At 44.3% G+C, this 72,089-nt stretch overlaps 3 protein-coding genes across 3 annotated transcripts; 1 reads left to right on the top strand and 2 right to left on the bottom strand.

The window, feature by feature from the left end:
* Positions 1-14,844: 14,844 nt before the first annotated feature.
* On the bottom strand, positions 14,845-28,464 carry ERP27 (endoplasmic reticulum protein 27). Its single transcript, XM_069968690.1, has 7 exons — positions 28,332-28,464; positions 19,698-19,789; positions 18,920-19,057; positions 18,624-18,740; positions 17,885-18,010; positions 16,977-17,171; positions 14,845-15,061 (listed from the first exon to the last, which is right to left on the bottom strand). The coding sequence occupies exons 1-7, from the start codon at positions 28,435-28,437 to the stop codon at positions 15,026-15,028; spliced, it is 810 nt and encodes a 269-aa protein (XP_069824791.1). The 5' UTR covers positions 28,438-28,464; the 3' UTR covers positions 14,845-15,025.
* A 3,190-nt stretch (positions 28,465-31,654) lies between these two features.
* ARHGDIB (Rho GDP dissociation inhibitor beta) lies at positions 31,655-48,288 on the bottom strand. The gene is made up of 6 exons (XM_069968688.1): positions 48,191-48,288; positions 40,833-41,016; positions 39,506-39,589; positions 33,729-33,805; positions 32,774-32,837; positions 31,655-32,501 (listed from the first exon to the last, which is right to left on the bottom strand). The coding sequence occupies exons 2-6, from the start codon at positions 41,008-41,010 to the stop codon at positions 32,302-32,304; spliced, it is 603 nt and encodes a 200-aa protein (XP_069824789.1). The 5' UTR covers positions 41,011-41,016; positions 48,191-48,288; the 3' UTR covers positions 31,655-32,301.
* PDE6H (phosphodiesterase 6H) lies at positions 39,848-61,939 on the top strand. The gene is made up of 4 exons (XM_069968689.1): positions 39,848-39,903; positions 58,640-58,820; positions 60,472-60,512; positions 61,863-61,939. The coding sequence occupies exons 2-4, from the start codon at positions 58,672-58,674 to the stop codon at positions 61,937-61,939; spliced, it is 267 nt and encodes an 88-aa protein (XP_069824790.1). The 5' UTR covers positions 39,848-39,903; positions 58,640-58,671.
* Positions 61,940-72,089: the final 10,150 nt, after the last annotated feature.

The raw sequence follows: 72,089 nt of genomic DNA, 5'->3' as shown, positions 1-72,089 counted from the left end.
CGAGACTGGGTTTTATAATAACTCCCCTACTGTGTTAAAGGAAACCTATCCAGTTCTTAGATCAGCATCCATACAATGTCCTACTAATGCCTGTCAATTTGGTGAAATAAGTACAAAGTAAATGACCCCCAAAAATTGCCAATCAGTTGGTTACAGATGTCAGCGCTGGCCATGGACCCTTCAGAAAGGTGTCCTATATAGACTCTAAAGCTGATGGGCTTGTGTGCCAAGCTATTTTCCAGCCCCATGAAAGATACTATGAAGAGGCTGTTTAATGGGAACAGTGTCCAATATCGTGGCAGATTTGCTGGTCAGGATTGTAGGAGTCATGCTCCCTAAGTAGCTTTAATGTGTATCAGGATGGGACTGTGAGACTGGAAAATATTCAGATAAAACCAGTTTGCAGAAGATGTAGGAGGATGTCATAAAACAACAGGAAAGGAAATAATATTTTTAGCTTTTCCTATTTTCCCTTCCTTAATAATAATAGTTGTCAGATATTACAAAATGACACATAAGCCACAGTGAGTCACAAAGCAGAGAGCCACAGCCATGGCTGCGCATGTCTAGCATTAGAGATGCATTAAAACAAGTCTATAACGTTCACAAAAATACACAAAGTACAGCAGTTGTGCTGCTGCTATAGAAAATTACCAGCACTGCAGCAAACCCTTAGCTGTGAGAAGCATTAGGTAAGGACAGGTTATTTTAGCTCATAGCTTTATATACAAAATTTCTCATTTACTGACAGCAGGCAGACATGTTTTAAATGATTAAGTATTGAAATACAAAATCTATTCGAAAGTCATGTTAACTTTTATCAAACAGCAATACTTCTGTTCTTGAACACAATCGGTTCTGGAAGTTTGTTCCAGAACAAAGCAGTTTAAGAAACCGAGTTGTGTGTTCTCATAGGGAACAATGTAAATGTCATATTATTCCCGCATGGTGAACGGCGTGAACAAAAAGCAGTAAAAAACCGCAGAGATTGCTTTTTTTAATTACATTTTATGTACAAAAATTTTTTATAAAAAGCGATCAATAAGTTTGATCTAGAAAAAAATGTTAGTAATAAAAACTAGAGATCATGACGTAAAAAAGATACCCCATACCACCCCGTAGCTGGAAAAAAAAAGTACTACAAGAGTCACAATAGGGCCGTTTTAAATATGCCTATTTGCCTATTTGTAAAAGGTAAATTTAGCAGTTTTCCTACGTTATTTTATATCATACATCCTACTGCTTGTTCAAGTAAAAAGTGATCTTTTATCAACTGCAGATTGTGCTAAGTGGGCGGGACTTCACGACAACAGCGCCACTTAGCCCTGCCCACAGTGCCACCATTGGTCCCACCCGTCCATGACGTCATAGGCACATAACCCCCGCCCCCTCAAGGGGCCGACCTAGAGCGGGTGCAGCCTAGACCTTTAGGCCAACCTGTTTCAATGGTCTGCGAGGGGGTGGGGTCTATGTGCCAATGACGTCATGGAGGGCCGGGCCAATGGTGCCGCTGTGGGCGGGGCTAAGTGGCACTGTTGCCATGAATCCGCGCCCACATAGCACAATCCGCAGATGATAAAAGATCACTTTTTACTTGAACAAGCACCATGACGTATCATATAAAATAATGTATGAAAACTGCTAAATTTACCCATTACACCTGTGTAGGGAAGTCAGAATGCAAAAAGGGAGTGGCAGTGTCACTTTAAGGCCATTTCAGGCCCAGTCCTTAAGGGGTTAATTGTCATCACACAGATATGATCCTGGTTACATAGCGAGACGATAGTGAGACGTCCAGTCCTCTAGCCAACTATGATGTTAGTGTCTGCCCTATAAATGCTAATGGATTTCCCATACTTTACACATGATACACTAACACTATCTGTAGCCAGCCTGGGCAGATGAGGAGCTGACCAATAGCAGAGCTGACACCTCTGAGCACACTCTGATGTGTCACACTCATCTCTGGAGATACTGCTACTCTCTCTTTCTTATCAACAGCAGTGTCATATATCAGTAATGTAGTAACTAGAGATGAATGAGTACTAAAATGCACGAATGCTCCTTAGCCTTGTCGAGTAACCACCAGGTGGTATGTTCTATGCGTGCACTTTACCACTTGCTCCATACAGGAATTTGGATACCGCTTATGTAGCTTAACTTTGACATATCTGTACTGGCCATGGTATGTGCTGTGAAGGGATAGGGATTAACCCTGTGTGCACCAGTCACTTTATCCTTCTGTTGCTGCTAGCAGCTTCCTGTGATCAATTGTCTTTATGAGCCTTAGGTGTATATATAATAATTGAGGTTTCTGGTGGTGTCCTGTAATTCTTCTACAGTCTTCTTTGTATGTCCATGTTTTATTATGCTCCTGATTGAGTATATATATATATATATATATATATATATATATATATATATACTAAAATGTGAAAGTGGACGCAGCACTTCAGAAAATATATGCAGTTGGTGCCAGCAGTGTATACCCTTGAGGAACGTGGGTATGGATATCCACAAAACGAAAATAGTCACTGCAGCACTCCAAGGTAACTCGTGTTTAAACGGTGAAGTTTATTTCTCCCACAAGATGCATCAGCAACGTTTCAGTTCAATCCAAATGAGCTTTTCTCAAGCTGTGCAGTAATACATGTGTATCGTCAAGCTTTAAATAGTTACAAAGTGATTACACACACAAATCACGTGATCAATCAAATAAGTGATATAAAATTAGGAAAAGCAAATAAATCGCATCATATAGTATAATATGTGAAAAACAGTTCATACGTGTAATGAGACAGAGCAAATCTGTCATAAATACATAATTGCAGTTATGTGGAAAAAGTGTGAATAAGTCATAAAGTCCTTAGAATGTACAAATGAAAACAAGTGGGATGATCGCTCACCCGATGACGTCATGAGGCCACAATATAGTAGAAACATACACATGGAGTAAGTGCATATATGCCGGGCTCGGCGTGAAGTAGAAGGCACGGAGCATGCGCCAACCTGGAACCGACCCATTCTAGTGAGGTGGCGAGGTCGGATAGGCGCAAAGAGAACATGTGCAACGTGACGTAGCTCGTGTGGAGATCAGCTATACAGCTTGGAAACCAGACGCTTGGGCCGAACTTTCCGGGGAATTAACAGCTTGCAGGTATGCAGCATTACTTCAATCACCATCTGGGAATCACAGTGGCCAAGGAAACAAGGTCCAGAGTACGGACGGGTTCCTGCACAGGGCCGCGCCCTCAGACCTATGTCACCCCTAGACATGCACTGAACCGAAGTCCAAAATCCAGGGGTGTAACGATTCCTATAGAGGCCTCATCTCTGGGACTGTAGTATAGCCAAGAAGCTTGCGTCGGCCCGTCTAGTTATAATACCAAGAAACCGCATCATTGCCGCAGTCACAAACGCACAGTGTGGATGAATTCAGAAAACTGCATTATTTTGTAGATAGAAGATTTACGGCCAAGACGTCAATCAGGCGAGTGTCCCACTCTTTTTCACAGAAAATCAGCTTGTTTCTAGAAAAAAAGGAGAAAGAAATTTTTTGTCATTAAAATAATAACATCATGTTGTAAATGAAATACTATAACACATGTATAAATGGGAACCGTTAATCTGAGGAAGGAAGGCAGCTAGAGTCCAAGGTACAAGGTGATGTAACATGAAATAATAAATAAATATTTATTTGCAATAGCTAGGTAGAATTTTAAAGTCTACATTTAAGCCATTGGGTCTCAGTGTATTGAATGTGTCAATCCAAAATAATTCCCTTCTTTTTAACAACGCATGTCTGTTGCCACCCCTGGACGGCGCCAGTATCTGCTCAAAGACAATGGCTTTAAGATCACCTTTGCAATGTCCCTTTTCAAAAAAATGTTTTGAGACAGGTAGGTCTGTTCTCTGTTTGCGGTTGCTGTAGTGATGTTTGTTGAGGCGAGTTTTGAAGTCATAGGTAGTTTCACCTATATAAAGTAATTTACATGGACATGTCAAGATATAGATCACCCAGTCGCTGTCACAAGTCAGATGTTGCTTAATCTGAGTCGTCTGTCCTGTTGTGGGATGGGTGAAGTTGTCACATTTGATGATGTGTCTACAGTTCACACATCTGCGGCAGGGGAAGCAACCGTTTTTAAGAGGACCCAAGAGAAACTGTGTGCTACGTGTATCCTGATGTGTAGCTGCTTTAACCAAAAAATCTTTGATATTTTTTGGTCTTCTATAAGACATGAGTGGACGATTCTTGAATTCAGGAATATTGGGAAAACTATCCCCCAAGATTCTCCAGTGTTTATATAAGATTTTCTCTGTGTTGGCTCATGCCACTATATTGGCTCACAAACGGTATACGTGCTGATCTTGCTTGTCTATCTTTTTTTCTCAGGAGTTCCTCCCTATCCATATCCAGAACCTCCCTCTTGAACCTTGCGGTAAGTGTTTGTGGATATCCCCTATGATGAAAGTCACCGGCATATTTATCTATAGTGTTCTCCAGTAATGTTTGGTCTCCTACAATGCGTTTTAAGCGCATGAACTGACTCTTGGGTAAAGATCCGATTGCACTATTTGGATGGTTGGAGATATTGTGGTCTGGTGGAAATACATCAATGACATTTTTCTAGCATGGAGGAGGCGTTTTTGGATTTTTTTCAATTCCTCAACTCCATTGACCCCGACATTAAACTGACTTTGACACATTCGACAATACAAGTGCAGTTTCTTGACACCATGGTGTATAGAAATGGTTCACATTTTAGCACACGGCTATATAAAAAAGAAACAAACCAAAAACATATTGTTGCACTATAAATCCAACCATCCAAAGAGTGCCATCAGATCTTTACCCAAGAGTCTATTCATGCGGGTAAAACGCATTGTAGGAGACCAAACATTACTGGAGAACACTATAGATGAATATGCCGGTGACTTTCATCATAGGGGATATCCACAAACACTTACCGCAAGGTTCAAGAGGGAGGTTCTGGATATGGATAGGGAGGAACTCCTGAGAAAAAAGATAGACAAGCAAGATCAGCACGTATACCGTTTGTGAGCCAATATAGTGGCATGAGCCAACACATAGAGAAAATCTTATGTAAACACTGGAGAATCTTGGGGGATAGTTTTCCCAATATTCCTGAATTCAAGAATCGTCCACTCATGTATTATTGAAGACCAAAAAATATCAAAGATTTTTTGGTTAAAGCAGCTACACATCAGGATACACGTAGCACACAGTTTCTCTTGGGTCCTCTCAAAAACGGTTGCTTCCCCTGCCGCAGATGTGTGAACTGTAGACACATCATCAAATGTGACAACTTCACCCATCCCACAACAGGACAGACGACTCAGATTAAGCAACATCTGACTTGTGACAGCGACTGGGTGATCCATATCTTGACATGTCCATGTAAATTACTTTATATAGGTGAAACTACCTATGACTTCAAAACTCGCCTCAACCAACATCGCTACAGCATCCGCAAACAGAGAACAGACCTACCTGTTTAAAAAATTTTTTTTGAAAAGGGACATTGCAAAGGTAATCTTAAAGCCATTGTCTTTGAGCAGATACTGGGGCCGTTCAGGGGCGGCAACAGACATGCGTTGTTAAAAAGAAGGGAATTATTTTGGATTGATACATTCAATACACTGACACCCAATGGCTTAAATGTAGACTTTAAAATTCTACCTAGCTATTGCAAATAAATATTTATTTATTATTTCATGTTACATCACCTTGTACCTTGGACTCTAGCTGCCTTCCTTCCTCAGATTAACTGTTCCCATTTATTCATGTGTTAAAGTATTTCATTTACAACATGATGTCATTCTTTAATGACAAAAAATTTCTTTCTTCTTTTTTTCTAGAAACAAGCTGATTTTCAGTGAAACAGAGTGGGACACTCGCCTGATTGACGTCTTGGCCGTAAATCTTCTATCTACAAAATAATGCATTTCTTCAGTTTTCTGAATTCATCCACACTGTGCGTTTGTGACTGCGGCAATGATGCGGTTTCTTGGTGTTATAACTAGACGGGCCGACGCAAGCTTCTTGGCTATACTACAGTCCCAGGGATGAGGCCTGTATAGCAGTGATTTTCAACCTTTTTTGAGCCGCGGCACACTTTTTATACTTAAAAAATCCCAGGGCACACCACCAACCAAAATGGCACAAAATGACACTAAAACAGTACATATTATACATATAGTTAATAATATAGATTCTAAATGTATTTATATTCACTCAGTGTGAAACCTGGGCCTGTTTTCTTCTCCCCCTGTGCCTCTCTCCACCATACTTCTCCCCCCTGCTTCTCTCCTGTGCTTCTCTCCACCATACTTCTCTCCCCCCGCTTCTCTCCCCCATCCCCATGTTTCTCTCCCCCCTGCTTCTCTCCTGTTTCTCCCCCATCCCCATGTTTCTCTCCCCCCTGCTTCTCTCCCCTGTTTCTCCCCCATTCCCAGGTTTCTCTCCCCCCTGCTTCTCTCCCTGTCTTTTCCCCCCTGTTTTTCCCCCATGCTTCTCTCCTGTGCTTCTCTCCACCATACTTCTCCCCCCTGCTTCTCTCCCCCATCCCCATGTTTCTCTCCCCCCTGCTTCTCTCCCCTGTTTCTCCCCCATCCCCATGTTTCTCTCCCCCCTGTTTCTCCCCCATCCCCAGGTTTCTCTCCCCCATGCTTCTCTCCCTGTCTCTCCCCCATGCTTCTCTCCCCCATCCCCATGTTTCTCTCCCCCATCCCCAGGTTTCTCTCCCCAATTGTTTTCTCCTGTTTCTCTCCCCCATCCCCAGGTTTCTCCCCCTTCCTCCTCACCTCCTCCGAATTGGTCGCCGCTGCTGTCCGCCTCACCTACTGGCCGCCTGTAGGGCCCGGACATGCTCCTCCAATCAGCGGAGACCAGGAGCGTGGTGCGCTGCAGCGGGCCGTAGCGCACACGTTGATTGGATGCGTGCATCACGGCCCGCCGCAGCGCACCACGCTCCCGGTCTCCGCTGATTGGATAGGAGGAGCACGTCTGGGCGCTACAGGCGGCCAGTAGGTGAGGCGGACAGCAGCGCACATTATAATCCGCCACTGATCACTGCGCATTGCCGGGGAACAAAACACAGGGGCACGATAGTTTGTGGAACTTTCCCCGCGGCACACCCGACCATGTGTCGCGGCACACTAGTCGAAAACCACTGCTCTATAGGAATTGTTACACCCCTGGATTTTGGACTTCGGTTCAGTGCATGTCTAGGGGTGACATAGGTCTGAGGGCGCGGCCCTGTGCAGGAACCCGTCCGTACTCTGGAACTTGTTTCCTTGGCCACTATGATTCCCAGATGGTGATTGAAGTAATGCTGCATACCTGCAATGGGTTAATTCCCTGGAAAGTTCGGCCCAAGCGTCTGGTTTCCAAGGTTACTCGCGAAGCTGTATAGCTGATCTCCACACGAGCTACGTCACGTTGCACATGTTCTCTTTGCGCCTATCCGACCTCGCCACCTCACTAGAATGGGTCGGTTCCAGGTTGGCGCATGCACCGTGCCTTCTACTTCACGCCGAGCCCGGCATATATGCACTTACTCCATGTGTATGTTTCTACTATATTGTGGCCTCATGACGTCATCGGGTGAGCGATCATCCCACTTGTTTTCATTTGTACATTCTAAGGACTTTATGACTTATTCACACTTTTTTCACATAACTGCAATTATGTATTTATGACAGATTTGCTCTGTCTCATTACACGTATGAACTGTTTTTCACATATTATACTATATGATGCGATTTATTTGCTTTTCTTCATTTTATATCACTTACTTGATTGATCACGTGATTTGTGTGTGTAATCACTTTGTAACTATTTAAAGCTTGACGATACACATGTATTACTGCACAGCTTGAGAAAAGCTCATATGGATTGAGCTGAAACGTTGCTAATGCATCTTGTGGGAGAAGTAAACTTAACCATTTGAACACAAGTTACCTTGGCGTGCTGCAGTGGCTATTTTCCTTTTGTATATATATATATTTATCTATTTTTAAGTTGTTGATTTTTTACATTTACAATAGTGGAGGCTGACCTTCTTCTTGTAGGAGTATATGAGTGATGTTTATAGGCAGATATATATATATATATATATATATATATATATATATATATATATATATAAAAAAATATATATATAGAGAGAGAGAGAGAGAGTTTGCTGTAGGTATATCAATATCAGACTTAGTAGACCACCTTATACCAGTAGACTACACTTTACTGTAAGTCCAATGCTTTTTTTTCTTTGTCACTCATGAGTCTCACTAGTCCTAAAAAGGACTTTTGGGTAGTTGTGGAATAATGCTAGTACTCCTACTGTGTACTCTGATAACATAAACTGTAGCACAGTATACCATTGCGTATACTAGCTGTATACCAGTATCAGTATACTGTACCACTATTGGTGTCAGTATATGGCACACTGTGAGATTACTAGCCTTTAAAAGGACTTTTTGGTGTTTGTTAGCTAGTCACCAAACTAACTATTAAAACTAAGCCCTACACTGCCACTGTCCCTGCTCCAGCAGCTTTCCCTGTCAGCTAAGTGAATCGAGCATCAGGTCACCTGGGTCTATGCACACCCAGGTCACCTGATGTTGGCCGGCCAATCACTGCTATGCTAGCAGCCAACTTGGCTATGTGCCAGGCCCTTCCCCACATGTTTATCGGCTAATTTTAGCCGCCAAACGTGGGGAGGTGACTTTCTTTTTGTTGTACTATGAGGTATTCGTTAGAGTATGGAGTACTTGAGTACTTAAGCGAATCGTATAATCGGAGTGTAGTAACTCATTTGGGCTTTTACATGACGTTGCAGTTTTAGGAAAAATGCTACAAACTGCAACATGACTGCAATGTGTGAATAAATCCAGTGATCATTCTGCAAGAAACAGCTGTTAAGAGTTTCAGTTTAGGATATGTTTCAGTCTCTGACAGGATTTTATTTACTATCCCCACCAATTCTGTAGATAGTTTATACCTTTTCAAGATGGGAACACCTCTTTAAATGGGGCCAGGGACTTTGTTATACTCCAACAGGTCCATCTGTTGGCTTTTGTTGTACATCACCACTGTGGCTTCTGGAAGGGCAGAGGGGGACACATGCTTATGCTGACCTCTTTTTCACAAAACAATACAGCAATCATTTGTGTGGCCTGGCCATGTGACTTGTTAAGGCACTGTGTGAGCGCCAATCTCACCATTCAGCACTCATTTGCATCATTCCCTTGCACAGCCATGTTTTGGGCCATGTAAAAGGATCTTTAGGGCCCTATTACCGATTCGGTCAATTATCACTACGTGCAATAGAGACAACAATCAGCCAATGACAACAATCATCGACTAATCGTTGATTCATGTTTGGAGCCAAAATCGCCAGGCGCCGACCGCGCATCGCTAGGTGTAAAAGCAATGCGTTTCCCGGTCCCGGTGGCAGCAGAGTCTGTGTGACCTGCCAGCTGTCAGGCTGCTCAGCCAATCACAGGCTGCCAATCACAGGCCACTCAGACGCTGCTGTCTCCGGGACTGGAAAGCTGCGGAGCACAGGAGAGAAGACCAAGAGCGGGGAGAGGTAAGGTGTCAGGTGTTTGCTAACGATGGCCATGCAGCCCTTACTGCCCGATTATCAGGCCGTCTAATAGGTCCCGTTTACTAAAATGATCGGGCCGTAGTCGGCCTTTGTAATAGCACCCTTACTGTTTCCTGAGAAATTTGCAGAGGTGCTAAACCAAAGAACTAAGGGCTATAAGGCTAAAACGCACCCAGGTATGCTCTCTATAAAAACATAACTTACTGGCTACATTTAAAATGTTTTTAGGTGCTCGCTAAAATCACTCAGTCACCATAGTCTGTACAGGTACACATATGCCCAAGTGGGTCAAAGTAAGTCACATGTAGCTGCAGACTACTAGACTATATTATCTGAATATTGAGACAATAGGTGATCTGATAAGTAAAATCACAGCCACATGACCCCTCGACTAGTTTCGTCCAATCATGGACGTCATCAGGAGGAGGGCCAGTAGGAGATTCTCAGAGGTGGACAGTAAAGCTATTTAAAAGAAACAGCAAGTGGCACTATACTAACGTGTAAATAAAGAAGAAAAGGTTTAGATAGAAAATATGTTCAGATTTTTGGATTGGAATGAACTATAAACGATATTCTTAATGGGAAAGCCTTTTGAAGTCATGCATGTATGGGACCCACATGTCCATTTACAGCACACTACATACAGTATACAGATGATGATTCCAGTGGTCCAGTCCAAATGTATTCAAGGCATTTCCATAAGAGGTAGGCGGAAATGGTGAGACACTTGCTACTGAAGACCTCTCAGGTCCTTACTGGGTCTGCAACTTGATGGGTGAAATAACTCCCAGCATAACCTTACCATCGCTCTGGTCTTACTGGGAGCTGTAGTTTCATATAGTAAAAATATTATAGTGCATTAACTCGGCTCTGCAATTGTTAAATAGATTTTAAGAGTAGTGCCCTGTTGTTTCATACTGTTTTTGAATTTCCTCCCTTATTTTTTAGTTCTAACTATAGGCAACAGACAACAGTTTGTGCAGAAGTAAGGCATTTGTTGGCCAAGACATTTTCTTTTTTCTATTATTAAAGGGGTTGTCCAGAATTAGAAAAAGTACAGCTACTTCCTTACTAAAACTGCACCACCCCTGCCCTCAGGTTGTGTGTGGTATGGCAATTTAGCTTCATTTACTTCAGTGGAATCGATGTGCAAAATCACACCCAAATAGAGGCCAGGAATGGTGCTGTTTCTGAAGGAAAGCAGCTATGTTTTTCTAAGTCCGCATAACCCCTTTAAATGATCTATAACTATATTAGAAGTTACATAGGCTATTGAAGAGAGTGGTTTGAAATAACAGTGACCAGAACATGTAAGATCCTCAACAATATCAGCTCTCAATGACACAGATCAGAGGCAGAAATGACAGAAGTTTGTCTCATAAACCGTGTGTTTCAGGGTATACACCCCTTTCGCAAGTCTCTTTTAACTTGAGAAAGGGGTGTATACCCTGAAATGCGCTGTTTATGAGAAGAATAAACTTCTGTCATTATCGCTGTCTCTGATATGTGCCATCCAGCTCTCATATTCGTCCTTCTACGCTGTCTCCGGTAAGTTCCAAGGATCTGACACGTTCCTATATCTACACGTCCTTTGTCCCGTGGCTTAGGATCTTGGATTGATCTCTTGGCCACCATCTATCTCCACTGATAGTGCTTACAGATGTTGTGCTCTTAGTACATCATGTAAAGGAGAGCACATCCACGTAGACTGCTAATTCGAACAGTCTATGGAATTCAGCTCCCTGCAGCAGAGATAAAGGGGCAGAGCGTGGGCTCCCCCGCGTGGCAGCCTCTTCGTTCTAGCTATCGGCAGGGCTCTCAGCATCTAGACCCCGATTGATATATACTTCTGACATGTTGCTATGACATGCTAGAAGCTTTTTAAAATGGTTGTTACACTTTAAGAGCCCTCGGGTGGACACCTTGTGGACCCATTGCCTTATTTAAAGGGGTATTCCATGAAAAAAATTACTTTTCCCCTATCCACAGGATAAGGGAAAAGTAGGAGATCACGAGGTTCCAACCTGTGTAACCCCGTCAATCTCTGTATCCGGCCTTGCCGGCTAGTATGAATAGAGCCGCGGGTACACCAGAAAAGCAATGTACTCTGATCTTTCCGGCGCTCCATAGGGATGAAAAGATTCATCCCTATGGAGCGCTGGAAATAACAAGGCCAGCAGGGCCCGATACAGAGATCTGTGGGCGGTACAAAAGTCGGATCCCCCGCGATCTTTTACTTTTCCCCTTTCCTGTGGATAGGGGGAAAGTTGTTTTTCTGGGAATACCTTGTTAACTTTATTCAAGTTCCTCTGAAACATTGGTGTCTGAAAACATTGGAACTGGACCCTAACAAAAGTGACATACATAGCGTATACTTTGTTACATAAGGGTGGGACTGTAAGGTTTATACCCCTTACATGCTTGTACAGCTGAACCCTCCTGAGCGATTCTGTGGTGAACCTTACTGGTTATTGCGGCTTCAATAGACTAAGTACTGTAGAATTAGCATCTGTCCAGCCGCATGTGGTTAACTATTGAAGAGTCAAGGAAAACAGGAAGGCTCCCAGAATATGCACTTGGCCCGATGCCTTCAAGTACTTTCCGCACTGAGCACTAATAGGACAAGTGGACACAGCTCCATTGTGCACAAATGCTGGAATCTTGTGACCCTGAGAATTACTGACCCTTCATGATCTATGAACACTGAGGCTGGGTTCACACTACGTAAGTTTCCGGCCGTAGCGCGTTCCGTGAATAAGCGGCCGGAAACTTACGTAGTTTGCGTACAATGTAAAGTATGCGATCTACGGCCGCACAGTTCACTCTACATACGAACTTACGCCCGGATCGTATGCGGCGCCGTAAAAAATGAACCAGACCATTGTTTCGGGACGGAAATGCCGTAACTTACGCCCGTAGCGTTACATGCGGTCCCATACGTAGTGGTGATTTCTTCATTTTGAAAGCTTTTTGTGCCGATCCAAAAGGTTCTGTGGGGTGTCCGGGGCTAGGCGAAGATTTCCAAGTAAAAGACCGCTGTCAGATCGCTACGAAGAGCGCTCAGGAAGCGTAAGTACACTACGGGCGTAAGTTTGCGGTCCGTACGTATCCGGCCGCAACTTGCGTAAAGTCCCGGCCGGAGTTTCATACGTATATGTCTGGCCGCGGAAAATATGCGGCTGGACATATACGTAGTGTGAACATAGCCTGAATATGTATAACTGACCCAGGATAAACGCCACCAATTACAAGCAGAACTTTTTTTTTTTTTGCAAGGCTTCAAATCTGTTCATCCTGGGCTTCCTGGTTCCCTTACAGAAGACACAAGTAAAGACACAGAGATTGGAGATTAAGGGACAAAAAGCATGGGAAATGTAAGGCTGGATTAGAAAAGAAAAATGCATGTGTATTTTTGTGCAGCTATGCTTTTAAACTATGAATGTTTTAGGCTATGTTCACACTGAGTGAACACCTGGCCGTTCCTACTTAAGTAGCGCGCGCCCACATCAGAGCTTCCCATAGCCCACAGTGAAGCGAGCGGCCGGAGCCGCTTGCTTCACTGTGTGGACTGACAGGGCTTTCTGCTTAAGTACGGAATGGCCGGTCTTACACGCCGTGTGAACATAGCCTTACACTGTATAGTTTAGAGGCATTCTTTCATTTGTATTGTATTTTAAGTTTATTTTCAGTTTATTTTCATGCATATCTAGGCTGGGTTTACACACAGTATATTTCAGGCAGTATTTAGTCCTCATGTCAGGTCCTCATAGCAACCAAAACCAGGAGTGGATTAAAAACACAGAAAGGCTCTGTTCACACAATGTTGAAATTGAGTGGATGGCTGGTATATAACGGTAAATCACTGCCATTATTTCAATACAACAGCTGTGGTTTTAAGATAACAGCAAATATTTGCCATTAAATGATGGCCATCTGCTCAATTACAACATTATGTGAACAGAGCCTTTCTGTGTTTTTAATCCACTCCTGGTTTTGGTTGCTATGAGGACCTGACATGAGGACCAAATACTACCTGAAATATACTGTGTGTAAACCCAGCCTTGCAGTGTATTTCACATGTATTAGGTGACTATTTGGCTTTTCCATTGAATTCATTAAAGGGGTATTCTGCCCAAAACTAACTTTTCATATGTTGTTGCTCAAGGTGTGACAAACAAATAATTCCTCACTTATTATCTATTTAGTCTCTTTTTTCCCAGTTCTCAACTGCTGCTTTCTGCTAAAACACAAAAATCTGTGTGAGCTTTTCTCTCTGTTTTCTCTCTGTCTCAGAATAACCCTCCCAGCATTACAAAGAAGCTACGATTTTGCCGATAAAGCCAGTCAGGGACTTGTGTACATGAGCTGTCTCAGAAGGGAGGGGGGCGAGGAGGAGACAGAGAGAAAAGCTCACACACAGATTTTTGTGTTTTAATCAGAAAGCAGCAGCTGTATGGAATGAATTGTAAGTCTCACCATGGGCAGCAACATATCAAAAGTTATGTTTGAGTGGAATACCCCTTTAAAAGCAATGGAGACATAATACATGCAACCCCCCCAAGTTATTTAAATCAAGGGGACAAGGTTTGTAGGTATATTACTTGTGTATTTAGGTTTAGACTACACACACATATTTTGCTCCAAAATACGCTTGGAAAATACTGCGTGAATCTGGCCTATATAAAAAGTATGCAAGCCTTTCTATGTAGGGTCTCTGGAAAGCCAAGTGACAACTGCTATGAGTTTTGTAATGGCATGCTTTATCAATATTAGTGTACCGAGAAGTTGTGTTAATTTTTTCTTTTGCACATTAATATTAAAATGCCATAATCACATAATGTACATGGAAACAATGTACATAAGTAATATTTGCAATCAGAACTATTTGCTATGAGTAAAATCAATGTTGCCCCTTTAGGAAGCATCATTTCAATAGTACAAAAAAGAAAATAAGAAAACACTGCTGAGCTTCTTGCAGATTGACCCATACTTTTCCCATTGAGGCTCTGGAGCTTTCTCTCTATAGACTCCTGATTAGAGATGAGAGAACCTGGAGCATGCTCGAGTCCATCCGAACCTTATTAGCGGTGGCTGCTGTAGTTGGATAAAGCCCTAAGGCTATGTGTAAAACATAGATATAGTCATTGGCTGTATCCATGTTTTCCAGACAACCTTAGAGCTTTATCCAACTTCAGCAGCCACCGCTAATCAAATGCCGATCGTTCTGGTTCGGATGGACTCGAACCCGAACCCGGTTCGCTCATCTCTACTCCTGATATATTCAGGTTTGATAGCAACTTGTAAACAAAAGATTTATTTTTTAAATTGTAAAAGCATGAAATCATGTAAAGGACGATAAAAAGGTTCCCAGGGAAGTAGCAAACTCTATGTTATAATTCGGTCTTCACGTTTTCAGATTCTTCCTCCTGAAAGAATAGAAATAACATTATTTCTGCAAAAAATCTGCAAGACAACAACAATATGTCAGACTGGAATGAAGGCAGAAAAGGACACAGGCACGCAGGCCCCTCCCCTCTGACTCCTCTCAGTCCAGGGGGCAGGACATATGACTAGTGGTTACTGAATAATGAGGAGGATTCTATAATTTACATTTAATCATAATGATATTTTTTAATTCACTTGTCCTTCAATATTCCCAGTTCTGTTTGACTACATGGCTACATTTATATTTTTCACTGATTAAAGCCATGTAGTAATCCTAGTTCAGTTAAAATCTTAGTGCTTATATTTCTTCTCCTCTGTAATGTGGTGGGGAAAACACATTCCTTAAAGCACAGATTGATGTTTGGGGAGCAGGAATGGGGTGCTAATGCTGCAATCCCTTCCTCAGCTAAAAAATTACTGATGCTAGAAGAAACCACTTGCCCACAATTCTGGAATCTGCCACCCTTTCTCACAACTTCTTTTTTTTCTGGCCATGTGTAAAAACCCTTGGAATGACTTAAATGCAACCTTTTGTGATATTAAATTAATTGGGCATTTTCATAATATTTCCTTTATCTTTCATAATTCACATACTAAGCCAATGGTCTTTTTGAACCAGATGGGCTCCCTTGGCATTCATAATCTTTAATAGATATTCTAACATATATATATATATATATATATATATATATATATATATATATATATATATATATGTATAAAAAATTGTTGTTAGAATGTTAGAAATACCATTTTAAAGCGACTCTGTATCCACCAACCCACCCCACCAAACCACTAGTACCATCCATTTGATGAGAGCAAATCTTTACCAGTCATGTCTTTTAAAATCTGTCTGGTACCTTGGTTAGGGAAAAAAATGATCTTTTAAACATGCAGCACACTGCATACTGGCAAGGCCTAGAGCTTCTTTGCCCCAGGTCTGCGAAGCCTCTCCCTCCTTCCTCCCCACCCTCCTCATCATTAGGAACGCCCCCAGGTAGGATTTCTATTCATTGCTCATCTAAACCTAACCAGACCAGTATGACACCGTGCTGCAAGTTTAAAAGATAATTTTTAGCTGTAACCCAGGCATTTTGCTCATTTTAATAGACCTGACGGGTAAGGATTTACTCTCATGAAACAGATGGTACTAGCGGTTTGGTGGGGTGAGTGGGTGGATACACAGTCGCTTTAATGTTTTGTGCCACCCACCAATACAAATGGCATGCAGCTGGCCTCAAAAATTCAATTAAATCAATTTTTCAATAACGTGTAGCCCCACACTTACTGTGGGTTGGGTAGTGTGGTTTTGCAGAGAATTAACAGTTCAGGTTGACATGCCATATTTCAGCTCATTCAGTGTTTTCTTTGTCTTAGAAGTACAACCTTGGTATTTAATAGGCATACCCCGTTCTTCTCCTCTCTCTTTAATGCTATGTTTACACAATGTGAAATGAAAGAAAAATACGCCATAATTCTGGGGTTAAAATACGGCTGTATTTTCGATATATAATATAATAATGCGCTCCAAATGAAGGCAATGGAACATTGGCTGTCAGTGCACACCGTATAGAAGAACAGCCATAACTCATTTCAACCATCCCAATGATGAACATGCTTATTTTTTACAACCTGCTTCTGCAAAATTTAACTTTTTTTTCCCATCTATTTACACATTGTTTTATTCTCTCTAAGATAACTTTTATTTTACTGCGTGTGAACCTAGCCTAATTGTCATATCTGAGAGCCATTTGTTGACCTCAATTTTGGCCGCTAATCTTTGTCTTTTTGTGAATAAAACTGAAATAGTCAAAAAAGCAGTCTGGGTCTTCTGTATCTTGGCAGGTGCTCCCCTATGACTTGCTGTGACCTCCATATATTTCAGTGACTACTTACCGATTCACCAGACAGGAAATCTAAGCAGAATTTTTTTACGCTTTCAGCTGTAATTTCACTAGATTTCATGATCTGCTTCCTGTTTGATTCAGTGTCATATATAGATATAAGAGGCAGGTCACTTTTATTCAGCTTGAAGAACACCATAATCTTCTGGTTGCTTCTCATGCTCACATCCATCTTGACAAACAGAACCTGTTGACATGTCAAAATAAGAACAGATTGCACAGTATGGACGCCATTAATTTGCATGAGTGTGATCAGGGATCAACTAGTCATGTCTGCTCTCTATTCAGTAGAACTATTAAATAGGTGTACTCTCTGCAAAATCATTCTGGCATGTGTCTGCTGGTATGGTTGGGAACCACATGCAAAACCCCTGGTAAAAATGATAGAGTCACCACTCCATCACTCCACCACTACAGCAAATATTTACCAGTTCCGCAGCACTTCAACAATTCTGACCCTTACTTTAAAAAAACAAAAGAGTTTTGATACTCGGTATGTAAAAACTGTACTGGAGTATCAACTGTCTGGAGTGTAGAGAAGGGGCAGAACTTTTACCCCAGTTCCAAAACAGTAACAAAGGCAAGACAGTCTTAAAAAAAGAAACTCTGTCTAGTGTATACTGGTTCTAACCGGTGCAATGCATTACCTCATTTTCCCTGCAGAGGTGCTAGAGAGTAAAATGAACCTTTACATTGCTGTTCCTCAGTGACTGCAGCTGCTTAAAGTGGCTAACCAGCTATCTCATATCTCATATAAAATATGATTGTAGTAATGTTACCACTATGTAGCGTTATTTTCTACTAGAATATTCAGTTTCTGCTGCCTTACTTTTATTCTATAATAAATTGGTGTTTCTTGCTGTAAAATACTGTGCTGTGGGGCATTACACTGTGACTGACCTGTCCTCGGAGATCCTTTGCAACTTCCCGTAATTTCTTTATTATCTCTTCCTGTCCTTCCACATCCTTGTGTGTGAAGAAGAGCAAATGGATTTGAACTTTGCAGGCAATAATTCCAATGGCAGTCTAGAAAGGGGAAACCAAGATTATGTGGACGATACTGACAACCAGCACTATGCTCAGAGCTTTCTGCACAAAGATTTGTGTCCTTCCTTATTCTCTGGTACTAAACTAACAAGCAGCTAACTACAGTGTTTGTGTTTCAATCCTCAACCATTTTCAAGATCTCGTTGCTGTCAATAATTGGAAACATTTCTGTTTATAGTCTGTTTATAGCGACAGGCTGAAAAGCTTGCCCGTCTGTTTAATACGTTTTCTTACTGTTCCATTGCACCTCAAATAGCTAATCACCAAAAAACTGTTTTGTGTTTACAGTTGTTATACAGACTTATTTGTCTCCATGGTAACAGACTACAAGCAATCCATGTGTAGTCTGATCTTGTAGGAATGTGTAACACTCTTCAGTCTACCCCTACTTCCACTAAATTTTTGAAATGTTGACCACATTTGTTTTTAAGTAACCATTAAAATGTGCCCTGACCAAGCCTTCAGCTCAAAGCTGAGAGGTTGTTATAATGTATCTGAAGTCCTTTGAAACAAAAATAGATTAGTCTTATGATTCAATATTTAACAGCCTCTAGGAGTCATATTTCTGAAAAAAAAAATTAACATTTCTTACCATGGGGTTATATTCTGTTACCAGTCTCAACTCATTGATTGTAAGAAATCGATAAAGCTTTGCAGTATTAAGTTCTGGTGTTTCCTCCACCACTAAATCATCACGGAAATTATCTGCCTAAAATCAGAAGCAAAAAAAATGTAAGTTCATCAACCTTTATACTTTAGTGAAAACCAGAGCTGCATTCACAATTCCGCAGGCCATAACCATAACATTTGGCAGGAAACATGCACTACAAATACTGAACCAGCAGTTGGAAAAATTCCCCCCCCCCCATAAAAACCTAAAATAATTACCTGTCGGAAGATGGTTATAGCGTTGCTCTTTATTTTGTAGTGTTTCAGGACGTCTTTGCTGGTTGTAGTGCCATAGTCCCATTCAGGATGATTTTTAACAAGTGTATTAAAATACTCAACTTCTGGTGTCTCTGGGTCCTGTCAAAAACAGCAGAACTAAGTAAAACAGCCCTCCACCAAAATACAGGTTCTACAAAACTATGCTTCCTGACTAGAGATTTGATTACCAGTGGCTGAAAAAGTTGGATGCAGTCCTAAGACTACCTGGAAAACATGGATACTGCCTATGGCTATGTTCACACTGTCAAAATGATGGCTTGTTTTTATTGGACATCCGTCATTTAACAACTAATAAGAAGGGATATTTTATAACAATGGTCATTGTTATAAAAACACGACCAATATTTCTTGTTAAATGACAGGTATCCAATAAAAATCATCATTTTGACAGTGTGTGAACATAGCCATGTTTTCTTAGAACTGCATCCAACTTCTTCATTCACCAGTAATTAAATGCTGCATGCTTGGATATGGTTAAACTTATGTTTGCTTGAGGGTTCTTCATCTCTAGTAGTTAGTTCTCCAAGATGTCTAAAACATTCTCCTAGCCGAGTTCCTGCACAAACTGTGTGGAAGTACCAAGAAGAATTGATGCTGTTGTGAAGTCAAATGACAGTCACACCAAATACTGATTTGATTAAGTTGTGTTCAGGTGTAAGGTTTGAGGTTTGCTCATCTCTATTCCTGACAACAACAAAAAACATGTGTATGACCTTACCACAAAGAATCCGACCACAGCTATATCAGTGGAATCAATGAAGGCTTTGGCAGAAGAAACATCTCCCAATATTTTGGCTTTTTTCTCAGGTACTAAACAAAAAAAAAAATGGAAAAAAATTATTATCACCATAATCACTTTTTTATTATTAGGTTTTAATCCAAATTTTTAAAACACAATCTTCTAAACTTAGTACAATGAATGCAAATATAAGCCGCAACACACAACGGAATCACAGGGTGCACATTAGATTTGACAGACATTCTGAAAGGCCTCCATGGCTGCCAAGCTAGATCTTCTATTACAGCTTGCAATAGGTATGTGTCACGGCCGCGGCGGCGTCCCGTGTTCCGGGCCGCCGCCGCGACCTCCTCCTGCCCCATGCAGCCGCCGGGGTCCTTGTGCAGGGACCCGGCGCTGCTGCTAGTTCGGCCCCTGGGGCGCCTCACCTCTCCTCCGCTCCTGTCTCCGTCTGTGCCGGCCGGCGCGCGCGTCCCCGCCTCCTAGGGCGCGCGCGCCGACTGTCTCAGATTTAAAGGGCCAGTCCATCCCTAATTGGTAGTTGCACCCAATCACTCCCTATAAATCCCAGCATGCCCTGTCCCTCGTGTTGGAGCCTCTACATGCTTCCCATAGCGTTTGGCCCAGCTCCCTGTTGTTCCTGATTGCTATCCGCTACCTGGTCCCTAGTCCCTGTTCCTGATTCCTATCCGCTACCTGGTCCCTAGTCCTTGTTCCTGGTTCCTGTTCCCCTGTTTCACCATTGCTCCTGTGTTCAGCCTGTCACCTGCGGTTACACCTACAGACCTCGGCCAGCACCATCTCCTGCCTACTGCTCCTGCCACGCCTCGCCTGCCGTCACTAGCAACCAAGCCAGGGGTAGCGACCTGGGGGTCGCCTGCCGCAGCAAGTCCATCCCGCCTTGCGGCGGGCTCTGGTGGAAACCAGCGGCCCCTTAGACTCCGCTCCCTGGTGAGGTTAGTGCCATCGCTGGTGACGGTCCAGTGGATCCACTACTCCAGGCGTTACAGTAGGCTCCAACCATGGATCCCGGCGAGGTGCCTGATATCCGTGACATAGCCCGAGTGGTCGCCCAACAGGCGCAACAAATCCAGCAACAGTCGCAGCAGATCCAGCAACTCACTGCCGCCTTACAGCAGCATACTACAGCCCAGCGCTCACGACCTCCTGCTTCTTTTTCTACACTTCAACTGGCTCTCCCAAGTAAATACTCTGGTGACTCCAAGTTGTGCAGAGGATTCCTGACCCAATGCACCATGCATATCGAACTTCTAAGCAGTCAGTTTGCCACCGAGCGCTCTAAAGTGGCTTTCATCATCAGCCTATTGGAGGGTAGAGCTCTGGCCTGGGCCACGCCGCTGTGGGACCGAGATGATCCTATTGCTGCCAATCTCCGAACCTTCCTAGTCGAGTTTCGCTCCGTCTTTGAGGAACCTGCCCGTGCCTCTTCAGCTGAAACTGCTCTCCTCAACCTCTCTCAAGGGAGCTCCTCTGTTGGTGACTACGCCATCCAGTTCCGCACCCTGGCGGCAGAATTAGACTGGAATGAGGCCGCCCTAATAGCCACCTTCAAGAGGGGCCTGTCCAGTCGGGTGAGAGACGTGCTTTCCGCCCGAGACCTACCTACCTCCCTGAACGAACTCATCCTACTGGCCACCAGGGTCGATACTCATTTTTCTCAGAGAGAGGAGGAGGTCTGGCATGAACGGCGACTAGGCCTGTCCCGTCGCCATCACCAGCTGGCGCCGGTCTTCCAGAATCCTGACGTTCCGGATTCCCAGTCGACTCCTGAGATTCCTATGCAGGTGGAACGGGCTCACCTGACGCCTGATGAAAGACTTCGTCGTCTGGAGCTGAATCTCTGCCTCTACTGCGGTGGTTCGGATCACTTTCGGCTGAGATGTCCCCAACGTCCTCAAGCGTCCGGGAAACTCCAGCACCTAGGTCCGGTGGGAGAGGTCTCCCTGAGTGTGAATGCCACCTCTCCAAGTTTGTCTGTGCCAGTTTCCATCCAGACACCCTCAGGACAAACTCACCAGACTACTGCCTTTCTCGATTCTGGGTCAGCAGGCACTTTTATTGCAGCTACATTGGTCCAGAGATGGCGGCTACCCGTGACCCCACTAGCCAGACCCCTGACTATCTCCTCGGTCACGGGCGAGATTCTTACCGACCATGTGCACTACCAGACCACACCTCTAGTCCTCCAGGTGGGCACTTCACATCTGGAAAAGATCTCCTTCTACGTCCTGCCCCATTCTTCTTCCACCATCCTCCTGGGACTCCCTTGGCTGCAATTACATGCCCCTAAACTGGACTGGAGAACCGGGAAGATTCTTAGTTGGGGTCAGGACTGTTCCAACCAGTGTCTGAGGTCACCTCAGCCCAAGCATTCTATGTTGTCACCCGAGCCCGCCAAGCCTTTGTCCGGCCTACCGGCGGAATACCAAGATTTGCCTGATGCCTCCTTCTGCAGGCAAGAAGGAGGGGGAGGCCAAAGGGGGGGGGGGGTACTGTCACGGCCGCGGCGGCGTCCCGTGTTCCGGGCCGCCGCCGCGACCTCCTCCTGCCCCATGCAGCCGCCGGGGTCCTTGTGCAGGGACCCGGCGCTGCTGCTAGTTCGGCCCCTGGGGGCGCCTCACCTCTCCTCCGCTCCTGTCTCCGTCTGTGCCGGACGGCGCGCGCGTCCCCGCCTCCTAGGGCGCGCGCGCGCCGGCTGTCTCAGATTTAAAGGGCCAGTCCATCCCTAATTGGTAGTTGCACCCAATCACTCCCTATAAATCCCAGCATGCCCTGTCCCTCGTGTTGGAGCCTCTACATGCTTCCCATAGCGTTTGGCCCAGCTCCCTGTTGTTCCTGATTCCTATCCGCTACCTGGTCCCTAGTCCCTGTTCCTGATTCCTATCCGCTACCTGGTCCCTAGTCCTTGTTCCTGGTTCCTGTTCCCCTGTTTCACCATTGCTCCTGTGTTCAGCCTGTCACCTGCGGTTACGCCTACAGACCTCGGCCAGCACCATCTCCTGCCTACTGCTCCTGCCACGCCTCGCCTGCCGTCACTAGCAACCAAGCCAGGGGTAGTGACCTGGGGGTCGCCTGCCGCAGCAAGTCCATCCCGCCTTGCGGCGGGCTCTGGTGAAAACCAGCGGCCCCTTAGACTCCGCTCCCTGGTGAGGTTAGTGCCATCGCTGGTGACGGTCCAGTGGATCCACTACTCCAGGCGTTACAGTATGCTGATGATCCCTATGCTCTGACATGGCAATCATTACAACAGTACTTTCAGCAATATATTAGTATAAGTGATCAAATGATCATATGTATAAGTCACCTAAGGGCGACTACAAGAGAAATAATAAATAGTGTCAACAATAAAATAAAAAAAAATAAAAAAACATTTTTCCTTCCTCAGGCTGTTGTTGCCATCGGCCGTACTTTATGCGGGGTGGAACACTACCTTTTCTTCAATGGGATCCCTGCCGGAGAGTATACACATCGTATACGCTCCGGCCGGGATCCCATGCGGACCCGCAAATAACTGACATGTCAGTTTTCTGCTGCCGCAATTCAATGAATGTGCACATTATGGAGCGAGCGGCTCTGGCCACTTGCTTCATTGTGTGCTATGGGGAGTTCTGATGCGGGCGCGCGCTGATCCGGCCGGGGTCACGGAATGGCCGGTCTCTCATGTTGTGTGAACATAGCCTCAATGCCGTAGGCCACCAGTAATATTAAAAAGTTGAAATTCCATATTTTTCCCAGGAATTATAGGAGAATAATAAGTACAGCTTTAGCCTATGTTCTCACACATTATTTTGCTCAGCATTTTGGGCAGTAGTTTTTTAACAGATTCTGTGTTTTAAATCCACTCCTGGCTTTGGTTGAAAAAAGACTGATCTAAAGACTGACGGAAATACTCGGTGTGAACATAGCCCTAGTGTAGAAGTGTATATGCTCTGGAGTATAATACAGGGTGTAACTCTGGATCAGTATAGGACAAGTCACAAGCATGGGCATACTGCTGATAAAATAGTGTGTGCAGCTCTGGAGCATAATACATGCTGTAACTCTGGATCAGTACAGGACAAGTCACATGCATGGGCATACATCTTATAGAATAGTGTGTGCAGCTCTGGAGTATAATACATGCGGTAACTCTGGATCAGTACAGGACAAGTCACAAGCATGGGCATACTGCTGATAAAATAGTGTGTGCAGCTCTGGAGTATAATACATGCGGTAACTCTGGATCAGTACAGGACAAGTCACATGCATTGGCATACTGCTGATAAAATAGTGTGTGCAGCTCTGGAGTATAATACATGCGGTAACTCTGGATCAGTACAGGACAAGTCACAAGCATGGGCATACTGCTGATAAAATAGTGTGTGCAGCTCTGGAGTATAATACATGCTGTAACTCTGGATCAGTACAGGACAAGTCACAAGCATGGGCATACTGCTGATAAAATAGTGTGTGCAGCTCTGGAGTATAATACATGCTGTAACTCTGGATCAGTACAGGACAAGTCACATGCATGGGCATACTGCTGATAAAATAGTGTGTGCAGCTCTGGAGTATAATACATGCTGTAACTCTGGATCAGTACAGGACAAGTCACATGCATGGGCATACTTCTTATAGAATAGTGTGTGCAGCTCTGGAGTATAATACATGCGGTAACTCTGGATCAGTACAGTAAAGTCACATGCATGGGCATACTTATAGAATAGTGTGTGCAGCTCTGAAGTATAATACAGGGTGTAATGTAGGATCAGATTAAACTAAGTAATATAGCATTGTTCTTTGCTTGAACATTATGTTGTTAATAAAACACATGATGTTATTCACAAGGTTTCTTATGGAGACGAGTGTTACTGTATCATCCTGGGGATAATTATTGCTCTAGATATAAATATTTGTTGCAAGATAAAAAGTTTTACAGGCGCTGTCTCTGGGGCTCTTGCTGCTAGTTCTGTCCCTGGAGTCCTGAGCTGCTTAGGAGGGTCTGTCCCAGAACAGTAAATCATAGATGATGAGAGTGGGACACCCTGCAGGTAATAATCCCCCCACGACTTCTCCTCTGGGGTCTCCAATCAGCCCTGTTTTAATCATGGTGATTATATTAATTGTACATTTTCCACCAGGGAAATAACAGAACAGATGAGTGTAATCCACCTGACACCCACAGCTCTGAGACTAACCTGAGAACAGAGCAGCTGCCATTTACTCTGCAACACAGCAGATGTGTACCGGGAGGCAGATAAACTTTTTGCCCATAGTTTGCTGTGTTTACAAATTAAGGTTTTTGTTGCAATTTAAAAATGACAGGGAAATATTAAGCTGTTTATAAAACACATACATACAAATCAGTGGCGTAGCTACCATAGAGGCAGGGAAGGCAGTTGCTATGGGGCCCCTGGGGGGAGCGGGGCCCGGGGATGCACAGGGAAGATAGGAGCCTCCTGAGTCCTTCTGCTTAACCCCTTATGTACTGCAGTGTGTAAGTGACCCAATGTTCTCTTACATGCTGCAACACAAAAAAGGGTTAATAAGATTTAGACAATTAGCTCTCTGCCACACTGCTCTGATAACCTCTGACCTCTGTTCTCTGAGCTCCTGCAGAGGTCAGGGGTTATCAGTGCAGGAGTAGTGAAGGAGAGAGCTAATTGTCTTTAGCCTATTAACCCTTTTTTGTGTTGCAACATGTAAGAGAACATTGAATTACTTACACACTGCAGTACATGAGGGGTTAAGCAAAAGGTAGTCTGCTCCTGAACCTATGTATATAACCATGAGGCACCTAATAGGCTGTTATAGTTAAATACAGAGGATGGACAGAACAAGCATACATTGGCTTCCTCCTCTGCCAGTCACTGTTGTGGCTGCACGCAGGATTCTGCCTCTAGCAACAAGAGACTTATTTTTTGGCCACATCACCGAGTATGTATATACACACACTACCGTTCAAAAGTTTGGGGTCACAATTTTGTGTTTTCCATGAAAAGTCACACTTATTCACCACCATATGTTGTGAAATGAATAGAAAATAGAGTCAAAACATTGACAAGGTTAGAAATAATGATTTGTATTTGAAATAACATTGTTTTTACATCAGACTTTGCTTTCGTCAAAGAATCCACCTTTTGCAGCAATTACAGCATTGCACACCTTTGGCATTCTAGCTATTAATCTGTTGAGGTAAGCTGGAGAAATTGCACCCCACGCTTCTAGAAGTAGCTCCCACAAGTTGGATTGGTTGGATGGGCACTTCTGGCGTACCATACGGTCAAGCTGCTCCCACAACAGCTCAATGGGGTTCAGATCTGGTGACTGCGCTGGCCACTCCATTACCGATAGAATACCAGCTGCCTGCTTCTGCTGTAAATAGTTCTTGCACAATTTTGGAGGTTTGTTTAGGGTCATTGTCCTGTTGTAGGATAAAAATGGCTCCAATCAAGCGCTGTCCACTGGGTATGGCATGGCGTTGCAAAATTGAGTGATAGCCTTCCTTATTCAGAATCCCTTTTACCCTGTACAAATCTCCCACCTTACCAGCACCAAAGCAACCCCAGACCATCACATTACCTCCACCATGCTTAACAGATGGCGTCATTCTTCCAGCATCTTTTCATTTGTTCTGCGTCTCACAAACGTTCTTCTTTGTGATCCAAACACCTCAAACTTGGATTCATCTGTCCACAACACTTTTTTCCAGTCTTCCTCTCCAAGGTCTGTGTTCTTTTGCCCATCTTAATCTTTTTCTTTTATTGGCCAGTCTCAGATATGGCTTTTTCTTTGCCACTCAGCCCTGAAGCCCAAAATCCCGCAGCCGCCTCTTCACTGTAGATGTTGACACTGGTGTTTTGCGGGTACTATTTAATGAAGATGCCAGTTGGGGACCTGTGAGGCGTCTGTTTCTCAAACTAGAGACTCTAATGTGCTTATCTTCTTGCTTAGTTGTGCAACGTGGCCTCCCACTTCTTTTTCTACTCTGGTTAGAGCCTGTTTGTGCTGTCTTCTGAAGGGAGTAGTACACACCGTTGTAGGAAATCTTCAATTTCTTAGCAATCTCTCGCATGGAATAGCCTTCATTTCTAAGAAGAAGAATAGACTGTCGAGTTTCAGATGAAAGTTCTCTTTTTCTGGCCATTTTGAGCGTTTAATTGACCCCACAAATGTGATGCTCCAGAAACACAATCTGCTCAACGGAAGGTCAGTTTTGTAGCTTCTGTAACGAGCTAGACTGTTTTCAGATGTGTGAACATGATTGCACAAGGGTTTTCTAATCATCAATTAGCCTTCTGAGCCAATGAGCAAACACATTGTACCATTAGAACACTGGAGTGATAGTTGCTGGAAATAGGCCTCTATACACCTATGTAGATATTGCACCAAAAACCAGACATTTGCAGCTAGAATAGTCATTTACCAAATTAGCAATGTATAGAGGGTATTTGTTTAAAGTTAGGACTAGTTTAAAGTTATCTTCACTGAAAAGTACAGTGCTTTTCCTTCAAACGGTAATATATATATATATATATATATATATATATATATATATAGTGTGTAGGGGAGGGGGGCCCCATACCGTTTTTTTTGCTATGGGGCCCCATGAATCCTAGCTCCGCCCCTGATACACACGCCAACACACACACACATAAACTAACAAATGAGAGACCATTTCAATGAAATCACCTCAAAAGCAATACGGTTCTTAAGCGTCCCCTAGTGGTGGCTGAAGGAAGAGTTTTTCAGTTTACTATCATATCCTGATCTCTATAAAATTAATGAACTGATCAGCTCAGCCCAATATCTGGCATCCCATGGTGCACAGTGCATAAAAATTCTCATGTTTAACATAAATTATGTTTCCTTATTGACCACCTGAACTCTTTAGAAGTAGTAAAGAATCTGGGTGGTGTTTGCGTACAGCAGTGGGTTGGCTCCATTCAATATAAATCATTAACATTTCAGGTTTTTTTTAAATGCTTCTTATATGCTGACATGTCTCACACTGACGCCTGCTGGTGGGATGTGCTGTTACATGGAGGGACCATGGTGGGGTTATAGAAGATCTCTAAAGGTTTGGAACGCAAACACACTACGGAATGCATGGAAAATTTAAGTGGACATGTCAATTCTTTGGGCGGAGGGCAGATTTTGTTTGAGAATATCATTGAGTATATGGGACAGGCAAAACTTCAAACGAACTTCGCTTGAAATTTCCTTGCGTATTCCATATACCCTAGGTTTGGAAAGAGTAACATATCGGATGTGAATTTTAAAATAATTTCAGGAAGTCTGGTGGTGAATGACTAGCAAGGTGACAAAATACTGACTGTGGCATGTCTTCTGTACTATTCACCTTGTAAGTCTACAAGTATCACTTCATAACATGTCACCAGGCGACTGATTGTGTGTCCCCTGTTCTGCACAGACCGATAAGATGGTAAATTGTCTCTGTCCCATTGACTTTTATGGAGTAGTGTTGGAGGGAACAATATCACAACTATTCAACTTTACCCCTTAAGGTTATATACTATAGACATAAGGAAAAGGCTTGAACAATTGGGGCTAGATCTACAGCTCGTGGTGGCATCCTGACCACTGACTTACCCTCAATGTTAGTGCTGTTCCCCGTTTCTGAAGCCAGAGAAATGTTTACCAGCAGGAGAAGCAGTAAGGCTGGAAAACAGCAGGAGAGTTGTCCCATGGTGTTCATAAGAGACCGATGTGTCCGCTCTGCACTGATGTGCTAATGTAGTAAAGTGATGACGACTCATTGAGCAGAGCTTTAATGCTGACATGAGACTTGGAGGCCTGAGAACCCCACATCTGCCACCGGTGATAAGAGGGATCCAGGTCATCAACTACACAGAACAGTATAGCTGTAACTAGTCCTTAGTTAATTTTTCAGTCATGTCATCTCCACAGATCCAGTCATCTCCATTGGAAATAGAGGAAACATTTGTTACATTGCAAAGAGACATTGTACAATCAGACCGAATGACCATGCTATTACAGACCCCTTCCTTTTCAGGAGATTTCTGTATGGGAACTAGACGTGACCCTGGAACTATCCAAAAGAAGAAAAGGACTGAAAAAATGGACTGCACCTCACGAATAACATAAATACATAGCAATTTTTATTATACATAATTGCCGGGGACAAACAAAAAACTATTAAAAACAGGCCAAGTGGAACCCAACCCACTGAACAATATCTTTATGTAATGACCATGATCACAGAAAATGGATTAAATAAATAAATAAATAAGTATATCCTATAGATCAGATGTCTGTCCTAACCTACTGAGTGATGGCCATGTCGGTTGTATTATACTAGAATATTTTTGTTTGCATTTTCTTTGCACTTTTTCTTGCACTTGCACTTGCACTTTGTTTGCATTGGTATTACGTATCTGTTCATCCGGCAATATTTAGTATCACATAGGTTTACATATACACTTGTCTTGATCATTGCACATATTCATCTGATCTATAGGATATACTTATTTATTTAATCCATTTTCTGTGATCATGGTCATTACATAAAGATATTGTTCAGTGGGTTGGGTTCCACTTGGCCTGATCTGGGCCAGTGGCTTGTTTGTATTTTAATTGTTTTTAATAGTTTTTTGTTTGTCCCTGGCAATTATGTATAATAAAAATTGCTATGTATTTATGTTATTCGTGAGGTGCAGTCCATTTTTTCAGTCCTTTTCTTCTTTTGGATACATGTATATTTTGGGTTGTTAGGACTTGCACTCACTTGTATGTTGTTTTCATGGTGCCAGTCCGTTTACAATATAGTGACCCTGGGACTGAGCATGGAGTTCAGTTTCAATGTGAATTTACATTAGAATGAGAAAAATCCACTATGTGGCCATGTGCGGACACTGTAAGAGACAGTTCCGTGACCGCTTGCTCCATTGTGTGCGCTGACAGGGTTTTTCGCGGCCGCTATTCACTGAATAGTGGACGCAGAAAACTGACATGTCTGCAGCACTATGTAAGGACCGCAGGAATCACGGCCGTTGTTACAACGGCCGTGATTCCTGCGGAACCTACGTAGTGTGAACATAGCCTAAGGTTGCCTTCACACACCGGATCAACAGCGGATTTCACCCCCGAAGCAAGCCGGAGCGGGGAGGAGGTGAGGTATGCTCCGGCCGCCGAGGGGTTAACTTTGCAAGTTTGTATTCTCATAGGGATGCACTGACACTGGATCCGCAGCGGGAAATCCGCTGTGTCTGAAGGCACCCTAAAGCTATGGTCAAACAATGTATGTTTTGTAAAAATCATGGCAGTTGTTGCAATTTTCAACAACGGCCGTGATTTATACAAAACATACGTTGTATTGAAATTAATGGAATCCGGGACGACGCGTATACACATAGTACATATATACATACACATAGTATACATTCTGGCCGGGATTCCATCCCACATGAAAAACTGGCATGTCAGTTTTCTGCAGCCGCTATTCGTTTAATAGCAGCCGCAGAGAACCTGTCAGTTAACACAATGGAGCATGTGGCTCCGGTGGCACACTCCATTGTGTGCAGCAGTGATATTGGGATGCGGGCGCACAGGGGTGCGCCCGCATCCGGACTCAGCAGAAGTGAAGGTTATCCTTCATGGGATGATCTTCAGTAACAGGCACAGAACGGCTGGTGTTATACGTAGTCTGAACCTGGCCTAAAAGTACCTCAGTCATCAGTGACAGAGGGTTAGGGTGGCATAGGGGACTATCAGCAAGTGCAAGAGGCACGGATAATCTCAGTGGTAATAGCATATAATAACGGTGCAAGAGGCAGAGTACTCAAGGTCAGTATATTAGTTTTAGGAGTCCAATGTAATGTACTTACCTCACTTCAGTCCAGCAGCCATCCCAGTCCTCTCCTTCTTGCAGCAGGGTCACCAGGACAGCCAGGCTTGGTGACGGCATACCACGCTGCTTGGCAATGGCAGATTTAACAGGCAGTTTCTGTTTCACTAGCTTTTGGAATGCAATTTGTGACTTGTGTCCCTGATTTCCCCACCGTACCAGCCTTGGTTGATAGATCTCTCAGTGTTTAAGTATAGGGGTAGAGATCTATCAGTCAATGCTTGCAGAGCAGGCAGAAGCCATCAGGGACTTTCCTGAGGACTTTTGGTTCAGGCAGCATGAAAGTAATGTCAGGTTCTCTTTAAACTATGATGAAACTTCATTTACTTAGTCTTGGTCATATAGCGGTTGTATACAGTCCACGAGATGCAAGTCATGTATGATACGGTAAAAATAATTATTTATTCTCATAACATAACAAAATACATCTTGTGTTCTCATCTTGTAATCTTGTATACATACTCCAATATATATATATATATATATATTGGAAGCCACAATATGTTTCAGCCCTGCAGGTTGTACGCAAGCGGAAGGAGAAATATATCATATTTGCTGTAATACTGAGTGATTTATGAGGCAAAAACTGACACATCGTCATTAGAGATGAGCGCAACTCCAGCATGCTCCACTCCGAATGTTCAGCATCTGAATACTGGTGGATGTAAAGTTGGATGTAGTCCTAAGGCATCTGGGAAAACGTGGATACAGCATTGGGCTATGTCTATGTTTTCCTGCATTTTCGAGTTGCATTCATCTCTAATAATCATTTTTTTCCCCGATATTTATAATACAAGAACATTGGATGCCATTTATGTCTAGCCAGGCTTAGAGGGAACAGTCGTAGTGCTAGCCTACTCAGAAGGTGTCAGCTATCTAAAGCTACCAGAGCTCAGTGCCTCCACTTCTCAGTGGGTAAGGGCAGGTGACAATCTCCCTGGTCTCCACTAGATGGCACTTTTCTTCATCATTTTGCCTCCCAGGAGTCTTTCCTAGCTGCTTAGCATTGTAACTGTTGTTTATGGGTGAAATAACACTTAAGCATGTATCTACTTGGTCCATTTATTTAATTCAGAGACTGTATACTAGCTTGACTGTTCTCACTGACACTGCTGAAATTTGGACAAATATAAGAAAACATTAGTGCAGATTATAGAAGTGTCCACGATGATCTTCTAAAAATGCAAAGAAAGTTGTCACTTCCATTAAAGACGGCACACTGGGTGACACCATGTAACACAAGAATAGCATATTATCACAGGTTGTTGGTTCTGCTAAAAGCTGGGGGAGCGGGATGCAGATACTTGCAGGCAACATTTAGAAGTTATCCTTTGCTACAATGTTTCTTCTAAGAAACAAACAGCATAAATGATTTGGAGCAGGTTCCTAAATACTTAGTAAGATTCCTTTAGATTCCTAGAATACAGTTTCCACTCCCAGACTTGTAAGAATCTCATCCGCCTGTGGCCATTACTAGGGGGGATCTATATACGTTTTATATACTGATATGTAGTTCACACAGCTGGCCCCCTAGTGGTGACGACAAACAAACAAGATTAGTAAGATGGTGGTGGAACAGAGGAGACCTAAGGTTTTACCAAGTATATTAGGAAATTGCTCTGATCAATTATTCTGACAGTTTTCTCATAGTAAAATTATAGCATTAGATTCGGTTTAAGGTTATGCAGCGGCATTTTATTCATTCCACTCCTTGCGGATGGACAGGTTCCACTCCCAAGTTAGATGATTGTGGTTGTCATCATCAGTGAAGAATGACTTGTTGTGGTACGTTCCTCGAGACAACATTCCCTTCGGAGCTTCTTCTACAGGAGTCAAGAATTCATACTCTTCTGGCCGAGGGCCATAGCTTCCCACCATAAAGGTGGCTTTAGCAACTGGATGGAAGGAATGGTAGAAATATTCACTGTCAGAGCAACATATGGAACAAACTATAACAAATAAAAATAATGACAGCAACCCAGGCAACAAACACTTTAGATAATATTGGCCACAAGCAGGAGACCTGATAACTAGACCCCCTCCTGGCCATAGGTGCTGTAGGGATCTAAAGTAAATGTAATCTAATGATCTAAAGCTTTGCTGTTCTTTCTGTATTTCATCCACTGACCATAATCCTGGCTCAGACTTGGCCTCATAAGTTGTTTACCTTTGACTCCTGCCCGGTATGTGTGCTGCACGTATTTCAGCCCAGACACTATGTCTCTGTTTACCTGGAATATGAAGAAAATAATAATTTAATGACAGAATAGAAACATTTGTTCAAACAATTAGTTTGGTTGGTGAAAAGCATTCTGTGCCAATTACATTATAAAAACTTGGCTAAGGCCTCTTTCACACTGCATTCTGCAGGGATTCTTTCAACATCAGATGTAAACTTGATGCCAAATGTAAACCTGGATTCACTGCCCACTTCAAATCCTGCCCACCTCATGTTATGTGCCAATGATGGACAGGCATTAGAGGCCCATTAGAGGCCTGTCAATCACTCCTGCTGAGCGCGCTGACAGGAGGAGAGTCTGGACTGGGACACCACCCAGATGACTAGTCACGGCTCTCCCCGTGCCTCGCACACATGGTTAAAAAGCAATTTACCAGGTACGAAACCTGGGACCCCTGACACCATAGGAGACCCGAATGTGAGGTGTGTGCAGCCGTTCTGGGAGCCGTATCAGCACAAATATGCTGATTGGTTCCCTTTGAAGTGTACCTGTCAACATGTCCGCTGACCCAAATATATTGCATGTTCACATGTTCCTTGCCCACTGCGGAGTGCTGTTGTTGTGCTTGTTTGATTTTTTAGGATAACTAATATACTGTATGTACACAGTGACTCCATTTTTATTATTCTAGTACTGTATATTCTATTATATATGTAGTGTTTTGTAGTTTGCATGCGTAGGGGTTTTATTTAAGCTGTGCGGGTTAAGATTAAGGCTTCACCAGCTATTGCCTTTATGCGGACAAGTATTTTATTTATATTATTGTTTATGATTATACTTGTAATGTTTTATATTTTCAGATAAAATTGCTACAGGACAAATGAGGCAATGTGTACTATCATTATATGGAATAGTCTGGTAGTTTATGGTTGTCAGACTCACCTTAAAGTGGATTTTGACTCTGTATTCAACTTCTTCTTTTAATACGAATGTTTGTTTTTTTAGGTTTGTCAGGTCTCCTGTGAAAAAGACATCAGAAAGGCAATGATACGTTTATGAATAACAGTACTAGTAATACTTTAGAGCAGGGGTCTCAAACTCAATTTACCCGGGGGCCGCTGGAGGTAGAGTCTGGGTGAGGCTGGGCCGCATCAGGGTTTCCACAAGATACACAGGAGGTGAGGGGATGAAGGGGGTGACAGAGGAGGTGATGATGGGGGTGACACAGGAGGTGATGATGGGGGTGACACAGGAGGTTAGGGGATAATGGGGGTGACACAGGAGATGATGAGGAGGGTGACACAGGAGGTGATGATGGGGGTGACACAGGAGGTGATGATGGGGGTGACACAGGAGGTTAGGGGATGATGGGGGTGACACAGGAGATGATGAGGAGGGTGACACAGGAGGTGATGATGGGGGTGACACAGGAGGTGATGATGGGGGTGACACAGGAGGTGATGATGGGGGTGACACAGGAGGTGATGATGGGGGTGACACAGGAGGTGATGATGAGGGTGACACAGGAGGTGATGATGGGGGTGACACAGGAGGTGATGATGGGGGTGACACAGGAGGTGATGATGGGGGTGACACAGGAGGTGATGATGGGGGTGACACAGGAGGTGATGATGGGGGTGACACAGGAGGTGATGATGGGGGTGACACATGAGGTGATGATGGGGGTGACACCGGAGGTGAGGTGATGATGGGGGTGACACAGGAGGTGAGGGGATGATGGGGGTGACACAGGAGGTGAGGAGATGATGGGGGTGACACAGGAGGTGATGATGGGGGTGACACAGGAAGTGATGATGGGGGTGACACATGAGGTGATGATGGGGGTGACACATGAGTGATGATGGGGGTGACATCGGAGGTGAGGTGATGATGGGGGTGACACAGAAGGTGATGATGGGGTGACACATGAGTGATGATGAGGGTGACACAGGAGGTGAGGTGATGATGGGGGGGACACAGGAGGTGAGGGGATAATGGGGGTGACACAGGAGGTGATGATGGGGTGACACAGGAGGTGAGGGGATAATGGGGGTGACACAGGAGGTGATGATGGGGGTGACACATGAGGTGAGGGGATGATGGGGGTGAAACAGGAGGTGATGATGGGGGTGACACATGAGGTGAGGTGATGATGGGGGTGACACAGGAGGTGATGATGGGGGTGACACATGAGGTGAGGGGATGATGGGGGTGACACATGAGGTGATGGTGGTGACACAGGAGGTGAGGGGATGATGGGGTGACACATGAGGTGATGATGGGGGTGACACAGGAGGTGATGATGGGGGTGACACAGGAGGTGATGATGGGGGTGACACATGAGGTGATGATGGGGGTGACACAGGAGGTGATGATGGGGGTGACACATGAGGTGATGATGGGGGTGACACAGGAGGTGAGGGGATGATGGGGGTGACACAGGAGGTGAGGAGATGATGGGGTGACACAGGAGGTGAGGGGATGATGGGGGTGACACAGGAGGTGAGGTGATGATGGGGGTGACACAGGAGGTGATGATGGGGGTGACACATGAGGTGATGATGGGGGTGACACAGGAGGTGATGATGGGGGTGACACATGAGGTGATGATGGGGGTGACACCGGAGGTGAGGTGATGATGGGGGTGACACAGGAGGTGAGGGGATGATGGGGGTGACACAGGAGGTGAGGAGATGATGGGGGTGACACAGGAGGTGATGATGGGGGTGACACATGAGGTGAGGGGATGATGGGGGTGAAACAGGAGGTGATGATGGGGGTGACACATGAGGTGAGGTGATGATGGGGGTGACACAGGAGGTGATGATGGGGGTGACACATGAGGTGAGGGGATGATGGGGGTGACACATGAGGTGATGGTGGTGACACAGGAGGTGAGGGGATGATGGGGTGACACATGAGGTGATGATGGGGGTGACACAGGAGGTGATGATGGGGGTGACACAGGAGGTGATGATGGGGGTGACACATGAGGTGATGATGGGGGTGACACAGGAGGTGATGATGGGGGTGACACATGAGGTGATGATGGGGGTGACACAGGAGGTGAGGGGATGATGGGGGTGACACAGGAGGTGAGGAGATGATGGGGTGACACAGGAGGTGAGGGGATGATGGGGGTGACACAGGAGGTGAGGTGATGATGGGGGTGACACAGGAGGTGATGATGGGGGTGACACATGAGGTGATGATGGGGGTGACACAGGAGGTGATGATGGGGGTGACACATGAGGTGATGATGGGGGTGACACCGGAGGTGAGGTGATGATGGGGGTGACACAGGAGGTGAGGGGATGATGGGGGTGACACAGGAGGTGAGGAGATGATGGGGGTGACACAGGAGGTGATGATGGGGGTGACACAGGAGGTGATGATGGGGGTGACACATGAGGTGATGATGGGGGTGACACATGAGTGATGATGGGGGTGACATCGGAGGTGAGGTGATGATGGGGGTGACACAGAAGGTGATGATGGGGTGACACATGAGTGATGATGAGGGTGACACAGGAGGTGAGGGGATGATGGGGGTGACACAGGAGGTGAGGTGATGATGGGGGTGACACAGGAGGTGATGATGGGGGTGACACATGAGGTGATGATGGGGGTGACACAGGAGATGATGATGGGGGTGACACATGAGGTGAGGTGATGATGGGGGTGACACAGGAGGTGATGATGGGGGTGACACATGAGGTGATGATGGGGGTGACACAGGAGATGATGATGAGGGTGACACAGGAGGTGATGATGAGGGTGACACAGGAGGTGATGATGGGGGTGACACAGGAGGTGATGATGGGGGTGACACAGGAGGTGATGATGGGGGTGACACAGGAGGTGATGATGGGGGTGACACATGAGGTGATGATGGGGGTGACACAGGAGGTGATGATGGGGGTGACACATGAGGTGATGATGGGGGTGACACCGGAGGTGAGGTGATGATGGGGGTGACACAGGAGGTGAGGGGATGATGGGGGTGACACAGGAGGTGAGGTGATGATGGGGGTGACACAGGAGGTGATGATGGGGGTGACACAGGAGGTGATGATGGGGGTGACACATGAGGTGATGATGGGGGTGACACATGAGTGATGATGGGGGTGACATCGGAGGTGAGGTGATGATGGGGGTGACACAGAAGGTGATGATGGGGTGACACATGAGTGATGATGAGGGTGACACAGGAGGTGAGGTGATGATGGGGGGGACACAGGAGGTGAGGGGATAATGGGGGTGACACAGGAGGTGATGATGGGGTGACACATGAAGTGAGGTGATGATGGGGGTGACACAGGAGGTGATGATGGGGGTGACACATGAGGTGAGGTGATGATGGGGGTGACACAGGAGGTGATGATGGGGGTGACACATGAGGTGAGGGGATGATGGGGGTGACACATGAGGTGATGGTGGTGACACAGGAGGTGAGGGGATGATGGGGGTGACACAGGAGGTGATGATGGGGGTGACACATGAGGTGAGGTGATGATGGGGGTGACACAGGAGGTGATGATGGGGGTGACACATGAGGTGAGGGGATGATGGGGGTGACACAGGAGGTGATGATGGGGGTGACACATGAGGTGAGGGGATGATAGGGGTGACACATGAGGTGATGGTGGTGACACAGGAGGTGAGGGGATGATGGGGTGACACATGAGGGGATGATGGGGGTGACACAGGAGGTGATGATGGGGGTGACACAGGAGGTGATGATGGGGGTGACATATGAGGTGATGATGGGGGTGACACAGGAGGTGAGGGGATGATGGGGGTGACACATGAGGTGATGATGGGGGTGACACAGGAGGTGAGGGGATGATGGGGGTGACACAGGAGGTGAGGGGATGATGGGGATGACACAGGAGGTGAGGAGATGATGGGGGTGACACAGGAGGTGAGGAGATGATGGGGGTGACACAGGAGGTGATGATGGGGGTGACACAGGAGGTGAGGAGATGATGGGGGTGACACAGGAGGTGATGATGGGGGTGACACAGGAGGTGAGGAGATGATGGGGGTGACACAGGAGGTGATGATGGGGGTGACACAGGAGGTGAGGAGATGATGGGGGTGACACAGGAGGTGAGGGGATGATGGGGGTGACACAGGAGGTGAGGAGATGATGGGGGTGACACAGGAGGTGAGGAGATGATGGGGGTGACACAGGAGGTGAGGGGATGATGGGGGTGACACAGGTGAGGGGATGATGGGGGTGACAAAGGAGGTTATGATGGGGGCGACACAGGAGGTGATGATTAGGGTTACACAGGAGGTGAGGGGATGATGGGAGTGGATTTAGCATCAGGGGTACAATCGGCGCCGGAGGGTCCTATTCGGACCTCAGAGGTGTCTGGCCAGCTGCCAGAGAACCGAGTCGGCGAGGAGTCGTGGTGTGGTGTGTGTGGAACATGGGGCATGCCCGGCGTCCAGGGCCACCAGGTAGAAGCAGCGGCGGCCATGGACGCCGGGGCTGCCCCATCTTCTGGTACACATTCCACTCCCGTCACAGCCCGAGGCGTGGGGAGCCCGGCGCACCACGACTCCTCGCCGCCCCGGTTCTCTGGCAGCTGGCCAGACACCTCTGAGGTCGGAATAGGACCCTCCGGCGCCGATTGTATCCCTGATGCTAAATCCACTCCCATCATCTCCTCTCTGCCCCGATCACTATCTTGATGCCGCCGCTCCCGGATCCGGCAGCCGCAGGGGGACAGCGAGCAGCAGACGCTGCTGTACCCTGCTTCCCCTGTGATCAGCCTGACTCTCTCCATCTTTCCCCCGGCAGCATCTCCAAGCCATGTCCCCCACAGAACGCTGCTGAGCTGCTGCTGGGGGAAAGAAGGAGAGAGCTGCACCGGTGACCGGTGATAGCAATGTCCAGGCACCAAAGCTTTATATATTTATTTTTCCCCCCTCCGGCCGTGTACCCCCCAACCTGCGGCGCGTACCCCCTGGGGTACGCGTACCGCAGGTTGAGAAACACTGACATAGAGCACAGAGAGCACAGTGTCAGTGACACAGGGCCGCACTTACAGTAAAGTTGCCATTGAGGTGGGGGCCGCAAACTAGTGTCCCGCGGGCCGCAGTTGGCCCGCGGGCCGCAAGTTTGAGACCCCTGCTTTAGAGACTCTGATCTCCTTAAATCATATGTGTTGCTGGTGAACTTTCTCTGTACAGTATTAGGCCATGATCAGACCTTGTAAGAGACCAACCGTTCCTAGTCCCGGCCAGGTCACGGAATGGCCGGTCTCATTAAAGATCATCCTGGCCGGTACTGCAGCACCGGCTGGATGATCTTTAGCGCCGCTGAGTTCTAATGTGGGGATCTAATGCATCCATGCGCGCCCACATCAGAACTCCCCACTGCACACAGCTGTCTGGAGCCGCTTGCTCCACTGTGTGCACTGACAGGGTTTTCTGCGGCCGCTATTTAATGAATAGCGGCCACAGGAAAATGACATGTTAGTTGTTTGTGGCACCGCTAGAGATCCCGGCTGGAGCCTATACTATGTGTATATGCTCCGTCCAGTATTCCACAGACAGCAAGGTAACGTATATTTTTGCATTAATCACGGCCGTTGTTGCAATCGGAAATAACGGCCATACTTTTACGAAAATATACGTAGTGTGAGCATAGCCTAATAGTAAGGTATATGAAAACCATAGTAAACATTCTGATCAATGTTCCATACCAGTGAGATCCATTGTAATAGGTCCTGGCGCTGCTTGACAGACTAAAGTGAGGCGAGTTACAACCACATTTGGAGCTGATGGGTCTGAAAAACATTAAATGAAATGACACAGTATTAGGATGAGAATGGTTAAAGGGGTTGTCTAAGCAAAAGCAAAATTTGTAAATTTGTATAAAATTTACAAAAAAATACTATACTCACCTCCCCTGATGCCCCTTGGTCCTCCCCACTGATGCTTCCAGTCCTCCGTAATTCTCAGCAGCTGCAACAGAGTCCAACCTCAGGCACTCATTGGGTGAGCAGGCAGATCCTGTGAGGTTGGGTTAGAACCGGACCCAGAAGAAGCTGAGACCAGCAGAGGATAGGAAGCATCACCATAGCAGGGGGGATTGGAAGAGGTGAGTGTGGTATTATTTTTATACAATGCCCGGCCTGGGAGAAAATATTGCATTTGCTTGGACATCAGCTTCAGGATATAATAGAAGACACAAAGTTATTACATCACTGTTATGTTTAGTGATTCCAGTAACAAGAGGCAGGACTGTGACAACCTCTCTGTCATGACATACAAGCTGACTGTCAGCAGTAAGAGATGAAATAGCTTAGTCGAGTATAAGGTTTGTGGATCTTGTAAACATTTCATCACAATGTACAGTATGCATTTATCAATGGACAGATATGGATTTTAGTTTTTGATATAGGGGACACAGGTACCTCTCTCACCATTGTGCTGCTTTTATTATGTCCCCTCAGTGTGCAGACTTTTGCTAGTAAAGTTTTGCAACCCTGGCATTCAGCAGTGAGGAGTTCAGCTCTGTGGCATCTGCTGCTTACAGGAACTCTTGTGAAACTTTCCACTTGCTATTTTTTGAAGACATTTCCTGATCGCTGCTGTAACTCATTGCATTCTGAACTCTCTAAAAACCACTTCCTCCCGCCTGCAGAACATCTCACTGCCTGTATGTGAGACCTGACTGAGGCTTATAAAGCTGCTCTATATCTGCCAAAGATGAAGTGACAGAATATCTCATAAAAGCTCCCCAGGTGGGGATTATCATCCCAGAATTAGAGTTAGTACCTCTCATGTGATTCTTTGATCATGTAATTTAAGTATTTCTATTGAAAAAGAAGAGGGGAAAAAAACAACATAAAAAATGCACAAACCTTTTTACATTTTTTTGTGTTTTGTTTTTTTAAAGAAAAAACAAACTAGGTAAAAAATAAAAATCTACAGTAGGTGTAGATTTGCATCATGTTTTACGCCTGCGAGGCTGAATGTTATATGCACAGGAGACCCTTGCATTTGAGTTAGGAAATATAACACTACCTGTGAGTACTGGTCCTTCCCCCAGTAATGACTTCTTGTATTTCGCTAAACTTTCATCATCCTTGTCCAGCTCCTGGATTTCTTGAAGCGACTTTTGAGGTGGGGGTTTGTAATTTAGTTTTCCATCCAACTCATCCTCATCCTCAAGGTCTTGGACAACTGCCTCCTGTTCCGTCATAGTAATCTAAGGGGTGGGGTAGGAGGAAAATATATTTTTTAGGGTGTGTTCACACCTACAGGATCTGCAGCAGATCTGCAGCAGATTTGATGCTGTGTTCAGTTATTTAAATGAAATCTGCTGCAGAAAATCAGCTGCAGATCCTGTAGGTGTGAACGCACCATTAAAGTGAATCGCCTAAATGAATCTGAGAAAACAATGAATAAATAATATAATAATAACAGAGTTACATATTTTGTTACTTTTTCAGTTTTCAGGTTCAGTCATTTGTATCATTTGGCCATAGGCACAGCAGGACACAGGATCACTACTATGGCCTCTCCTTTATACTTAGGCACAGGATCTCTATGCCTCATACACTGGGGCACATGATGACTATGGCCTCCCCCTACACAGTAAGGCAGAGGGTCACTACACCTTCATCTAGGCACAGCTCATTGTGGATTAGAGCTCACTGAATAACAGAATCACTATGGCTTTGGTCACTCTAAGGTGCCTGATCACTATGGCTTGTCTCCTACTCTCAGGTACAATATCACTATGGTTTTGATCACACAGAGCACAGGATCACTGTCTTCAATCACACCAAGGCAAAGAATCATTTGGCTTTGATCACACTGGTGCAGAGGAGCTTCTCTCCTACACTGAGGCACAGAATCACTTTACTTTTAATTACTGTTGGACGAATGATCATTCAGCCAACAGTTATGTTTCCTTTCCACCCCATATACATGAATGTTCAGCATTGCGGAACGTTGCTGTGTTCTCTGTGGGGAGGGGTAAGCTGCCACCAGACTCCATTTCTCTAAGAATAAAGGGTTCGGGCAGTGAAATCCAGGATTCCCCCAAACACTTAAAGGGGTTATCCAGCGCTACAAAAACATGGCCACTTTCCCCCTACTGTTGTCTCCAGTTTGGGTGGGGTTTTGAAACTCAGTTCCATTGAAGTAAATGGAGCTTAATTGCAAACCGCACCTAAACTGGAGACAATAAAAGGGGGAAAAGTGGCCATGTTTTTGTAGCACTGGATAACCCCTTTAATACTGATGGCCAAATCTGGTACCAGCAGTGAGTTTCGTGTATGCAGACTATTAGGTACAGAATCACTATTGTTTCTCGCATACGCTTGAGGCAAAGGGCGAATATAACTTCAATCACACTAATGTACAGGATCACTAACGCTTCTCTCCTACTCAAGATCTGACACAAGATCTCTATGGCTTCTCACCTACTCTGTGGTACATGTTAACTATTGCTTCTCTCCTACTCTGTGGCACAGGAGCACTATTGCTTCTCTCCTACTCTGTGGCACAGGAGCACTATTGCTTCTCTTCTACTCTGTGGCACAGGAATGCTATTGCTTCTCTCCTACTCTGTGGCACAGGAGCACTATTGCTTCTCTCCTACTCTGTGGCACAGGAGCACTATTGCTTCTCTCCTACTCTGTGGCACAGGATCACTATTGCTTCTCTCCTACTCTGTGGCACAGGAGCACTATTGCTTCTCTCCTACTCTGTGGCACAGGAATGCTGTTGCTTCTCTCCTACTCTGTGGCACAGGAGCACTATTGCTTCTCTCCTACTCTGTGGCACAGGAGCACTATTGCTTCTCTCCTACTCTGTGGCACAGGATCACTATAGTTTCTCACCTACTCTGTGGCACAGGATCACTATAGTTTCTCACCTGCTCTGTGGCACAGGAGCACTATTGCTTCTCTCCTACTCTGTGGCACAGGAGCACTATTGCTTCTCTCCTACTCTGTGGCACAGGAGCACTATTGCTTCTCTCCTACTCTGTGGCACAGGAGCACTATTGCTTCTCTGCTACTCTATGGCACAGGAGCACTATTGCTTCTCTCCTACACTGTGGCACAGGATCACTATAGTTTATCACCTACTCTGTGGCACAGGATCACTATAGTTTCTCACCTGCTCTGTGGCACAGGATCACTATTGCTTCTCTTCTACTCTGTGGCACAGGAATGCTATTGCTTCTCTCCTACTCTGTGGCACAGGAGCACTATTGCTTCTCTCCTACTCTGTGGCACAGGAGCACTATTGCTTCTCTCCTACTCTGTGGCACAGGATCACTATTGTTTCTCTCCTACTCTGTGGCACAGGATCACTATTGCTTCTCTCCTACTCTGTGGCACAGGATCACTATTGTTTCTCTCCTACTCTGTGGCACAGGAACACTATTGCTTCTCTGCTACTCTATGGCACAGGAGCACTATTGCTTCTCTCCTACTCTGTGGCACAGGATCACTATAGTTTCTCACCTACTCTGTGGCACAGGATCACTATAGTTTCTCACCTGCTCTGTGGCACAGGAGCACTATTGCTTCTCTCCTACTCTGTGGCACAGGAATGCTATTGCTTCTCTCCTACTCTGTGGCACAGGAGCACTATTGCTTCTCTCCTACTCTGTGGCACAGGAGCACTATTGCTTCTCTCCTACTCTGTGGCACAGGAGCACTATTGCTTCTCTCCTACTCTGTGGCACAGGAGCACTATTGCTTCTCTCCTACTCTGTGGCACAGGAGCACTATTGCTTCTCTCCTAATCTGTGGCACAGGATCACTATAGTTTCTCACCTACTCTGTGGCACAGGATCACTATTGCTTCTCTCCTACTCTGTGGCACAGGATCACTATTGTTTCTCTCCTACTCTGTGGCACAGGAACACTATTGCTTCTCTGCTACTCTATGGCACAGGAGCACTATTGCTTCTCTCCTACTCTGTGGCACAGGAATGCTATTGCTTCTCTCCTACTCTGTGGCACAGGAGCACTATTGCTTCTCTCCTACTCTGTGGCACAGGAGCACTATTGCTTCTCTCCTACTCTGTGGCACAGGAGCACTATTGCTTCTCTCCTACTCTGTGGCACAGGAGCACTATTGCTTCTCTCCTAATCTGTGGCACAGGATCACTATAGTTTCTCACCTACTCTGTGGCACAGGATCACTATTGCTTCTCTCCTACTCTGTGGCACAGGATCACTATTGTTTCTCTCCTACTCTGTGGCACAGGAACACTATTGCTTCTCTGCTACTCTATGGCACAGGAGCACTATTGCTTCTCTCCTACTCTGTGGCACAGAATCCCTATTGCTTCTGTGGTGTGTGCACCGGGTTGTGTGGTGCCTAGCTGCCGGGTTGATGTTATGTCGGGGCTTAAATTACAGCTCAGCCAATGGTGGTATAGGCGTGATGCTAGTGCTAACTCAGCACACAAGTATGGTTTTGTACCTGCTTTTAGTTTTTTGTGGCTGGCTGTATTGACCCCTAATGGTTGGTGACCTGCTGGTTTGTGATGGGTCCCTTGGGCGCTTATCACCTGTTATCCAGAGTGGAGAGATGACCCACCTGGACTGAACTTAGAAGAAGAGATACTTGAAGATACTTGAAAGAAGAAGAATACTTGTGCCCGTGTTTTAACCTTTGTTACTTTAGACCACCTTATGCCCTGCAGTGTCAGGGAAACCCATCCTACATGGGTGACATAAGCCCCAGTCCTGGTTACCTGAGTTAAGCAGAATGTCCAAGTATGTCTTAGTGTCACCTGTGCTGCGAGATAGAGTATGTAGGCCTTTGGCTGCTTTTCTCTATCCAGATCAGTTCCTGTGCTTACGATACTGTCCTGCACTGTCTAAAGATGTTCACGGCATGGGTTGAGGTGTTCTCTGACTTGTCCACCTTTAAGTATTTAGCACTGCATCTTGAGTATAAGTGTTGTTTTAAGAAATAAAGTCTCTGCGTTCTCCATACCTGTGTCCTAACACCACAGCTGGTCTGTCCCGGACAGTGAACCTGGCGTGTCTTGCTTCACTGAGAATCAGAAAGAAACTGAACTAAAAGCACCTACACGTCCTCTCCCCATGTGACTACTTCCTACAGGGTGTGTGTAACAGCTTCTGCAAGTGGTGTAGAAGAGAGTAGAGATAGGCAGAAAGAGCACAGAACCACGAAATACAACAATAACCCTTGACTTAGTACAGCTGTGCGACATACATAAATATATACAGTAACATCTTGTGGTAAAACCTGAGAATGCACCATCATTACCACTTTACTCTGTAGTACAGGTGCCCATACTAAAAACACCCGTGGTGGGATACCACACTTCTCTCCTCCTCTGTGGCACAGGAGCACTATAGCTTCTCTCCTCTGAGGCACAGGAGCACTATTCCTTCTCTCCTACTTTGTGGCACAGGCGCACTGTAGCTTCTTTCCTACTCTGTGACACAGGATCACTATAGCTTTCTTTATACATTGAAGTAAAAAAACATTGCTTCCCTCCTACACTAAAGAAAAGGCTTCCCTGGTACCGGATTTTATGATTCAGAGACATCTAAGCCTTAAAAGGAAATGGTGATGAGAGATGTTTGCTCATGAATTTAGTGACCGAGAAATTTTTGCACTTACACCAGGAAGTCACCCTCACCATGACAGAACCACATGACAATGCTTCAGGTGTCTCTATATGCTACAGAACTGTGCAAAGTTTCCAGGGGAACAATGGCCAGAATGCACACTGAGTACCTTACCATAGAATGAAAGGAGCACTTGCCTGCCATGTGCACCACTGCTGTATTCATCTAGAGGACATTTGTCCTTCGTCCTCAGGAGGACATCATTTACTGTATATACCAACAGCAACGCAGCCTCATTGTGTGTTTTTATCTTATATTTTATGGAAAGGAAACAATTTTTGTTACATTGTAGTTGAGTGCATCTATGTACTGGGGAGGGACATTGGGGACCTCAGGTGAAGAAATGGCAAGCTACAGCTCTACATAACATATATAACATATATATTCTGAGGCTATGTTCACACTACGTAAATATATGGCCGTTGTTGCCGTAGGAAACCCTGTCAGTTCACACAGTGAAGCGAGTGGCTCCGGCCGCTTGCTTCACTGTGTGCTATGGCAGGTTCTGATGCGGGCGCGCGCTGATGCGCCCGCATCAGAACCCATTCGGCCGGAAAGATCATCCACCAGGTACTTAATAAAGTGACATCACCCCCTTTGTGCATTCTGACATCTCTACACCTGTGTAAAGGGTACATTTAGCGTTTTTCATATCTTATTTCATATCATACGTCATGGTGTTTGTTCAAGTAAAAAGTGTCCTTTTATCAACTGCAGATTGTATTAAGTGGGCGTGACGTCGCAGCATTAGCGCCACTTAGCTCCGCCCACAACGGCACCGTTGATCCCGCCCCCTTGACGCCCATTGGTTGGTCGACGTAAAGGGGGTGGGGCCAATGTTCCAATGACCGACGAGGGGGCGGGGCCAACGGTGTCATTGTGGGCGGGGCTAAGTGTTGCTACTGTCGGAGGCCACGCCCACTTGACACAATCTGCAGTTGATAAAAGGACACTTTTTACTTGAACAAACACCATGACGTATGATATGAAATAAGGTATGAAAAAACGCTAAATTTACCCTTTACACAGGTGTAGAGATGTCAGAATGCAAAAAGGAGGTGACAGTGTCACTTTAAGTACCGGCCGAGATGATCCGGGCAGAGACCGGCCGTTCCATGACCCGGCCGGTCTCTTACGACGTGTGAACATAGCCTCAATCTGTTGTCTGCAGAAAGTGGAAGCAATATCGCAATTTAAATGTCATAACACAAGGATTATGTCTGCATGACAGCCCCCCCTACCCTTATACTCTCTCTTTCTTTATTGTTCTGTCCTCTTGTCTGAGAATTGCTGCCTCCGCCATTACCATAGAAGGGAGATAGGCATGCGGAGGAGTCTGGGGTGGGTGTGCATGTCACCAGTATTTCTTGCCTCGTGAGCTATGACTTTACCCTGGCCTTTACGTAGTTCTCGCTGATCCCTTAAGTGGATCATAGACATGTGAGAATTACCCCGTGTGGCCTGAACATCCTGCTGAGCTCAAGACTCCTTGATGATCTGATTTACAGACACCATGCACCATCAAATCTACTGTACCATCTTATACCAGTGCATGCAATGTAAGATACTAAAATAATATCCTATCTGGCACCCATCCCTCCACTGCTTGGTGACAGGAAGTGAAGAAATCTCCCCCACCCCCACCATCACTACTCTGTGTTACCAATATCACAGCTTCCTCTCTTAATGCTGCTGATCTTTTATGAGCTCCAGTGTATGGGGTTAGTGTCTCCTTAAGGGGCAGAGAGGCATAAAACTGCCTAATATATTAAAACAGACACAAAACAACAGCTGAAAGCAATAGAGAAGCCAAAATCGGCACCAAATCTGCTACAGTTTTGCAGCATATTTAAATGTGATCATACCCTAAAATGCGTGGGTCCCAGAAAAAAAAGCTAATCCTGGCCCCACTGAGTGACAACCATTTCCTCTCTGCAAACCATGAAAATCTTATACTTATCGGTATATACTAATTTGTTTTAAATATACTGAACCGACAGGGTGTGAGGTACTGCAACTGAAACCAAAACTGCAGCTCTGCAACCTGAAACAAAAACTAGTGACTGCAGCTCTGCAACCTGAAACTAAAAAACGGACTGCAGCTCTGCAACCTGAAACACAAAAGTCACTGCAGCCCTGCAACCTGAAACTCAAAAAATTGGACTGCAGCTCTGCGACCTGAAACAAAAAAACAGACTGCTGCTCTGCAACCTGAAAAAAAATGGACTACAGCTCTGCAACCTGAAACAAAAAACGGACTGCAGCTCTGCAATCTGAAACAAAAAACTGTCTGCAGCTCTGTGGCTTGTGCAGTATAAAATACATTAGGGAGACAGCCTTGTGCCTTGTATTTTGGCCTTGACAAGTCACAGATCATGGCGCACACTATATTGGTGCACATGTACAGTATTTTCATAGGACCATAAACTTAACAAACACAATTTCCTCTAAGTTTCCGGCACCGTACGCCAGATCTTTAAAAGATGATGGGAGTGATTGTTAGGAGACATTATCCATGTTTCTAGAGAATATTCTCATTATGGTTAACCGGTAATAATTTATAGTGACATGTTACAATGGATGAAGTCATTCTGTGACAAGTTATGTGACTGTAAGTTATGATGAGACCTGTAGTTCCACATCTGGCGCTGAGTAGGTTTTTGTCATCTGATCCACACCCATCACCATAACCTGGACATGTTTACCATGTCACCCACCTCCCAGTCATTTCTGTATAAAGCTGCTTACCAAGACCTGGCCTGCGTCGCTCCAGACAAAAAGCTTCTTAATCTGGTCGCTGTGCTTGACAGTTAAGAAAGGGAAGGAAGGACGCGGGTGAGGAGGACGACCCTGCTCTCTGCAAAACCACCACACAGGAAGCTCTTCTATCAACTCTGCACAATCATTACAAACTACCACTCCACCATCCACTGCAGAGTACTGAGAGGCACCCACACTCCTGGCTACGCCATGGGGGGAGTAGTGCAATGGGGATCTATGAGGAGGCATCACAAATCATAGGCTTAGATGGATTGGCTCTGAAGACAGTATCACACATCATAGGATTAGATACATCAATTTAGCAGATAGTATCACAGGATAGACCGAAGATTCAAGAGCTCAGCAAATAGTATCACACTAAAGAGCAGACGGTATGACACTTAACAGGCTTAGATACATAAGCTGAGTAGACAGTATCACGAATTATAGACCTAAATACAGCAGCTCTACAAACAGCATTACACGTGAGAAGCTTGGATACGCAGCTCAGCGGACGGTATCACAGATGATAGGCATAAGTACAGTGGCTCAGCAGAGGTGTCTAAAAATTATATTGCAATAGATGTCATGAACATTACATGATGGGGGTTGTAGTGGTGAGTTGTTGCTTAATCAGCTTTATCTATCAATCACTTTGTAGCTATGATAAAGAAATCATGAGTTTTGAGACAGATGATTTCTTGTCATGTCATGGCCGGAAATCATAAGGGATGATCCTGGAGATAAGAGCCAGTGAGACTCGTATGTATGTGACAGAATGTTACTGGGGCCTCCTATAGATACCTGAGTGGTTATGGCTCATTCTCATCTGAGACACAAATGGTATAAATGTCTGACAGATGCAGGCCCCACCTTTGAGATCCAAACCCATGTGCAGAACAGGGGTCCCCTGGCCCGACCTAGTGAGTCAGCTGCCGGCCACTACATCCACACTCAATATTTCTCTGACTCTTGCAGAAGTTAATGGAAGTTATAGAAACAGCTCAACTGTGCTACACTAATGATATCATTTCCAAGCAATGGAAACTGTGGTGCTCACCATCCTTTGCGCTATCCATGACTCCCATTCCCTTCTATTGGAGTTACAGGAATAGCTGAACACAGAGGGCTCCTCTGTTCCCTTCAGCTCTGCTACCCTGCCAGGTGATCAGTCTCTGAATGTGACAGGCCGCCACTGACTCACCAGGCCGAACCGAGGTCAGGGGACCCATGTTCTGCAGATAGGTGAAGATGCTAGAGGGGGCCCCTGTAACACATTTATGGCACATACTGAAGGCTTTTGTACACAGGCCGATTATCGCCAAGGAGGGTTGGTAGAAATGCTCCTTCAGCTGATAAACGGCCCATGTAAAAGTATCAACGATCAACCAAAGAGCAGGAAAACACCCACTAATTGGGTGATCACATCTTTTGTTCAGGTGGTAAAATCTATTGCTATCAACCGCACTTCTCTCTGAGTAAACAGGGGATGTGTGGCCGATGGCAATACATTTAAACGGACGCACGAACGATAGTGATTGTTTGTGCTGCACAGCTGCGTGATTAATTGTGTCTTCTAAAGGAACTGCAAATGAGTGTCCATCTTGCTGATCGGTGTTCACTTGCATCCTTTCACTGTCTTATTATGGGCCGTATAAAAGGGCCCTTAGTCAAGGAAGTCTATAGCTCTATCAAAGGTGAGGGATCTCTGCCTCTCTGAGGATCCCAGCCGCTGCATTCCCACCAGTCCATTGTTTACAACAAATTAGATTTTATAAAATACTATAAAGGGGTTTTCCCAACTTGCAATAGCTATCTGATTGTGCTGGGAGGGGACGACTGCTGGAACCCATCATGATCTTAAGTATTGGGGCCCAAGTATCCCATAAGAATAGAGAGACAAGACACACACTGTGCATTACCTATCCATTCATTCTCCACAGAAGCCATGGACATAGCTGAATGCTGTTGCTGCTCCATGCTCCATGTCCTTGTTTTCAAAATAACGGGTACCACCAGTTGACCCCCCTCCCAACTCCGATCAGATATCCTGTGGACAACCCCTTTAATTATATAATAGACAATTTTGCATATTTACACTTGACTTTATGTTTCAGTCCCTTACCATTTCCAAGATCTTTGCTGACAGTGACTGGGCATTTAGTAGTAGTAGTTTACACAGCTGAGTGGTTATTGCAATGCATCAGTGTATATAAGAGCTATGTGTAAGTATAGAGGAGATTAATGATATTGATGTGCTTAGCTCATGCAGAGTCTACACCAGGGGTCCTCAACTGGTGGACCGCAGTCTAAACGCGGACCGCGGAGGCCAGCTGTCCGGACCTCTTCTGTAGCTCAGTATACCTGTATACTAAGCTGCGCTCTGCACAGTACCTGTGGGCGCTTGTAACAAAACATTGTAATAAAGTGGCAGTCTATATACTACTGGGGGAGCACACAGCAGGCTATACACCACTGGGGAGTGCACAGGGGGCTTTATACTGCTGGGGAGTGCACAGGGGTCTATATTCTACTGGGGGAGCACACGGGGGGCTATATACTACTGGGGAGTGCACAGGGGGCTATATACTACTGGGGGAGCACACAGGGGAGTTATATACTACTGGGGGAGTGCAAAGGGGGCTATATACTACTGGGGGAGCTCACTGGGGGGCTATATACTACTGGGGAGTGCACAGGGGTCTAAATAATACTGGGGGAGCGCAAAGGGAGCTATATACTATTGGGGAGTGCACATGAGGCAATATACTACTGGGGAGTGCACAGGGGGCTATATACTACTGGGGAGTGCACAGAGGGGCTATATACTACTGGGGAGTGCACAGAGGGGCTATATACTACTGGGGGAGCTCACAGGGGGGCTATATACTACTGGAGGAGCACACAGGGGGCTAAATATTACTGGGGAGTGCACAGGGCTCTATATACTACTGGGGAGCGCACAGGGGGCTATATATTACTGGGGAGTGCACAGGGGGATATTTACTACTGGGAAGTGCACAGGGGTCTATATACTACTGGGGGAGCTCACAGGGGGGCTATATACTACTGGAGGAGCACACAGGGGGCTAAATATTACTGGGGAGTGCACAGGGCTCTATATACTACTGGGGAGCGCACAGGGGGCTATATATTACTGGGGAGTGCACAGGGGGCTATTTACTACTGGGAAGTGCACAGGGGTCTATATACTACTGGGGGAGCACACAGGGGGGCTATTTACTATTTTAGAGTGCACAGGGGGTGATATACTACTGGGGAGTGCACAGGGGGCTATATACTACTGGGGAGTGCACAGTGTGGCTATATACTACTGGGGGAGCTCACGGGGGGCTATATACTACTGGGGGAGTGCACAGGGGTTTGTATACTACTGAGGGAGAACACAGGGGGGCTATATACTACTGGGGGAGCACACAGGGGTCTATATCACTGGGGGAGCGCACAGGGGTCTATATACTACTGGGGGAGCGCACAGGGGGGCTATATACTACTGAGGGAGCGCACAGAGGGGCTATATACTACTGGGGGAGCACACAGAGGGGTTATATGCTACTGGGGGTGCACACAGGGGCCTATATACTACTGGGGTGCACATGGGTCTATATACTACTGGGGAAGCAACAGAGGGGCTATATACTACTGGGGACAGTCACCCCCTTTGTACCTAATTTCAGAGGGCTGGTGAGAGAGAAAATGCCAGTTTTTCCACTAATAAGCAGCAATTCTGTATATAAATAGTTCAACGTTTGTGAAAAGTTTATAAAACAACACATTTACTACTGATGTTCAGCTCGCACCTTCACCTGACAATAGAACGAAGTAAGTGGACCTTCACTAAAAGTTGTTGAGTACCCCTTGGTCTACACTGCCGGACTGTAACAAATACTCAGCTGTGTGTGCAGCGCATTCATACTTCTGTACCCAGGACCCTTTTTTAGTGTTTGGGGGGGCGCTATGTTCACACTGTGTAAAAAAAGAACACAAGAGGCGTCTCTTTTTTTTTGTTTTTTTATAAATAATGTCCTTTATTACCAAATTGAAGTCAATGAAATGCATTGAAGTCAATGGAATGATGGTTGCCGAATACACATAGGGGGAGATTTATCAGAGGGTAGCTTCACACACAACGTATCGCAGCAGATTTTATTCTGCAGATCCACAGCAGATTTGATCCAAATATCTGAACACACCATCAAATCTGCTCCGGATCCTGTACGTGTGAATGCACCCAAAGGGTGTAAATTCACAGTGGTGTAAACTGCCTACAGCAACCATTCACAGCTCGGCTTTCAGCTCTGGTAAAATTAAAGCTGAGCTGTGATTGGTTGCTGTGAGCTGTTTACACCAGTCTATATTTTACACCCTTTGATAAATCTGGGCCATAGAGTATTGAACACCAGACATTGTTTGCGCAGATTTTTTCACCATTCTTTAATGTTTTTACTTCTAGATTTAATGGACCATCAAAAAAGAACCACCCCTTAAAGTGCCTGAACTAGATTAATGTACCAACAGCCATCACTGTAATGATGGGCACCCAAACCTTAAAATGACGGATGTTATTTGGTACTTAAAATGAATGACGTCATTTTGAGGGGAAAAAAGAGTGGACAAAAAAAAAAAGTCATGTGAACATATCCATTTATTGAAAAAAAAGAAAACCTTCTTTTTGTCAATCTGGAACATCTTCTAATGGGTTGAAGTCGTTTGATTGAGGCTATGTTCATACAATCTCTTTTTTGGCCATTTCACGGCTGTTATATGGATGCCTTCATTTTGCAAATTGCATCTTTGCATGAAAAGGCCAAGAAAACAGCCGCGAAACGGCTTAAAAAGACATGTGAACATAGCCTATTCTTCACATTTCGCTAGATGTGGATCTACATCCTCAGGTCATTATACATGTGGATGGGGCCTGTCTGCCAGTATGGGCCGTATATACGCATTTGCTTTGGCTGCTGGGCATTACGTAGACTCGTGTAGCATTATTGCCATCTGTCAAAGGTCAAGGAACTCAATATTTTCTTACTGGCTGCTGGAGATAATCTCCTGGTAATCGGCTCAATGTTCCCAGAGTATATTTACAGGATCAACCTGTGGGGCCACAGAAATATCGGTGTAAAGCGCATGGAGAAGTGTGAGTATCAGAAAACAATATCACTGGTTTTGAAAAATGTATCTTGTCATATTCTATCTACATGAGGATCTGGGGCCTTCAAAATGGCATCTGAGGATATTGTGTCCGGTCCAGATCAATGCTGAGATATTACCTGGTTATCCATAACAGAATCAGAACCCCAAGGATTCTCCAGAAAACATCTATTGGATATAGCAGCTCCGGGATAGTCATGGGAATCGGCGTCTAAAGAGTGATTGTGAGTCATGGACAACACCAGCAGGATGAGTCCGGTGTAACATGATTTAATGAGTCTGTTCTTTATTCAGAGGAATAATAGTAATATGTAATATAATATACTGCAATGTAATACACTATGATATAATGTAACATGTACCGCAATATACAGTAATATAATGGAACCTAACTTAATATTGTATGATATAATGTAACATGTACCACAATATACAGTAGTGTAATGTAACCTACCTTAATATTGTATGATATAATGTAACATAATATCTAGTAACATAATATGATATAGTCTAGTGTAATGTAACCTAACATAATGCAATATAATGTAATGTAAAATACTACATCATAATATAGTGTATCATACCCTATATATTATATCCTATCATACTATATGATATAATGTAACATAATACAATATAGCATAGTGTAGCATGTTATAACCAATATGAATACGTTGTGAAGTAATGTTAATATAATTTACTGCACATACAATAACATAAAAGAAAGTCTTAAATTGCTATGTAATATAATGTACCATAACATAGTACCAGGAGTGGGTTGAAAACACAGAAACTATGCAAATCTTTCCATTATCATTTTACCGTCAGTTCCACTCCTGGTGTTGGTTGGAAAAATACTGTCGGAAATACTATGTGTGAACTTAACCTAAGGGTATGTTTATATGTATGATATATGCTACAGATTGTATGGTGCAGATGATCTACCACAGCTTATATAGTGTGTTCACACAAAGTAAAAATAAGTGCAAAGAACGGCCGTTGTTAATGTTGACTTTCATTAGTAACGGACAGTGTTTTGCAGCAACATTTTTATTTGCACTTATATTCACATTGTGCGAACATAGCCACCCAGTATAATGTAATAAACCGAACACAATTTACTATATTGTAAAAAAACAATTAATGTAGAGAATATAATATGCATAGAACTACATGGAAGATAAGATTGTTATTATTTTATAGTCTGTTTATTATAATGAAAATTAAAGGGACAGATCACCTTTATAGCAGATTCCTATTGTCTCCTTGTGAGCAGGGACAATTGACATAAAAAAAAGAGAGGGATAATATGATTCCCAAACAGGAAGGAAGGGGGACTAGCTGGTCAGCACAGACCCAGAAACGGGCTCATCTCTCCTATGTACAGTCTAATGAAACCTGTGGCTATCCCTTGTCTATGTAGAAAGAAGTGAACACAACCTCTACAAGAAAGAAACTTCTGGATATCTTACTACGCTCTATTTATTTTTTGGATTCACATTGTTAAAAGAAAGAGAGAACATAGATTTTTGGCAGGAGCAAATGTTTCGGCACCCTGAGCTATTTTTTCCCTCCATTTTTTATTTTTCTTACTTTCCCTTGCAGAACTGTTCTAGATCTAAAATAATTTTTGGTCTGCTTCCATGTTGCATGGCTGAGATCTGGCCACAGATTTTCAATAGTATTCAAAGCTGGGAGTGTGGCCATTCACAAGGGATGTCAACATTTTGCTTAAAACTGACTATTTAAACTTAACTGTTGTAAGTTTGATGTACGTGAGTAATAGTAAGTACTATGGGCATACTTATTGTAGAGGGGGCATCAATCATAGCAGAAAGCACAGTACTGTCCATGTTATCACATCCCTCTGTCCAGTCAGGGGCAATACTAGTCGTATTGATCTGATACTGTTTACATAACTGTTGCCCCTTTTCTCTTGCAGGACCATTGCAGCTGCCTCTATGGTTTGTCATTGTATGGTATCATCATTAAAGGGGTTATCCAGTGCTACAAAAACATGGCCACTTTCTTCCAGAGACAGCCCCACTCTTGTCTCCAGTTCAGGTGCGGTTTGCAATTAAGCTCCGTTTACTTCAATGGAACTGAGCAGCAAAACCCCGCCCAAGCTGGAGACAAGAGTGAGGCTGTCTCTGAAAGAAATTGGCCATGTTTTTGTAGCGCTGGATAACCCCTTTAAAGCGACTCCATACCCACAATCTGACCCCCCCAAACCACTTGTACCTTTGGATAGCTGCTTTTAATTCAAGATCTGTCCTGGGGTCCGTTTGGCAGGGGATGCAGTTATTGTCATAAAAACAACTTTTTAATCCGGCAGCGCTGTGTCTAACGGCCGGGGCTTACATTTGTATATGCATTAGGCTGGCACACCCTCTCTGTCCTTCCTCCCCACCCTCCTCATCATTAGGAATGCTCCAGGAACATTTACTGCTGTTTGAGCAGCCCATGTGTCGGGCTGCCACAGGTGGGGAATAGGAAGCAATCTGCCTGGAGTATTCCTAATGATGAGGAGGGTGGGGAGGAAGGACAGAGAGATTAAAAGTTGTTTTTATGACAATAACTGTATCCCATGCCGAACGGACCCCAGGACAGATCTTGGATTAAAAGCCGCTATCTGAAGGTACAAGTGGTTTGGGGGGGTCAGATTGTGGGTACGGAGTCGCTTTAAGGCCTCATTGTTTCTCAGTTGCTGCTTTGTGTACAGAATCCTTTCTAGACATTACGTCACCTGTTCAGTATGCTGAAGTCCAGTTGCTTGTTTGTGCCCAGGACCCGGCCTCTGCACATGTTCATCAGATGTTATGCGATGTTGTTATATGTTACAGTGTTATATATTATATATAATTTAATAGATTCCAGCTGTGAATATAAGGCAGAAAGAAGTGGGCACACATGATGGTGGCGACAATGAGCTCAGCCCCTCATCCTCTTACCACCCAGCAGTATACCCCACCGCTGCTGAGTACAATCAACTGTGACACAAGAGCTTAGAATTAGCCCACAAAGTCCATAAGCCTCTTGATCGCTGATCCTGGGAAATAATAAGATCTAACAAAGTCATGACCATTATCCAGAGTAGCAATCACTTATGGGTGCTTCCTGAACATTCTGTGCCCACTTGATGTATCTAAGCCTATCATGTGTGATACTGTCTGCTGGGCTTAAGTATTGAAGCCAGGAATAGAGGATACTGTATTCTTAGGTGCTGGATTTAGGCTTATTATGTGGGCACTGTCCACCGAACTTCAGGTTTGAATTGAAAACACAGAAAGGCTATGTTCACACACTGTTGAAATTAAGTGGATGGTTGATATTTAATGGACAATAATTACTGTTATTTTAAAACAACGGCTGTTATTTGTCATTAAATGACGGCCATGCACTCAAGTTTTCAATCCACTCCTGGTTTTGGTTGCAAAATACTGAGCAAAAATACTGTGTGAAAACATAGCCTTATGCTGTATAAATATTAAGTATAGCTTTTCACTAAATAACCATATAATACATGAACAACCAAGTTCTACAAGTTTCTTATAAACTCATTGTTATAATTAATCCCCATTTTAAAGCTTCTTGTTTGCTGTCGGTAAAAGAGAAAGCTCTTGTTTCCATTCAGAAGCAGCTAACCCCATACATTACTCATCCTGTTTATAGACATGGCTACAGTTCTATCCAATCCAGGCAATGCACTGTGAGCTAAATAGTCTGGAATCCAAATTGATACATTGTAGCATACTACCAGGGAGACTTGTCCTGTGGATGTTTTAGCTAACAGAACACTGTCTAGACTGGATAGAGTTGTATCTACTTTTCAGTCCAGAGCAGGACAAGGGTGGTGTATGGATGGAGGCCTCTGTTAAGAATAGTGTTCTCATTCACTGACAGCAAACAAACGTCTTCAGATACCATAGTATGGAACTGAAAGGCAAAGGGGGAAGAAATAAAACCTGGGGAGTTTCTGGAATCTGAATATGTGGCATGGATTTGGAAGAGAGAAATCAGACACTTGTTGTAGTGAAAATGAGGTTAACTTGACTGCGAGTGCATTTATTTAGCATGATATAATCCTGAGGAGCACGTTGTTGTACCATGAGTAGAGATGAGTGAACTGGGTTCGGGTTCGAGTCCATGCGAACCCGAAAGATCGGCATTTGATTAGCTGGTGCTGCTGAACTTGGATAAAGCTCTAAGGTTGTCTGGAAAACATGGATACAGCCAATGACTATATCCATGTTTTCCACATAGCCTTAGGGCTTTATCCAACTTCAGCAGCCACCGCTAATCAAATGCCGAAAGTTCGGGTTCGGATGGATTTGAGCATGCTCGAGGTTCGCTTATCTCTAACCATGAGCAACATGACGTTGTTTGTCTAAAGTATCAAAACGTGTGCACAATGTCACTGCAAAATGAATTGTACAAGTTTACTGTTTAAACATTATAGTTTTACACTTGGTCTGCTTGGTGTAAACAGTGTTGTCTTTCTGCACAACGCAAGTGGCATGAAACATTTAAGAATTTGGCAGCTTCACTCACAAATCAAGATGGCACGGCCGCTTGTTGATTACAGTCGAGCAGGACGCAGAGGACTTTAATACCTTATGCCTTATGCCGTTTTCAAAAGTTACAAAAATACAAATGCGTTTTTTTGCTGGAGATTAGTCATTAGGAGTTCTGTAGTGACATCTAGTGGTCAGTAAAGATTATACATCCTTACGGTTAGGCTAGGTTCACAATATGTAAAATGACAGCCATCTTTTCTACAGTCGTCGGATGTTATTTGTGCAATGACGGCCGTTGTTATGAAAGACAGATATCATTTTCACATAGTGTGAACTTAGCTTTACAGGGTAGAGCTCAGTTACTGGTGGTGTCAGGTAGGTGTTGTGTAACAACATCTACTTGCCGTTTTTATTAGCTCCTACAATGCTTATTTAGATTAGACATAATACTATTTGCATCTGTCTATGTAGGGAAAAAAGGAAAAATAATACAAAGGGGAGGATATTGAGCCATATTTCCTAGTGTTATAGTGAGTTTGACATGGACATATGAACCATAAGCTGCTAAAATGTAGAAACTTTACTGTAATACAAAATACAATGAATTCAAATACAAAAAGAGGCACTAGTGACAAAATGGTCAACAGGGTGATGATGGGCCTGTGGTGACATTACAGACAGGTATCAGAATACAATGGAGGAAGGCTTTACCAACTTTATGTAACTGTATGTCCTGTCTTTTTAGGTCCCTGAGAGTGGAGTACAGCACAGACGGATATGAATTCCAGCTCACCTGCATCCAGCGCCTTGGCCCCCGCAAACACAAATAATGGAGGGCCCACCACACCTCGCAAGGGACCCCCCAAATTCAAGCAGCGACAGACCCGACAGTTTAAGAGCAAGCCACCAAAAAAAGGAGTGAAAGGGTAAGTCCATTTATTAGGTGTCACATGTCATAGGGTCAACTCATGAGTGTTTGTGGTATTACAACCCGCTTCTAAGGAAGCTTCTAAGGAAACTAGGGCAAGAGTGATGATGTTTCTGGAAGAAAAAAAGCTTAGTTTTTCTAATGCAAAGAATAACCTCTATAAAACAAACCTAAGGAGGAGAAAGGAGAAATTACAGAAGGGCCAGTGTCTGACATATTTAAATCAGGACCTAAGGGTGTATTACAAGGCATTACCCCTCATGCCATGCATTTTGTTTAGTGTTCTTTCAGAGATTGAGAACACAAAAAACATGTTTGTTTAATCTCACAGTGAATGGTGTAAATGCAAACCCACCCTTCAAATTCACACAGTAGTTCACACACAGTTTTTCTTTTTTCACCGTTCTTTCTCCGTTTTTACTATTAAATTTAATGGACTTTTCAATTAAGCTGCATCCAAAGGCCAATTAGTTACCCCAAACTAAAATAATGTGCAAACACCAGTCATTGCACTAAGGGAAGGCCAGGCTGCTAAATAAATAGCCTTTTATAGTAAAACTACAATTGTTCTGCCAAAAAAACAAGCTCTCATATGACTCTGTGGCTATGTTCACACAACTTTTTTTTAGCTCCGTTTAAAATGATGTTTAGCAGCCTGGCCTCCCCTTAGTGCAATGACTGGTGTTTGCACATTATTTTAGTTTGAGATTACTAATTGGCCTTTGGATGTGTCTTAATTTAAAAGTCCATTGAATTTAATAGTAAAAACAGAGAAAGACAAAGAAGAACTGTGTGTGAACAACTAATAAAAAATGTCCGCTGTTTGCAAAAGACATCCGAAAATAGTGTTCATGTTCATTATTTTGACATCCGCGGCAAAAACGTCAGTTTTTTAATGCATTGTGTGCAATGGACATCCGTCTTCCCATTGACTCCAATGCATTGCCATTGCAGTCAGTTAAATCGCGGCAAAAACTGTTTTTTTAATGAGCGAAATCGGCCATTTTTTCTCCATTTTTGACGTTGTGTGAACATAGCCTAAAGGTAAAAAAAATTAATTATGGCTTTTAAAAGAAGGAAGGAGGTAAAAGCAAAGTCCTGAAAAAAAAAATTTCTTAGGGTGCGTTCACACCTACAGGATCCGTAGCAGATCTGCAACAGATCCGCAGCAGATTTGATGGTGCAGATTTGATGCTGTGTTCAGTTATTTAAATGAAATCTGCTGCGGATCCACTGCAGAAAATCAGCTGCGGATCTGGTAAGTGTGAATGTACCCTTAGGGTGCGTTCACACCTACAGGATCTGCAGCAGATCTGCAGCAGATTTGATGCTGTGTTCAGTTATTTAAATGAAATCTGCTGCAGAAAATCAGCTGCAGATCCTGTAGGTGTGAACGCACCATTAAGGGGAGCTTCACATGTACCGTATCGCAGCGGATTTTCTGCTGCAGATCCGCAGCAGATTTGACAGTGCGGATTTAATGCTATGTTCATTCATTTAGACAAATCTGCTGCGGATTCGTAGCAGAAAATCCGCTGCGATACGGTATGTGTGAAGCTATATGTGAAGGATAATCATCATTTGATTTATCACAGTGTGAAATCTGTGAATCTGTTTAAGCTGAATTTGATTGAACTTTTGTCTTGCAGGTTTGGAGATGATATTCCTGGAATGGAAGGACTTGGAACAGGTGATGATTCTTATACAGTATATAATTTATAGATATCACTATGCCAGACCAGACAGTAACCTTCTACCTGACTGCTCCCTGACCTACACCAGCATGGATTGGGGGGGGGAGCAGACTGTTCCTACATTCTGGACTCCATTATTGAGGGTTTCCAGCCTATATGGGTGGCAGTCACTGAGGATAGGATACTTAGGATTACATACTTGCAGCAGAATTGTCATCCCGCTGCAAGTATGTAAGCAGCATCCCCCTTAACCCTCTGCAGCCCGGTGCATACGTTACCCGGTCTGCGCTCCGGCTTGTTCTGGGGTTCCCGGCGTTTGGAAGTCCCACTCGGCCAATCAGTGCACTGCAGCGAGACAGCACACTCATTGGCTGAGTGGGATGTCAGGACGTTGGGGCCACAGAAAAAGCCAGAGGGCGGACCAGGTAATGTATGCACCGGGCCACAGGGGGCTAAGGGGGGGTGCTGCTTACATACTTGCAGCAGAATAGTCATCCCGCTGCAAGTATGTATATAATAATATATATGTAATTAAATCCACTGCAATTCCGTTACATGTGAAGCTACACTAAAGGAGTTATCTAGCGTTAGAAAAACATGACCACTTGCCTCCAGAGACAGCACCACTTATGTCTCCAGTTGTCGCAAAAAGCTCCATTCACTTCAATTAAAACAAATTACAAAACCCCACCCAAACTGGAGACAAGAGTTGTGCTGTCTCTGGAAGAAAGTGGCCATGTTTTTCTAAGGGTAGCTTCACACGTACCGGATTCGCAGCAGATTTCATGCTGCGAATCCTTGTACAGAAATCCGCTGCAAATCCTGGTACAGTGAAGTTGAATGGGTTACATACCCGCAGCTGAATTTTCATTCCGCTGCCAGTATGTGACACGGCCCCTTTAACCCCCCCCCCCCCTCCCCCGCGCAGCCCGTGCTCGGAGCATATATTGCCTGCTCGGCGCCCAGCTCCTATAGGTCCCCATCAGCCAATCAGTGCACAGGCAGCACTGATTGGCTAATGGGGGCCGACGGGAGCCAGGAGCCCTAACATTCAGCCGCGGCACCGAGCAGGTAATGTATGCTCCGGGCCGGGGGCTGCGGCGGTGGGGGGTTAAAGGGGCTGGGTCACATACTGGCAGCGGAATGAAAATTCTGCTGCGGGTATGTGACCCATTCAACTTCACTGTACCAGGATTCATAGCGGATTTCTCTGCAAACTCGCAGCGTGAAATCCGCTGCGAATGTGGTAGGTGTGAAGTTACACTAAGAAAGGTTTATTATATGAGTGGATTATATGAGTGGAGAGAAGATATACTGTAAATAATATGTCTTCTTCTTTTCTGCAGACATCACTGTTATCTGCCCATGGGAAGCCTTCAGTCACCTTGAATTACATGAGCTGGCCCAGTTTGGAATCATCTAGGATTTTTCTTACCATTAGAATTATCAAGCGAAGACAAGCAAAAAATCTGAAGTAACATCTGCCAATAAACCAACAATACTAGCTTAGCCAGGGTCCACGGGCAGCTGCCCCATGTGACGATATCAGGAAAAGAACTGATAGTTCCTCAAGGTGGATTGAAAATATGTTAACTTACCCTTGTAAATAACTGATTCCGCTCCTCCTGACAAATGAATTGATATTACACTCCGTCCTGCAGCAGCCGCCATCTTGTTTGCTCTAGAAATGTTTCATTTTCGTTATAGGAAATGTAGTTTGTACATGAACAGCAGAGAATATGCAGGGTGTGCGGACATTAGTGATGCTGCGGAGATGTCTGAGTGCAAGGGGTAGGATCAGAATATATTTATAATAATAGTAGTGATAAATAATAACAGCCAAAACATCATAAAAATAAAATTCAATATTACAATAATAGTAAGTAGAGCAAATATAATAATAATAAAAGATATAATAATAATAATGTAATTAAAAATATTAACTATAAGGAAACATTTACACAATGTTTTTTAAGACAAAAATATGTCCGTATTTTGATAATTATGGGCATAAATAATTATCATTATTCACTGCCGCAATGATCAAAATATGGCTTTATTTACACCTAAAAAAAGTGGGTGAACATAATAAAAAATACAATACAGCCGTCAAAAAAATACAGCCAAAAGAAACCTTGTGTGAACATACCCTCATAGTGATACATACCTATGCTATAGATCACAGCAAGTAGAGGAGGCAATTAAATGTTTTCTGGAAAATAATGACATTATTGCTCTTTCCTGCAGTAATAGAAGTGTGTGTGTGTATATATATATATATATATATATATATATATATATATATATATATATATATATATATATATGATTTTTGGATTTTTATTTATTTCTGGATTTATTTATTATTTATTAATATGTCTGATTTTTATAGGTTCAGGAGAGTACGGGGTAGTCCTAACCTTTTCTATGTGCACCTGCTGTATAAGCTGTCAATCACTCAGCAGTCCCCACCCCCCAGACTCATGAGCTCAGAGGAAACAGAAGCTTATATAAATCAATTCTTCCGCTCAAACATCTGCTGAATCTTTATCTATAAAACTACTATATGTCAATTTCCATAGATACTCTAGCTCTATATGCTGCTATCTGCTGATAAAGAGCAATAACCTGACATATTCCCTTTAAAATGAATTTCATTTGAGGAATTTCTATTCTATTGATCCTGCTGTAATGTTATACATTGTGATTCTGCAGCAGCCATAATCCCAAAATGTTAATTTTCATAAAAAAATTGAGTTTTTCCATAAACAGCAGAGAATATCCAGTTTATAATGGTAATAGTGACTTTGCAGAGATGGCTGAGAAGGAGTGATAGCATCACAATACAGTTATAATATTGATAAATAATGTATATAAATGATGTTCCATTGATAATAAGGAGAAAAAAAATAATACTTGTTTATAAAAATAATCAGTGAATCATCAATATTATCATAATAAATGTATTGTGATGATGAAAAAGAATCATAATAAATCCTAATGATACGTTTTCACAGTCCTGACCAATCAAAATTCATCTTATCGGTCACAGTACAGTATCTTGTGTTTTATCTGTTCATGAAATGCTAAGACTTTTACAGATAACTTCTTATTGGACAGAATAAGATACCTAGATCATTTCAAATCTTTATCTGTGTATGCCTGGTCAAAATACTGTTTCAATAATAAAGATTACAAGAACTTATTAAGTACTGTAAATTTGTAAATGGTCTTAATTTTTATCCCCACCCATTGTGTAGATATGACTTCTATGCAAACCTGTCTCATTGGTTACAGACATAAAGGTAGAGATGTCTGAACCAGAGCGTGCAGCATTTGATAACCGATGGCTGTTAGATGCAGCCCTAGGGAGTCCTGGAAAACATGGAGCCTATGGCTGTATTCATGTTTCCCAGGCAGCCTTAGGGCTGCATCCAACTTCTTCAGCCATCGGTTATTAAATGCTACACGCTCAGATTCTGGCGAAACCCCAGTGTGCTCGAGGTTCACTCATGTCTAAATACAGATGGTTCTGGTAATGATGTGGTTATTGTCAAGTTCTTGCTGTGGTTTTCAGAACTCAAAGCAAAAAACATAATGTGACACAGCAAACACCTGACACAGCAAAAACTAGACATACATCATGTGAACACAGCCCAAACTTCTGTAGTCTGATGCTGCTAGAAGGTATAAGACCATCCAGCTAAATTGCCGCTATCTACAATCACATTGCCATGATAATCACAATAATCCTTAGACCCAGGATATTTAAATCTATCGCAGGGAGTTAATGCAGATTCTTCATAACCTCAAATTGTTCATTAAAGGTTAATCTGCGGGTTCTGTAAAAATGTCTTGAAAAGAAAAACAAAACAAAAAAATCCAAGAATTTATTTGGTGGCACTGACTAGGCTGTCAAAGTTTTTCCTTTATTGTTATGTCTGTAGTATATAAAGGTCCGTTTACACAGAAAGATTATCTGACAGATTATCTGCCAAAGATTTGAAGCCAAAGCCAGGAACGGATTTGAAAAGAGAAGAAATCTCAGGCTTTCCTTTATGACCTGATCTCTGTGTATAGTCTGTTCCTGGCTTTGGCTTCAAATCTTTGGTAGAAAATCTTTCTGTGTAAATGGACCCTTATGCTAAGTTTACACGGAGCGATAATTGGCCCGATCGTACGATTAACGATTTCGAAGTAATGATTTTTTTTTTATAACGATCAGCGTTTAGACGGTACGATATATCGTACGGAGAAATCGTTTTGCGATCGCGCGCCCGCAGCCCGGCCCACCCGCAGCCTGCCCCCCCGCTCGCAGCCCGCCCCCCCGCTCACAGCCCGGCCCCCCGCTCAACCGCAGCCCCCTGCGCCGCCCTGATCGCCACTATCACCGCTCCGATCGCCCCCCACTGTCGCTCCGATAGCCACCCCCAACGCTGCCGCTCTGATCGCCACCCCCGCCGCTCCGATCGCCCCCCCCCCCCTGCTGCCGCTCTGATCGCCACCCCGCCGCCGCTCCGATCGCCACCCCCACCCGCTGCCGCTCCAATCGCTCCCCCCCGCCGACGCTCCGATCGCCCCCACCGCCGCGGCCAAGAGCATACGTTACCTGCTCCGCGTAGCAGGTCTTCCGACATCCCCGGCTCCCCTCTTCAGCGCATTGATTGGCTGAAGAGATGAGCCAGGGTTTTTTAAACGGCTCCTCTTTAGCCAATCAGTGCTCCTCTTCAGCACTGATTGGCTGAAGAGGAGCCGTTTGAAATTCCCGTCTCCCCTCTTCAGCCAATCAATGCACGGCAGCACTGATTGGCTGAAGAGGAGCTGTTTGAAATTCCCGGCTCCTCTGCAGCCAATCAGTGCTGCCGTGCATTGATTGGCTGAAGGGGGAGCCGGGGAATTTCAAACGGCTCCTCTTTAGCCAATCAGTGCTGTAGAGGAGCACTGATTGGCTGAAGAAGAGCCGTTTGAAATTCCCGGATCCCCTCTTCAGCCAATCAATGCGCTGAAGAGGGGAGTCGGGGATTTCGAAGACCTGCTACGCGGAGCAGGTAACGTATGCTTGTGGCCGGGGCGGCAGGGGATGATCGGAGTGGCGGCGGGGGGCGATCGGAGCGGCAGCGACAGGGAGGGGCGATCAGAGCGGAGGTGGTGATCGGGGCGGCGGGGGTGGCGATCAGAGCGACGGGGGTGGCGATCGAGCCGGCGCAGGGGGCTGCGGATGAGCGGGGGGCCGGGCGGCGGGCGGCGGGCGGCGGGCGGGGCTGCTGGCGGCGCGCGGCAGGACTATCGCGCGACGACTGTTTACATGGAACGATCAGCGAATTTTTTACAAACGACGATTTAAGAACATGTTAAAAGATCAAAATGAACGATTTATCGATCGTTCGCCGCGTTTACACGTACGATTATTGTTCGAATTCGATCGTTATCGCAAAAATTCTCCCGATAATCGTTCCGTGTAAACGTAGCATTAGTCACGCTGGTCATACTGGCACAGACTTCCACTGGATTGTTCTTCGCTTTGTGGGCCAATACAGTGATGAGGGGGCAGCACTTCAGATGTTTGTGGTTATAGGTAATTGCAGGGTAAACCCTGCATGATGTCTGGCCTTGATGGTGTTTGGGGAACCCATGATGGTGTCGTTCAAAAGGGATGCCAGGCTCTTCACATTGAGAGAGGCTTGACACTGGAAACATGAATTCTCTCCACTAAAGTCCACGCTGACTTACTGTTCCTCTCTACAGACAGGCAATGCAAGCTCCTTCCTTCTCTAAAAGATTTACTGCATGTGTATGTATGCATAATCTCTTAGGGCTCGTTCCCACTGAGGAAAGGTAGCGGAATTCCGCGACGGAATTGTCCGCCGCGGAATGCCGTTAGCCTCCCGCTCATAATGGGAGTCTATGGGAGGCGCGCGCTCCTGCCCTGTCCGCGCTGAAGAATGAACATGTTCATTCTTCAGCGCGGACAGGGCAGGAGCGCGCGCCTCCCATAGACTCCCATTATGAGCGGGAGGCTAACGGCATTCCGCGGCGGACAATTCCGTCGCGGAATTCCGCTACCTTTCCTCAGTGGGAACGAGCCCTTAATGTTCAGCTAAATCTGAAATAGTTATAGTACAAAACATAGCAACACAGCATAAAATATAGCACAAAAGTGCAAATACAAAAGAAGGTACCAGTATTGCCAAACCAACAGGCCCTGTTCAGGACAGTTCGACACTGCAGATATATGTTCCTGTTCAGGCACAAGTGTTTAGAGGAATTGCTGAGTACAATGGTCCATGTGATGTATGGTATGTATGGAAACAAACTAATTTAGAAGCCATACTAGGGACTGGTAATACATAGGAAAGCCATGCTGGGGACTAGGAATTGCATGGGAACCATGTTGGTGTCCAGGGGAAAAAAAGGAGGGCATACTGGGACCAGAAATGAGATGGGTTGCCATGCTGTGAGCTAGGAATGAAATGTCATGTGATCCATTTTGGGGACAAAGAATAAGGAGGCAGCCATACATGGGGAGCAGGAATGAGATGAGAAGCTATGCTGAAGACCAGGAATGAGACAAAGAGCCATGCTGGCAGCAGAATTAACATATTATGTCTGACTTTGGGCCAGGAATGAGATACTGAGCCATGCCGTAGACTAGAAATTAAATGTGGGGCCAAACTGGGAAACCAAGAAGAAGAAAAGGTCCCAGGCAAGTGACTAGAAATGAGATGTGGAGTCACTCTGTGGACTATAAAATGAGATAGGGAGCCATAATGGTGACTAGGAATAAGATGGGGAGCCATGCTGGGACCAAGTATGAGATAGAAAGCCATGCTAAGGACCCTCAATGAAATAGGGATAGATAGATAGATAGATAGATAGATAGATAGATAGATAGATAGATAGATAGATAGATAGATAGGAGATAGATAGATAGATAGATAGATAGATAGATAGATAGATAGATAGATAGATAGATAGATAGATAGATAATAGATAGATTTAGGATTATGTCAGTCGTGTATAGTTACAGTATTATCTGGTTATAGTTCCCCAGCATCTGTATCATAAATAAAGGTGAGTTTAGTGACTTGTTTTTCCCTGCTGTTAATAATTAATATGGCATACAGATAAAGAGAAGATTACAGGAACACTGTTATTAGCCACAGGGGTCAGAAATATCGAGGGAGTAACACTCAGATCCTGCAGTCTTCTCAGAAGAAAAATGGTGACTGCTTATAAACTACAAGTAACTTATCCACTACTGAGAAATAGATTATAAGTAAACTACTGCACATAGGAGAATGAGCCCTTATGCAATATGGATAGGGATCATAATCTTTCATGTTTAAAAACCTACAGGACAATAGCAGCTGCTTTTTGTGACCTTTAATGATCACAGATATGGAGCAATAACTGTAGTGCAACACAAGCTATATGCATTGTAATGTATCTGCTTTGGTAGGATTGCGAAACATCTTGTGGGCTGAAGGGCACTGCTGTAACTTCCTTCATACTGATAGCAATAAACAAAAGCTGGCCAAGCACATAACATTAGTATCAGCCAGAATGAGAAAGTCAGTGTATGTCAGAGTGTGTGTGTGTGTGTATCAGATTGTGTGTGTGTGTGTGTGTGTGTGTGTGTGTCAGATTGTGTGTGTGTCAGATTGTGTGTGTGTGTGTGTGTGTCAGATTGTGTGTGTGTGTGTGTGTCAGATTGTGTGTGTGTGTGTGTGTGTGTCAGATTGTGTGTGTGTGTGTGTCAGATTGTGTGTGTGTGTGTGTGTGTGTGTGTGTGAACAGTCCAAGCAACAGTTAACGTGCTAAGCTGAGAGATCAGGGAAATAAGGCAGCCAGTACATAGTGCAGTACTGCATCAATAACTCATGCACTTTACAGCAGGGCAATCCTATATGTATGAGTGTAATCACTGGGGTAAACATGGTTATGGCCTATTTAGGTTATGTTCGCACATAGCATTTAATACACATTTATTTAGGGCTAATTAGTGGTATTTTGCCCCAAATTCACAATTGCGGCAAATTTCCATTTTGACCATTTTTAGCAAATTGCGCAATTCACATCACAATAGCATTAATAAACAAGCATTAAATGGTATGTGTGAACATTGCCTCAAGCACCATGAAGTCCAGATACAAAAGACCACAGAAAATAAAGAATACACCTGGGAGGACATTTATTAAGACTGGCCTACTCATACGCCCGTCTTAAGTTAGACACCTCCGGCGGGACCTGCCCTTTCAGGCAGCCTTAGGGCTGCATCCAACTTCTTTAGCCACCAGTATTCAAATGTCAATCGATCTGACCTGTTTGTCTCCATTTCTAACAAGCCCCTCAAATCCACTTTAGAACTGAACTGGTCATTAAAAATCTAATTTTGAAACTTTCTTAAACATCACAAAGTTATTATCAGATTTGAAAAATGGGCCTTGGTCCTTAAGCAAAAATTGGCCCAGTCTTTAAGGGCAAGTCTAAATGTGGGGTGCAGCCCACCTGCTCTAGTGTCGAGGTGCAACAGACAGGGACACAATACCCAATGTGTTAATCAATCAGATTTGAAAAATAGGCCTTGGTCCTACTCCTTAAGCAAAAATTGGCCCAGTCTTTAAGTGTTTAAAGGGGTTATCCAGCGCTACAAAAACATGGCCACTTTTCCCCCTACTGTTGTCTCCAGTTCAGGTGTGGTTTGCAATTAAGTTCCATTTACTTCAATGGAACTGAGTTTCAAAACCCCACCCAATCTGGAGACAACAGTAGGGGGAAAGTGGTCATGTTTTTGTAGCCCTGGATAACCCTTTAAGTCAACTTTACCTCCTTTGAGCATGAAACATTGGATAGTTACGACTGATGGGATTCACCAACTAGCATACCACCAATATTAGGACAAAATATTAGGAGGGCCCAGGTGTCCAAAGTGCCCTCGGGCCCCACCACCTGTCACCTGTGATTGACAGCGAGCCATGTGTAAGCCCTGTACATGCTCCAGGAATGTGGGTTGTAGCACAAAGGCGTTGAGTTTGCCAGGTTAGGCTTTGGCCTCACAGACCCACAATCCACATCCATGTACTGGAGTTACACATGGCTCTGCCTCAGGCAGCCAGAAGAGTTGGATTTTTGATGGATTAAAAACATTAATAAAGGTATACCATGCATTCTTTTACTTAGGGCTATGTTACTGTGTTAGCGGTGTAATCGAATGTAGTATATCAGCAGCACCACACATAACCCACAAGCAAGATTCACGGAACACATACAGTCTCACAGTTGACAATGACAACATTTTTAATATTATGTATTTTTACTAAAATATTTATTGCTTTGGGGCTTTACATTAAAGTGTCTGTCGCTCTATGGAATTATGGGTATTAGGGAATTCGATTTTTTTTCCCCCTAAGTATCATTGTACATCTCCACTAGAATATTATGCCTTATTAGAAAGTAAGAGTACATATATTATTAGTGACATTACATCAATTTAATGTGGATATTTTTTCTCCCTGACGATACCCCCTTCTTTTGTTGAAGTATCCTCCTACCAAAGTATCCTCCCTATAAATATTAACAGAACCCAAGAATGTCGAGTTCCTGAAACCTAAACTAGGTTTGTATATAATGTCATGATAATGTGTTTGCCTATGATACCCACCTGATCTTTAGTTTTGTTTGTCAAAGGGTCTGGTCACTGTAGTGCAGTCCAACTGTTGTAAACTTGCCAATCCCTTATGTGCTTCTTGTACTATAAGGCTATGTTCACACACAGTAACAAAAAGGTAAAATACGGCCAAATTGTATATGTCTATAGTCAGCAGCAACATGTTTTATCCTAGTTAAACATTAAAACAGTTCTTATAGGGTTAAAGAAAAACCCAGCAAACACCCTAAAATAAAGACCCCTGTATTCCCTCCTGCTCCAGTGCATATGCTGTTAGCCATTATAACAAGCCAAGCATTCCTGTGTTCTCTATGGAGTGGGGATGGGGTAAGCCGCAGCTAGAGTGCTCTCACTGCGACTTATCTTTCTCTGAACAAAGTAGTCGGACGGAATTTTCCATCAGGATCTGCCCCTATCACCAACAAACTAACATCATCTGTCAGTGTTTGTTATGAACGGCTCCATACACCTTATACCTGTGGACAAATCCACCAACATAAGTCTAAGGTGTATGGGGACCTCAAGGCACGTGACTGCTGCATGCATGTGCCACTATGTGAATTGATGGGGGATGGTGAGCGCAGGGCGGGGGGGGGGGGTTATTATTAATATTATTTTGGTATATTTACTGATTATATATATATATATATATATATATATATATATATATATATATATACATATATATTTTTATTTATTTTTTGCAGACACAACAAAGAAGTAGACAGCATCATAAACCTTCCCAGCAAGAGTATGTTTACACAGGGGCAGAACATCTTCTGCAGATATTCCAACCTGACATCACATTTTTATCATAGAGTTAGTAATAAGAACATTGTTGAGTAACCCTAGGATTTCCCAGCAGGGCATGAAATCTGGAAAGAAGGAGGGGGGGGGGGGGGGGAATGTCAACAATGAATGCTGACATCACAAGGTCAAACAGAAGTATAAAACCAGGACACACATAGAGTGGAGTCATATAGAGTCCGGAACAGCCAGAAGCTCAGAATGAAGGCTGCTGCCATCCTTCTCGTCACTTTAGGACTATTCTTTATCCATGGTGAATAGATCTCAGTTGATTTACTTGTTATTACTTCTCAGCATTGCTCAGCATTGACTGACTGAACGGTGGAAGGGTTATTGACATGCAGGCTATAGAGATAAATCTTGTAAAACCTATAACATGCAGAGGCCAGTGGTTGTGATTTTGTAACCGTAGACATAGACATGGTCTATGTCTGTATCTCCGGCTTCACTCTCCGCCCATCCCATAGACTCCATTCTATGGTCAGGCAGGCGAATTGCCTGTATTGTCAATTCTTTGGTCGGATGCCGGAAACTGTCTGCGCATAGAATGGAGCCTATGGGTTTGGTGGAACTTCAAGCGGGAGCGTGGGGGGGGCAAGCGATGGAATCCGTGGCAAGTTATTTGTGTTATTCCCTTAATGTGCATACAACCTAACTGTGTTATATATCTTCATCTTTGCAGCTGAAGCCTTGAGATGCAGACAGAGCGCCTGTGTGGGAACCCGTCCATGCTCCCATACCACCGTCACCTGCAGAGGTGGTTTTAACCTGTGCTTCATTATGATGAAATCCTCCCCTATATGTAAGTCACACTATAGATTTTCCCTATCAAGCTAAGTTAAAGGGGTACTCTGGCACTTTAAAACTTTTTAGATATTGCAGGCCTAACATACAGCAAAATAAAATTAACATTATAAACGTAGTAATAATCTTATAATTAACTATAATAAAAATCTTATAATAAACGTAGCATAATCTTATTCTTACTTTACCATGCCCCCCTAGTGTCCCCGTGCGGTGTCTCTGGGTCTCCCACTGACTGCTCCTGCTGTCAATTGCACAGAGACATGGCCAGTGATTGGCTAAGCGGGAGACAGGG

Source organism: Dendropsophus ebraccatus, chromosome 4, assembly GCF_027789765.1.
Source record: "Dendropsophus ebraccatus isolate aDenEbr1 chromosome 4, aDenEbr1.pat, whole genome shotgun sequence".
NCBI classification, from domain to species: Eukaryota; Metazoa; Chordata; class Amphibia; order Anura; family Hylidae; genus Dendropsophus; species Dendropsophus ebraccatus.
Note: the sequence above shows the minus strand (reverse complement) of the source record. Positions and strands in the feature narration are given on the sequence as shown.

Coding starts and splice junctions, on each gene's coding strand:
- ERP27 (XM_069968690.1), bottom strand. CDS start 28,437: ATGAACACCATGGGACAACTCTCCTGCTGTTTTCCAGCCTTACTGCTT. Junction 19,058..19,697: donor CTGTGGTCGGATTCTTTGTG/GTAAGGTCATAC, acceptor TGTTTTTGACAG/GACCCAGAGACACCAGAAGT. Junction 17,172..17,884: donor CAAAGGATCTCCGAGGACAG/GTCAGTCACAGT, acceptor ACATGTCAACAG/GTTCTGTTTGTCAAGATGGA.
- ARHGDIB (XM_069968688.1), bottom strand. CDS start 41,010: ATGACGGAACAGGAGGCAGTTGTCCAAGACCTTGAGGATGAGGATGAG. Junction 39,590..40,832: donor GGAAGGACCAGTACTCACAG/GTAGTGTTATAT, acceptor AATGTTTTTCAG/ACCCATCAGCTCCAAATGTG. Junction 33,806..39,505: donor TATTACAATGGATCTCACTG/GTATGGAACATT, acceptor TCTTTTTCACAG/GAGACCTGACAAACCTAAAA.
- PDE6H (XM_069968689.1), top strand. CDS start 58,672: ATGAATTCCAGCTCACCTGCATCCAGCGCCTTGGCCCCCGCAAACACA. Junction 58,821..60,471: donor CCAAAAAAAGGAGTGAAAGG/GTAAGTCCATTT, acceptor TTTGTCTTGCAG/GTTTGGAGATGATATTCCTG. Junction 60,513..61,862: donor AATGGAAGGACTTGGAACAG/GTGATGATTCTT, acceptor TCTTTTCTGCAG/ACATCACTGTTATCTGCCCA.